The following is a 72,089-nucleotide window of genomic DNA, read 5'->3' as shown; positions in this document are numbered from 1 at the left end:
TCTTCCATATATTCTTTGCTATTTCTTTCTTCTAATCTTTGTTTATTTACCTTCTCTAGAGTAGCCCTATCAGTCTGGTTAGGCTCCTCTTCTTGTAGCGGAGGAATAGGTTCCTCAACCCTTGACTTGGCCCCTGCCTTTGCCTCCTTGCTCTTCTCTGACAGCTTCTCTGGTTGCTTCTCTTTACCATCGTTGATTCAGGAAGGACAGTCTTTGATGAAATGTCCACCTAGCCCACAGAGAAATCAAGAATTTGGGATATCTTTATAGAAGACTTTTTGTATCAGCTCCACCCCATGTCCATCAAGTAGTTGAATGGCATTTGAGGGGTCTATGGATAGGTCAATCAGCACATAGACTAGAGGGTTTCCTCTTGGGATTATGAACCTTTTGGTTTCTACACCTCGAAATTTGCCAAGCGGCAAGCAAAGTGCCTCCAACTGTGGGAAGAGAGAAAGGGGCAGGTTTGGCAACTCTACCCAGATGGGCACCTTAGTGGGCAGAAGTGAGTTGGGATTGAAGGAAGGCTCCCGGAGCTAGACTAATAGAGGTTGATTTCTAATCATCCATGTTCTTTCCAGAACTACTTACATCGCCATTTCTACTTGTTCAAAGATAAAGACGATATATTCGTTTCTTATCGGAGGTGTCTACCAGATTGAGATGGCACTATCAGCCTCAATCCTTTCTTTTTGGCTCTAATGCTCATGACATTTAAACCTTTTCGCAACCAAAATTTCCTAGTCCATCCTTCAAGAAACATCATAGGCAGGCGTGGTCCATGGATAAACCCAACTAACGCACAAGAACAAAGCCATTTTGTCATTTTATTTAGCATTCCATTGTGAACCTTTATTGTTGGAAGCTTACCTTTGAAAGCACTTCCATCTGTGCTAGCAAGCTTATCCAGTCTTGAGTTGGAGGGATCACCAAAGATGCACTTGGCCTGCAGGGAAAGTTATTCCCACGCTATTTTTTTTGGTGCTTGAAGCCATTTGAAGAGGCTTTGACCTCCATCTTGAACTGCTCCATCATAGGAGCCTCTCTACATGTCTTGCAAGGGTGCCCTTGCTTGCGCCTACTAGACTAGATTTTGTCTTACTCCATTGGTTTGTTTGTCTTGTTTTGGAGCTACAACAACAACACTTTTGGACTTTTCTACTGTTTTCTTTCCTGAAGACAACGGTAGTTATCAGTGGCAGTTTTTAGAGAGCTCAATATTTCTCTAAAAGCAGGACCGCCGGCGTTTTACATGTCACATCCTTCCCCATGGAATGTAAAACCTGACTTCCTACCATCTTTAGCATTCTCTTTGGTCCTCTCGAGATCTTGAATGATGAAATCTATATTACTCTTGTCCTCATGATTCAGTGACCCTAGCCCAATGGAGTGGAGAGGAATTACTTTCGCGGGGTGTGCTCCCACCCTAACCTTGTTGTCGCCATCACTAGGAGATGCCCTATCCCTACCACCATCACTAGAGGACACAGTCTTATGTTTATTTATTTTACCTTAGTTTATAATTTATGTGTTACATACACTCTATTTCATGAGTTTGTAATTTTTATTTAATCTTTAATTTTTAAAATACATTAAGTGTATATTTAAAGTATATTTAATTTAGTTTAAAATATTTTGCTAAATTAAATATACTTTAATTATATGTGAAAAGAATCAAACAATTTATATATATATATATATATATATATGAGAAAAAAATGATGGATTTTTTTTATGTCTATGATTTCATCATTTTTATTTTTATTTATTTTATCTTAGTTTATAATTTATGTGTTTACATATTCTCTATTTCATGAATTTGTAATTTTTATTTTATTTTTCATTCATTTTACATTAAATGTATATTTAAAGTATATTTAATTTAGTTTAAAATATTTTGCTAAATTAAATATACTTTAATTATATGTAAAAAGAATCAAATTTTGTTTATAACTCTTGTCTTGCAGGCAACCTATTAAAATGAATATGAAAAAGAAACTATTTCTTGAATTTTCTTCCATTCGATGGTTGGTATATCTTAGATTAGCATAGATTAGTTTATCTATAGAGGACAAAACTCCAAAACAACCAATCAAAGCCATGCTAAAAAATTCTCAACTAGTTCCTAATCGGCATTAGTCCTATGTTCACATGCAGTTTCACACCCGTAACATAACCTTATGAGCAAAGTGCCAGATGATAGATGACACATCAGAGTCAGAGTTTCAGTGGGCAAAGTTTTAGTGGACACAATGTAATTTGTTAGTGATGAATCATAGTTTTATTTTTGCTCATCTCATTGTAAATCCTTATTGGCTATTATTTTTTAATTTATGTACATATATTGAGCCTTATAAAGACTTTGGGGCTATTTTTGATCATCCATTCAAAGATTTTGTTAAATGGACACACACTTAATTGTATTAGTGGACACATTACAGCTTGGGCACATTACAGTATGATGTGCAAAGTGCATTGTTTTTCAACTTGAGCACATTACAGTTTCATGGGCAAAATTGAAATGATATGGAGCAAAATGAGGAGCCATGAAATGCAAGATTCTCTAAGAAAGATATAACTTCTATCATGTTTGTGGGAATTACTATGGAACCAAACAACCCATACTTGGATACTTTTGTGAAGTGTTCACAACCTAGTATTGGGGGTTATCATTTTATCTTATCAAGAGGTCTAAATAGGTTTGCAATGCCAACTCCTCCACCATCAAACTTTGCAGAATTACAAACTCCATTACAGGCTCTCATGGATGAATGGAGTACATTTTCGAATGTAGAGGCAAGTAGGTTGCATCAAAAGATTATGGTTGAGTACTTTAAGACATCATCACTCAAGATAGACCATGAATTCAATCAAGAGCAGGAAGGGCACAAGCAGGATCAGGTGGATGCTAGTTTGGTTTAGAAACAAAGAGGAGAAAAGCAAGATGAGAGAGCTCCTAGTTTCAGAAGTAGCCTAGACAAGGAGCCCCACAAAGGTCTGCATGCAAACTCTTTGAGATAGAAGAAGAAGTAGATGCTGAGTTCCAACCGAAAAATGAAGAAGCGACACAACCATTGTGGCCTAAAGAAATACAAAAGATAGAGGAAGAGGAAGGACGAGCCACGGCCACTTTGGTGCAACCTATCAAAGGAAAAGAAAGATGCAAAATAGAAAAGATTAGTACTGCAAGGGCCATAGTTACAAAGGCTACTTTCAAAAAAAGACAATGTTCTTCCATTCAAAAAGTACAAGTGAAAGATAAAGAGGACAACTCCAAAGGCTACTTTGAAAAAAAGGCAACGTTCCTCTGCTCAGGAGCTTCAGGTACAAGAGAAAGAGGACATAGAAAATATAGAGGAAGAAGAGTCAGATCAAGAGGTTGAGGAAGATCAAGACGAGCTCATGTTAATAAAGAATCCCAATTTGCATCTCAATGAGAAAATAATAGTAGATAATGTCGGATATATATGGGGACAAAAGCCCTATGTTGTCAATGCTCGAGATGTGGAGTCAACATCTATTTTTACCAATAATAGGAATCTTGATTTATCTTATGTGATGCAAATATTCAAGGCTTTGGTGGATGGCAAGAAACCTGTGGTCTCTAATGTGGTCTTACATCCAATCATGTTCTATCCAAATATAGGTAGCTGTGACAATGGAGTTACGTTTGAAGGACCTACCCATTTTGAGGAGACTTTCAACAAATTCTTCACTCAAATCCTTTGAAAAATTCTACATGAAGAGGGTCAAGAGGTGAACAGGGACTCAAGAAGTGTCATTGCAGAGCAAATGTCAAAGGTTCTTCCCTTCAATTTTTATATGGCTACACTATGCATTTTTAAGCATCAAACAAAATATTTGATTGGGTTTGAAAGACTGAATCATGATATTTTTGCAAAACATAAGATAACCCCGACATTAGAAATCCTGATGAAAGCAAGGAATCTATGGACTACACTTGGTTCTCCAACACATTTGAAAAGAACTGCCACAAAGTGGATGCAGACACATTAGTCAACTTTTATACATGTTTAAGTGCAGTTGTACCAAGGGGAAGTCAAGAACGGGAAGAATCTCTCACAAGCTTCAAGGTAGTGAGATATAGATATGCTGACTACATAAGTGTAATTTTTTGACATGAGAAGGTGTTTAAGCAAGTTGTGGCAGTTTGCAATGCATACGAGAAGGGTGAGGTTACTTATGAAGGTCCTTTGTTACTATCACAAAAGAGAAAAGTTGAGAAAAAAGAGGTGACAGCAACAAGAATGTGTAGGCCCGTGAAGTATTTGCTGGATAGCTATGTAACAATGGCAACATAAAAACTCCTCAAGAAAGAATGGTTTTTTGGCAAGAAGGACAAAGATCATTGCATGGAGCAGTGCATCAACATATAGGTGAAACATGATGCAGTGGATAGTGCGAAAAAAAATTTGCTCCAAGAAAAAGCAATTCCTACTTGGTCATAAGGTGACACAAAAAGCATTGTCCGGGACATTTACTGTTTTTAGTGGTATAGGACACCTATTTCAAACCTTAAAATGTGCTTTTTGACTCTCACAATATTGTAAGTTCATTGAAGAACATTGATATTAAAAATTTTTCATATATTAAGGTACATAATTTGTGCTATAAATAATGTGCTATGTGCGTTTATAAAGCACAAAAAGCATGTCACCTAACCATGCTTAGACCCTACTGGTCAATGCAATGTTGACCCTAATATTGTCAAGCATATAGCCACTTTATCCACCACTAAAGAAAAGGCATGGGCACATAAATGGATGAAGAATCAAGAAGATGGGGCCGGAGTAGTCACCTCATTCATGAGAGCCAAAATCCCACCACAGGTGATTGCATATGTTGAGAAGCTTGTGAATGAGCATAAACTGAGAATAACAAGTGCAGTCAACCATGGCTTTGAATTAAAATTCAACATCACTTTAGAATCTCGAAGCTTGTAGCATATAGGGGCATTTCAAATGAGGACTTTTTAATTGATGAAACAAGCTGGGATAAGCCGCAAGTATTCTTTATTGATGAGGTTTCTTCCAATGATATTTGCCAATTCATTGATAGAATACAATATATCACCATTAGTAGAGCTGGAATTTGCAATATTGTGATTTTTGTCAATAAAGAAAACAAGGAAGAGATACATAACACTTTGGAGAAAGTTTATGCCTCTGATTTCAAGCTCTACGATGGTGTGTATACATCCAAGAAAAGCAAGAGAGAATGTGGATTAAAGATCCAATTCCTCAAATCATTCCTCTTATGCATGCGGAGTCCATATCCTGACCAGTCTCTACAACATAACATAAGGGGGACTTCCAAGAGTTTGCATCTCATGCTAGAGGAGAAAGAAATCCAAAGGTCCTCTCATCATCAAGTGCACTCCAAAATCTATGAATGTCCTCCAAAAAGTGGAATTCTTTTGATTACTATGATGGAATACTTGCAACCGCCTAATTGGGAGGTCACCCTATTACAGATGGGATATCTTTTTGAAAATCTTCTCAGAAAATGATATTCCACTTATATTATTGAAAGAAAGGCTTGCATGGCACACTTCCACTTGCAAGCTAATCTAACTATCGGCTATGAGAAAGAGGTGGAACATAAGAGGATTGGAGATGATGACATGGAAGATCTTGATGGCTCCATGTATAAAGATGAAGGTGATGCAGATGATGACATGGATGATCTTCTTGGTTCACAAGATTACTCTAAGAAATCATGGACACATATCCTGGTATGACCCTTTATTTTTCTTTTACCAGTAGTAAATTTAACTATAATCTATCAATCTCACAAGCTCTTGTATTTTTTATAGAAGGCAGAGGGGAAGGAAGAAGAAATGAGTTCATGTGGATTTGAAGTCAGGAAGGCCACAATATTTCCTTCATGTTTAATTCATATGGTGAATGCTGAAAAAACTGAAAGTGAAATATTTATGACAATAAAAGGATCACCAAAAGACTTTCCTAATATAGAGAGTCAACTACTTCGCTTCTATGGGAACTTAGAGGATGTGATGATGGTGTGGCTCACGCCTAAGAATTCTGAAGATTTATCCAAGCTACAAGAAATAGGAAGCAACTTTGATATTCAGGTTGTGATTGAACAACGACCTCAATATCTATCATTTGGTCCAGAAGAGTTTCAAATCCTAAGATATGGAGGAAAAGAGGTTAATGCTAAAGTCATAATGGCCACCCTCAGGTTTGATACAAACTTTATCTTTGCTTAGTATTTATATATTGATTAAATCTAATGAGCTAATATTTGGTTATTTTCTTTATCTTGGCTTAATAATTATATATTGATTAAATCTAATGAGCTAATGTTTGGTTAATTTTTGATGCAGTATAATGATATCTTGGTTTCCTAGAAATTCTCCAAAGTGTGTCTATATCATAGATTCCCTTCTTTCTATATGGCTCAACAATATTAAAAAGTCACTACAACATATCTGCACCTGGCTACAAATTCTCAATATGGACAACGTACGAGTTATCATTTTTCCATATAATGAGACATAAGTGACACGGCAACCTCATATTTACTTTTTTGAGATGTAAGATGGAGTCAAATAATAAAGATTCTTAATTGGTCATGTAGAAAACATTGGAGTTTTGTAGCTTTGGGCTTTGGACCTACAAGCCAATAAATGCTATTTTGCCAATTAAATGTCAAGATATCATAGCAATGCATTAGCATAAGTATATAAATTTTGTGGTACAGTTACTCTTAATGCATTGTAACTCTCATGGTATGTATCTTTTGGGATGCACTTATTCATTCCCTTGTATGTTATGATGGAATATAGGTCCAGATCAAGGTTAATAATTGCAATTGAACAAGTCACAAACTATCTTGGTGACTTGCAAGAATAAATGGACTTACAAAAATGCAAGGTTGTAGAGAAAAATGATCCATACAATTGTGGGTGGAGAGTGTGCTACAACGCAAGTTGCTCCTCGATGAAATATTTGATGTGAAGGGCTCACAATCCTCAATGTCTACATATTCTGATGTAGAACTATATACATTTGTCGCTCATATTGTTCAATTCATAATTTCTCAATGTCTAATTAAAATAATTGAGACACCCAAGTCCTTGGGGGGGTCACTCATCATATGTAACCCTATCACGTGAGTTCAACAGAAGGATTTTTTTAATTTCCAAAATTTACAGAAATAAATATACATAAGGGACTATTTAAAATAGTTTTGAAAAAATTTTACAGATTTGTATAGAAAAGGGGTACATTTTATTAATGAAAAATTTACAGATAAGGGATTTTAGAAATAGGCCTTGAACGCACGTGATATAGAGGGTTTATACATAGTGACCCCCCCGAGCCCAAGTCTGCATCAAAGACTCTCGAGAAACTAGAGACTCAATATACTCTCAGTCCATCACAGCCTTTGAAGTAGGAGTCTACTCTTGAAGCATCACAATTGACTCCAGCCACCGCAAAAGTTGAGATTCAACATACCCCTGAGGAGTATAAACTCAAAGCATCAAAAGGAGTCCACTCGTGGAAGTAGAGACTCAATCTATGGCCAAAGAGTCATACCATTTTGGGGAGTCTATGCCCAAAGCATCCCAGCAAAGTCCACGAGGGGAAGTAGACTCATTCTACACCACGAGCATCACACCCTCTCGAGGAGTCTATGCCCAAGGAATCACCATCTACCCCACACTCAAAAGCAGAGATTCAATATATGCCTAGGAAATCATAACCTCCACTAGATTCTATGCCTTATAAACCATCACAACAGAGTCCACACTTGGAAGTAGACAAATTCTATGCATGAAGGAAGAGTCCATATACGCCTAAAGCATCAAAGCCTCAAGAGAGAGAGTCTATTTCCAAAGCTTCACAATGAAGTCCACATGAAGCATCAAAATCCACTTCATTGTGAAGCTTTATGATGGGGTTTAGCATGTACATGAGTTATTTTTTGAAGTAGAAAGACTTTATTGGCAAGTGATGCATGTAAAAGTTCAAAGTCGAAAAACTTTGTATTTGTGATTTTGTCGCTCAAAATGTTATTTTGGTTGATTGTATTAAATGTGAATACATAATGGGCATTCATCATGGATACATATTAAATGTGTGACTTGTTTTTCCTATCATAATGTTATTTTGGTTGATTTTATTAAATATCTGAATACATAAGGGGCATTCTCTCATGGATACATAAGGGACATTCATCATGTATACACTTGATGAGAATTTGTGACTCAAAACAATAAGATAACTCAAATCATACTATAGGGTCAAAGTTTATAACATTATAGAGTCATAAGAGCCACACTGCATGAGAATTTGATACTAAAAAATAAATTTTATTAGGAATTCTAATATGATCTTCTCAGCCCTACCATACTTGTTGCAGAGAATACAAAATAAGATTAATGACTATTATAGGCCACACAGGCCAAGATCACACTAGAAGATCTCATCAATAGAATCTCTTATCTTGTCAACAACCCAATCTTCCATGGACTCCACGTCCGTATCCTCAACATAATTAGAATGAAGGAAGAAATTCAAGTAGTCACATATTGTTTCTTTATAATCTCTTTGGGAGGCCCTTATTGTTCTTTCACCATTTGCATCAAATTGGACATACCGACTACTTCAGTAACGTAGGTCGCTTAAGAAGTCCAAGAGATCTTGTTGGGCTTTTATAATACATTGTAAAATTCTTTCGCTCTTTGCTATCTTCTGAGTCTCCTCATTGCCAACATAGAGACCATCTCACCCTCTCCTTGATAGACCGGCGGTCCAATTGCAACATCAAAGCATTTGGCGACTCGATTGCATCAAATCTCCACTTCATTGCAGCCACCACTTGGTCCCAATCCTCCCTGGTAGAGTCTGGCAAGGCCTCATGCCAACTCAAGACTACACAACAAGACAAAGCACCCATAGACGTGTGCAGAGATGCGTTTCATGAACTAAATAAAAAACTTACAGGCGCATCTATTTGCACGTCTATTTTCGCGTCTGGAGACCTGCATCTAATTCACGTCTATATATCAGACACACGCACATATAGACACGCAGTTAGACGCATAAATAGACATGCTTATAAACACATTTATAGATGGACATATAGATGCAAGTCGAACAGACAGACGCATATATAAACGCGTTTTTAAACGCACTGATAGATGCACTTTATTTATTTTTTTTTAAATTTTACAGAATATTGTGTATGTTGTGTATGCTATATAGTGACAAGAATCCCATATCCACATTGTGTAATTCAATTCTTACAGCCAACCGCATTTTAATTACAATTCCAAATAAAACATTACAACTCCAAAACGCAATAAAATTGAAAGCTCAAAAAGTGCTTGTATATACATATAGCACGAAGCTAAGCCATGTCATGTGGCTTTAAGTACAAAAAATAAGAGGAGTGTATATACAAGAGGCACAAAGCCAAGCCAGTGGCTTTAAGTACAAAAAAGAGTAGCTAGCACTACTTATACGACTAATCTATGTTCTCTAGGTCCTCGCTCCCTTCCACGCTCCTTTCTGCACTCCCTTCTGTGCCTCCTTCCTCCTCTTCCTCATCGTCTTGTGCATGGGCCTGTAAACAAGGGACAACATATATCAATGTATGAAAAATCAAATCTTTACTTATAATTTTGGCATTATTTAATTACTTTCAAATACCTGGGGGGCCGCTCCAGTAGCTTGGGTATACTGCTCCTCAGTAATCAACCCGTCATCATAGAAGTGCCTCCATGTATCTCCTCTGTGATGGTGGCGGTGGTAGGCTGTCTCCACAGGAGTAGGGTATTTACCCACGATCTCAAGCTGCATGACCGCGACACACTTTGCAGAGGGATTAGTACAAAGAAACAACCTCCTAATAAACTACATAAGCAATATAATTTGAGATCGATACTTACAAACTGGGCCTCCCATGATTCAACACCCCCTGCTCCAAAATGCGCGCTTCCATATTCCTCCATCTGGATCCTCCGTGCCTCCACGTGCTGTAGACTGGGGTCCTCCCTCGCTGACTTCATTGCCTTCTTCCACTCACGCTTGTGAGCGGTGTGGGGTGGGCCCCTTGGTGGTTGACCTGCCTCAAGCCTGGCAAGCTCCGCTAGTGCCTGCCTCTTAATAAGCGAAGATCTTTTATTGCTAAGTATCGTAACAATCTTTAACTTCCCCCATTTATATGTGAAGTGGCGATTGGGGGGGTTAGGATACCTAGAGCAAATAGTAGCGAGGGTCTCATCAGCCAACCTCTTTGGGTGGTCTTTGTAGTGGATAAAGCAATCTCTGTAATTGTTAGCAATTACAGAGTGCATGAAGGCCATGATGTCCTTCCCCCGTGCATCCATCAAGATGCCTCCTGTCTGAGTGATGTCATAATAAATCGTACCATCACCCAGAGGCACGTCTAAATCATCTGAATCATCATCCTCCCCACCACCACATGGCCCAAAGCACTGTGCCATGCATCCCCCACCGCTCTCCCTGCTACTACGCCTACTAACCTATCATGTCGAGCTCGTACGTTGGCCACTCATAGCTGGGGACTGCACGGGACTACGCTGACCACTCGTAGCTGGAGAACCGAGTCTCGATGGCACAGGAGTATGTCGATGGCTCGCCGAGATAGAAGGACCTCCTGACGGCATGGGGGAAGGGGCATAAGAAGGGACATAAGACGGCATGGGGGAAGGGGCATAAGATGGTACGGGGGAAGGGTCATAAGAAGGGGCATAAGACGGCTGTGCTGACTCCGCTGGGGTGATCTCAGGTGGTGTGGGGTGGCTTGGAGTCTGTAGTGCCGACTCCTGAGGAGTGTTTAGAGTACCCGTCATATACCCGTATAACTCCGCAGGAGTAGGAGGGTGCCCTAAAAGGTTATATAAGTCCTTCCAAATAGATTCCCGGGGATCAGGTGAGCTGGAAGCGCTTCCTGGCCACATGTTGAACTGGAAAAAAGGAAAAAAATCTATTACTGATGAGCTGAGAAGAAAGGGGAAGAAAAGAGAGGCTTACTATCAGAGCGCATCTATAGACGCGTCTGATTTGCATGTCTATAGACACGTCTAACAAAGCGTCTAACAGCTCGTCTAACAGAGCGTCTAACAGAGCGTTTAATAGAGCGTCTAACAGAGCGTCTATCGATGCATACGTCTATGTCTGCAATAGGCCAGACGCGCGTTTAGACGCGCCTGTAGACGCACTTTTAGACGTGCTCTGAGATGCGTCTATAGACGCGCTCCGACAGACGGGATTTCTAAAAAGTAGAAAAGGACATTGCACCCGACACAAAAACGTGACACTGATACCCAGATCATGCGCTTCTTGGATACGAGAAAGTACAAATCTAGAGAGAGCAAACTTCCAAACAAGATCAACAGCAAAAAGACTTACTTGGATAGAGGTATGGAAGGTTCTTCTTTCTTTTTCAAAGTTGCTTCTCCTCCTTGTTCGTCCTCCTCTCCTTTAAGCTTAGAAGGAAGTGTGGGTGCCTTTCTCTTGAGTGTAAGCTTGGAAGTAAGTATGGGAGCCTCCCTCTTAAGCATCGAAACTATGGATCTGCTAATAAGGAAGGAAGCAAGCCGCGCGAAGTATAAGTAATGTGAAGAAAAGCAAAGCGAGCGGTGCACTAAAAAGCAAGTTTAAAAGCCGCATCTATAGTCACGTCTAATAGCGTGTCTAAATACACTGAGTAGACGCACGTTTAGACGTGCCATTAGACGCGGTTTTAGATGCGACTATAGACGCGACTATAGACGTGCCACAGAGTTTAAATTAAACATTTGAAGAAGAGCAAATTTGGTGGGTTGTTTGTTTGTAGGATGTATTCATCTTCAACAAGTAGCTCCAGTGAGGATGAATCCCTCCGTATCCACCATCGCGAAATGTGGTTGGAGCAAAAAATCAAATGTCTGTGTGATCGATGTCGAGGAAACATGTATCGTGCACGCAGGATTACACTCAATCATATCTCAAAGTATGGAGAATGGGATGTGACTGTAAATAGGGTAAGAGTTTGGAAGTTAAGGTTGATTGAGATACCTATGGGTGTTCATATGTTTGAGTTATGATCCCGTTTTAATTTGATACAGGATGCAGTGCCACACCCGCATATGTTACCCTATGCTCGTCGTGAGGAGGCGAAGCGTCGGTGATATGAGGTGGGATCTTCAGGAGGGACCATTATGGATGCATGGAGTGATGGTGATAGTAGCCCTCTGCCATTACCTCATGAAGCCGTGGAGGAGGAGGTGCTTAATGATATGGTGCGGGATTTATATGTCCATCAAGGGAGGGATAATAGCATGGAGCAGGATGATCTTTTTACTGCAGCATCGACTCCACTGTTTGAGGGGTGCACATTCTTTGTTCTACGTGCCTCCCTTGAGTTACTAAACTTGCAAACCATCTATGGATGGAACAATGCAAGTTTGAATGCACTACTCAAGTAAGCTTTAATGTCGATTTTGCAAACATGGTGAATTATGCTAGTGGGTCAATTACTCGAATGCTTTTCCTCATTTATGGTCTTCACATGCAAGCTATTATGTAAAATGCTTCCAAGGGAGAATAAACTATCGACCTCAAGAGATATGGCAAGGCAACATGTGACCTCTCTTGGAGGATTAGATTACAAGCGCATCCATGCATGTGTCAACGATTGCGTTTTGTTTCGTGGACTACATAAGGATGCAAGAGAGTGTCCTCCTTATGGAGAGGCAAGATATAGAGCAGATCTCAAAACCTTGGACATGCCTCGTAAGGTATTGCGACATTTTCCCATAATCCCTCGCATCCAACATATGTTCAAGTGCAAATCTATTGCAGAGCTCATGTCATGGCATTCCTCCCATCGATCAACCGATGGCAAGTGGAGAACTCCCGCGGACTCTCCTGCATGGAAGCATATTGAAGACACATGGCTAAGCTTCAAGGAAGAACCTAGGAGCTTGAGACTTGGATTGGGTATGGACGGTGTGAACCCATTTGGCCTCAAAAGCACGTCTTACAGTGTATGGCCAGTGGTATTGGTGAATTACAATCTTCCACCCTCTATGGCTATTAAGAAAGGACATGTCATGCTATCCCTTCTAATTCTAGGGAAACATAAAGTCAAAAACCCTGATGTTTATTTGGAGCCTTTGATTGATGAGCTAGAGATACTTTGGAGAGGTATCGAGGTGCATGATGTGAGCAAGCCTCCCTCATCACGAGACTTCAACTGCAAAGTAGTCTTGATGTGGATGATGCATGACTTCCCAGGCTATGGCGAGTGTTCAGGTAAGCATTGCATTTTTAATTATGAATAGGCAAAGGATGTGGCACCCTAAACCCACCTTCCACTCTTAATTGCATCTATTGTTCAGGTCTCACTACATCGGATTACCATGCATGTCCTGTTTGTGGTCCTTCACTAGTTGCCTCACGGGCAGACGCATTGAATAAGGTCATCTATGAGAATCACCATCAATTTCTCCCACCTGATCATCCTAGATATGTTGCCCCTTGGAATGAAGTCCTCCCACAATCACTCACCGTGGGAGATTGGATGAGAATTTGGGACGGTTCCACGACTCCTCCACCACTTGGCATGAGCCGGTGAGGGTTTGTAACTATTGGCTGGAAGTAAAGATTGGCTATATTGGCTAGAAGTAAAGATTGCACGCTAACACTTTATTTTTTTTAGATACTCCATCTTTTATCGTTTACCATATTGGTCCCACCTCAAGATCAATCACTTGCTTGATCCCATGCATATCTTCAAGAATGTGGCATCTACCATTTGGGAGCATTTGAATGGGACACAAGATTCGGCAGGCATAAGGGAGGATCTACGTACCACAGGGAGGATGTGTAAAGGTTGGCCTCAACAGAGACTAAATGGGCGTGTTTTTTTACCTCATGCACCGTGGATGTTATCAAAGCTAGAGATGGTGACGGTGAAGCGCACTATTACTACAATTCGTACTCCCACTGGATGCATGAGGTGTTTGAAGGGAGCCTTTACAAAGAGCAAGAAAAGAGGTGTAGAGCAATTATATGGCTTGAAATCTCATGATTGGCACAAGATGCTCCAAGTAAGTATTTTATGTGCATAATATCTTTTTCTTTCCAAATTTGTGAGTGAATAGCTATAAACAACTAATCAACCACCTCCTCGCGGGTTCAGTTCATACTACCTACTAGCATTTCACGTATTGCATCGAAGGACGTGAAAGATTGTATTTACAAGATGGGCGAGCTTGTGAGGTATGTGAGCTCAAAGGAAATAGATCCCACCACGCTTGAGAATGCTCGAGTTATGTCAGTGGAGGCAGTTTATTTAGTGGCGAAGACATTTCCACGTTCTATTCTCACAAGCCAATTACATCTCATAGTGCATTTGGTGGATGAGATTGCTATATGCGGTACTATACATGCACGATGGTTGTTCTTCCTCGAGCGCTTCATGAAGACCTTGAAGGGCTTCGTGAGACAAAATGCAAGACCCGAAGGCAGCATGGCCGAGGGTTGGTTGGTACAAGTCACTTGTATATATTTCTGAGTTTCTTGTTGATGTGGATAGCTCTCTTCCACGACTATGGAGAGATGATGAAGACCTAAGGATGACCTCTATTGTGCCTCAAGGGAAAGGACGCAACAAAGTAATAGACACGGAGTTGCATAATAGTATCAACCTCTTTTGCGTGCTTAATAGTGATGTGATGAAAAGATGGGTGACAAGATACAAGGATGCAAAGGCAAGAAGTCAAGAAGAAAGGGCCCTCTTTCGTACACACCACGGATCTCGTGTGCCATACCCTCAGTATCTAAGAGCACTTCCAAAGGATATTCATGTGGATTGGCTACTTGATGAAATGGAGAAAGCAGAGAAAGACGAGGGGATGCATATCACAATGGAAGAATGGGAGTATGCTAGGGGATGCATGAGCAAGGTCAGTATATAGAATGTTATGCATAAGTTAGGAGCTTTTTATAATTTAGATTGCTTATTTAATTGATTTTTTCTTGGTGTAGTGCATTATGTTAAATGCTATATGGTGTGAGGGCAAGCATTTTCAAACACAACGGATTGATGATAAGAGAAACACACAAGATTGCGGCGTCATTGCAAGCTTTGAGGGAGCCAATGGAGCCATGGATGATTATTGTGGCATAATCCAAGATATTATAATGCTTGACTTTCGACACTTCTTTGTGTATGTTTTGGGTGTAAAGTGGTTTAAGGATGTGGTGCAAAGAGGCCCTAATGCAACAATCAAATGCCATGCAAGTGGCTTTGTAACTATTGACTCCACAAAGTTTTGGCAAAGTAGGAAGGACACACTAGTACTACCGCAACAATGTGAACAGGTACTGTGCACACATATAAAAATACTCGCTTCTAAATATTCGATGCAAGAAAAGTAACATGATTGTATTTGTGTTTGAATTAGGTTGTCTATCAACCAATGGTGGATAATAATAGATGGTGGCATGTCATACCTATTATGCCATGTTCCAAAGTGATGTATAGTACATTTACTAATATGGAGCATATGGAGGATGATCATGGCCATGGACGTGATGATGACCATGATACGAGAGAGGAGGATGATCATGAGATAGGAGATACAGATATTGAGGCCATTACCCGTGAGGACGAGCCTACCATTCGAGATGCTGATTTCGATGAGCACATGAGTGGCACAAGTAGTAGTGGGTTGAATGTATTTGTAGATCTAAACACTTGTTTGGATTTTGAAGTAGATAGTTTGGCAAGGGTTGATCTCATTGAGGATGCGATTGAACCGTAGCCCCATAATTGACATTGGCAAAACTATTTTACATATTGTCTCATTCTCCTCATCTCACTTAATTCTTGTATATGTGGGCTTGCAAAAAATTATGTGCTTTGGTAATCATGGGCAATGTTTGGAAAGCAATTATGTACACCAAAATTTCACTTTCTGTATTCTCTGGTTTTCATTTATCTACGTGTCTAAATGCGCATCTGATTCTTAGTGTAAACGCGCAAATAAATGCGCTAATACATGCACAAATAGACGTGCTAATAAACGCGATGTTAGACGGGCCCGTATTTTCTCAGGTTAGACGCACACATAGACGCGGTAATTTACAAGCAAATAGACGAGCTTATAGATGTGCATTTAGACGTGCCTGTCATTCCTCTACTAAAGCAACACCTATAGACACGCCTGCTATTTTGCACGTCTACCAAGCGCGTCTATAGTTGCTTTGTGTTGTTGTGCTACACCTTCAAGAAAATCAGGTAAAATCTCCACCCGCCGATCCTTCATGGACCATCTAGAAAGCCGGCATCCTCAAACAAAATCTCAAAGATAAGACTCCAGGTCTTCCCCTTGGGTCCCTCGAAACACTGGAATCTTCACCATGATGAAACACAAAAAGGAAACATCAAGATCCAAATAATATCCCAAGATCCCACAAAGCCTCACTATACCAAGACCAACTTATTATGCATAACCACTTGTTGAAAACCCTCCACAATGTGATCCTAAAAAAAATCTTTAAAAATAAATGACCAACCAGCACCATATCATTTGCATAGAAAAAGAAGTTGAAAGAATTGAGAATCACCACTCCATTGTTATAGTCAAAAACTACCCAAAAACTCAACTCTTCTTCACACCAAGTTGCCAATGTATGAAACAATCCCCAATCTATCATTGTGCCTGGCTTAAGGCATTGTCGATTCACCAACATATTCAAGAGTGCAAACATAGAGGATATGATCATGATGACTGTGCGAATAGCTTGAGCATCACCTTCACAATCTTCTAGTTCTCTTAAATGGGCTGCAATCTCTTCTAACGGAGTTCTTCCAAGCATCTTCTTTATCACATCAAAAAACACATGCCTATATTAGGCATAACATGCGATCAAGTACACCCGAGACTGTTTAGTAAAGTGGGATGAATCCAATACCAAATGTACCTGGCATCTCCACCAAAAAGATGTGACATGAAGTTGGGGGTAATAAACTTCATGCACCTCTTCACTTCTTGCTACTTTCAAACTGAGTGATAGAGATATTCATCACTGGGAAAGGGACATTAAAAAGAAGCTTTTATACCAACAGACCACACCATACTATCCTCCCTTATATGAGAATGAATATGGTAGCATCCCAAGTGATGTTGTACTCAAGCATAGGGAGAAGGAAAGGATCAGCAGAGGCCATAATCTCGGCAAGCCGGTCTATGCCAAAGACAAGAGCGATACGTTGTTGAAAGAAGATCTTGTGGCTTAACATGACATGAACTGATATATATCAAGGAGTTTGAAGGGGCTGATTTGGTCAGATGGGTAAGTTCCGATGAAACATTGCACCTCCTTCATAGACACCTTTACACAGCTCAAAACACTCTCCAAACTATCATAAGACACAAAGACCCATAACTTTTAGCAAAGACATGACATAAAATATTCAAACACATATCCAGATGTGTCTTGAAATGGGCTTCGCTCTAATATAAGTTTCATAAGAAATAGAGAAGCGGTCAGAAAGATATGGGCAGTTTACTAGACAGGGGTAGAAACTGTCTAAAAAAGAAATAGTCACACATAGAGTCATGGATTTTTGGTTTAATATCTAATACAATAACTGAAGACATAGGATGATGCTTCTTAAAAAGAGCTTTTTGTTGATATAAGTTTTGTCCAAATCAGACCACCAAGCAAAAAGTTATGAGCAAAATACTGACAAGGAGTCAAACTGTCATGAAACACCTACTCCTTGTATTGATGCCGACTTGGGAGAATACTACCTCCATGCTTTCATGCCTCAACCTAGATGGTATTGACTTGGGTGCAAAGTGGTGCACCCATCTGATAAGTACTTCTTCGGATAACACACCTAGGAGCATGTTTTTTTTGGAATGTGCAAAAAAACGGTGTTTAAAGCCTGATCGACAATGTAAAGCTTATCTAATGGACACAATACTTTGCATGCCCCTCAACCTAGGTGGTATTGACTTAGGTGCAAAGTGTCGTGCTCATCTAATATCATTTAGATAAGAGCTCGGGGAGGTCATTCATCATATGTAACCCTATCATGTCAATTCAACAAAAGGATATTTTTAGTATCTAAATTTTACATAAGGGAGTTTTTTAAATGATTTTGGGAAAAATTTACAGATTTTTATAGAAAAATGGTGCATTTTATTAATGGAAAATTTACAAATAAGGGATTTTACAAATAGGCCTTGAATGCATGTGATATAGAAGGTTTATACATAGTGACCCCCTCGAGCCTAAGAGTTCATAAAGTTAGTGGTTTTAAAAAAGGTGTGATTCAATGGATAGCCAATTTTGAGTAGCAATTGACATGAAAAGTATTTGTGAGGTAAGTAATTAAAAAAAACTTGTATTTATTAAGAAAATAATTGAGTCAGATTATTATGAAATCATTTATGCTTAGTAGGATATTTATTAATCAAGAAAAGGATGCCTATAGAAAACTATTTGTGAGGTTAATAGTTTTAAAAAAGACGTGTTTATTATGAAAATAATTGATTATAATTAATACTTAGTATGAAAGAGAGAAAAGGGTGAAAGGAAAGGAAAAGGAAAAAGGCGAGTGAAAGGAAAGGAAAAGGAAAAAGACTAGCGAAAGGAAAGAAAAGGAAAAAGAAAGGAGAGGGGTAGAAAAGGAAAGTGTTAATTTGCCCTAAAGAGTATAAAGAGGTCTTCTTCTCTTCATTCATTCTTATCTCAATTAGTAGGAGCAAAAGGAGCAAGAGGAAGAATCAACGAGCCTATCTACAAAACCGAGTCTATAGTCTATCTACAAAACCTTCATCCACCTTAGCCAGGTATCAAGAATTTATATTCATGTTTTCTTTTCTTAAATATTGAAGAAACTAAAATTGAGAGAAAGGAGAGAGAAATGAATCTTTTGGTCGACGGAAAAAGGAAGAGAAGAGAAAGGATGAACAGAAAGCAGGGAACAGGACTAAAGGAAAGGGATGGGACTAGAATGGAAATTGACATGTGAGGAAGAGGAGCAATGCGTAGAAAAGATCATGATGGAAGGGTTAGACATTAGGGAATAAGGACGGAAGAAAGATTGCGATTAGCAGCAAACGGAAAGGAAGATCAGCAATACTGACCAGCAAGAAAGATCACGATTGTGATGGAAGAAGGATGCAAGGGCCTTCCCTACCCCTTCCCTTTACAATGCGGGAAGGCGTGCATTGCGCAGGCGGGCAGGCAGGTGTGCGATGCATGGGCGGGCGGGTGGTGTGCAGGTGGCTATTGCATCAACAACGGGCAGGCGGGCGGGTGTCGATTGCATTGACGGTCGAGTGGGTAGGTGTTGGCAATGGAATATTTGGCGATGTGGAGCCTTGGTAGAATTTTTGGTGATGGTGGGCTGTGGCGATGCGACGGCGATGGCAATGGTGGTGGTGGGTTGGCGAGGGTGATGGTGATGGGAACGATAGAATTTTTGAACATAAATCGATGTAGTAGCAGGGACTATGAGAAATCGATGTTGTGGTAAGCGATAGAAATTTCGATTGAGTGTGATGGAGGGAAGAGAAAGAGGTTGGAAGAAATTGGGATGGAAAACCAAGTAGAAGTAGCAATGAAGGGAGTGAGAAGAAATTAGGAGGAGCCAACTAAAAGTGTCATACTCTTAAAAAATACAATAGAGAAAAAGTGTCAGAAAGATCTCTTTCTCCTGTACTATAGTCGATAAGAGATCTTGGGAAAGAGTATGTTGTGCGAGAGAATATCATGTGTTTTCCGTGAGGAAAGGGCCAAAGAATGTTTAGGAGAATGTCAGGCTTTTTTGTTCGGAGAATGTCAGCTCTTTTGTTTGTAGTTTAGATTCGAATCCTCCCACACTTTAGTTTATATTTCAAATTTGAATCTCTTGGGCAAGTTTTCTCCTAAACTCTCTCGAAATTTGAATCTTCTCATTTCTATTTTCACTTTCCTGACCTCTTCTTTTCCTAATCTCCTCCTCCCCTAATTCATTGTCATCAACACCGATGATCCTAATAGGTAGAGATTTTACTCTCTCCTCCCCTTTCTTCCCACCCCTTAATCTCTCCAAACTTCCGTCTTCTTCCCACCCTTTAATTCTAGCCCTTTAATCTATCTCCAAACTTCCGTTGCTCCTTTCAAATCTTCGTCGCAATGCGTTGACAAAAGAGAAGGGATGGGATGATGGAAAAAAGGAGGGGATGGGCATGGGAAGAGAGGCGACGGGATGGGAGGGTGGCTACCAAGGAACAAGGGGGAGGGGGTTATAAGGGAGGAGTAGGGGATTATAAGTAAAGGGTTAGTTAAAGGTAAAGGGGTTAGGCCGCTAGGGAATAAGGGGGTTATAAGGGAGGGGTAGGGGATTATAAGTAAAGGGTTAGTTAAGGGAAAGGGGGTTATAAGGGAGGGGTACCAAATTATAAGTAAAGGGTTAATTAAGGGGAAGGGGGTTATAAGGAATGGGTTTAGTTAAGGGGAAGGGTTATAGGGAAGGGGGGTTAGTGAATTAATTAGTTATGGGAAGGGGATTAGTAAATTAATTAGTTAATTAATAAAGGGAGGGTTATAGTGGAGGTGTCTCTTCTTTTTCGACCTGTTTCTGCAGTTGGGCTAGCATAGCAGTCTCCTTGTTCATGATAAGCTCATCCTTTTTGTAGCCCTCTTGAATTTGTTGCTGCAGGCATGAAATCTTTTCATGATTTTCTCCTCTTTTCGATGTTCACATATACATTCATTACAATTTCGTTAGTACAGATAACGACATTACCAAAGACCTTAGCGCATCTTTGAGCCCATAGAGCCCAAAGAATGGAGCTGCGCATAATATTCCAGTTTTTGGGGATCTTGTTAGTCTGTCACCTAGAAGTAGGCAACCAAACTATTTGTGAACCGCATCCCAAACATCTCTAGAAGACCTATAGTTTATGAATAGATGGGAGATATCTTCCTGCGCTCTGATACACCTTTGGCAGTAGCTATTACCTTGACCAATTATTAATGCTCGCTTGGCTGTCCAGACACCCTTGTGCATAATGAGCCTTAAGAGGCAAGCCTCTTTTTCTGGAAAAGTTCGATGTCCCACATTCTTTTGAACCTCTTAGCCCACACTCTTTCTGCATCTATTATCAGCCGTTTCTGGCTCAATTGGGCTAGAAGCTCTTCTTGCCCTTCAACAAATATGGGGACCGGGAAAAGCTTAGTCTGACCTACCCACCTAAATTCTTTGGTCATCAGAGGTGCTCTTCCCATCATCCAAGAAATTGAGTCTCTATCCCACAAGTTTTGTCTCATGGCTATCATTTCCAAGTCGAATCTATTCAGATTAAATCTAAGCTTTAACTGGTCATTTTCTATCCATTTCCTTTGCTCTCTATCCCACATGTCACCCCAGACCCATAACCCTTTCTTATTGAGTCTCAAGGTGCTTTTGATTTCGTCATCCCTGAGTGGGGTGGCGTCCCAGATGACTGAAAACTAGATTGAGTCATTGGCCACAATAGGATCAAAACACTTCTTCCACTTTGCTCTCGTAACCTTCCTCCTCCTGTTTCCATGGATCTTTTTGAAGTCATTGATTCTGTTGAGCAAGCCATTAGCACCAATAAAGAATGGATTGCCGAGAACCAAGGGAAAAGGGAGGAGAGAAAGAGAAATCCAGCTCCGTTAACCCAGTAAGAGAAGGACGAGTTTGCTTGTATGAAGGGCTTAGAGAAGGAGGACGGAGGGAAAAAAAGTATGGCTACTAGTGAAACAGATAAATTACATTCATATAGTATGAAGCTAACAGACTTTAAAAGTGAGATATCTTCACATGTGGCTCATTATGGAAGATTTCCACCCCAGGAAGCACCAGCCATTTGGAATAAACAAACTGCTATACATGAGAAAATTCATAATTCCAAGGTTATTTCTCTTCTGTAGTTTTAACTACATCAATGATGATGAGATGAACTCAGCCCTTGAATGGGTTGAATGTAGGATTTCAAGAGAAAATAGATTTTCCTTCGAGTGAGAGACTTATTGTAACTTTTGGTGTTTTTCAACACCTTTATAAATATTGTGAGAGTTTGCTACGTCCAGTTGTAGATTTTAAAGGTGTTTCCTAAACACCATTATAAATATTAAGACAGTTTAGAAATACTAAATCTTATCATGTCTTCATTTCCTCAATGGGTCACATTGCCACATCCTCATTTACATTGAAACTATGCATTTTTTTAAAAATTGCTCCCATGGAAGGTCACTCCTTTAGCTCAATCTTGCATAGTGTGTTCCCACAATCAATCAAGAGCTTGATTGCAATGTCTCCCTTCACGGAGTTGTCGCTAAGAGCATTTGCAACATCTATGAGGAAGATGGCAATTTCCCTAAATAGCCATCCAATGGCAAAGCAATCTGACTCTGGTGCCCATGTGCCCTTGGGATTTGCCTATGTAGTTGTATTGGCATATAATTCGGGTGCTAACCATGGAAATGCCCTAGGAGGAGCATAAGCCGGGTCTTGCAGATATCAACTTTCGGTCTAGTGGAGGCTTCTTCCCCCCAATCAATAATCCCAACTCGAACAGACATGTCATCCGTTGTGAAGTCCAATATGTAGTTGGTTGCTTGCAAATCGGTGTGTCAATATCTTTGTTCCTGAACTGCTTTCAAACCACTGGCAATAGTAGCAACAACAATGGACAATCCATGATGACAGAACAACTTTTCTTGCAACCTGGTGAGTGGAGAGTTCTAGTCAAAGCGAGCTTCTTCTTTGGGATGTGTGGTCTTAACCCATCTCACATATGTCCCGCAACACTGTGGGAGACACATCAGCATATCATGCATAGCTCCACCATTGAAAAACGGAGTGATGACCTAGAGCTCTTGGGTGTGTGAGTACCCCAATACTCGATAGATAGCTCTATGGACAACTGTCATCGCTAGCTCATTCTTTAGTGCCAAATGAGCATGGGAATCTTCTCTATTACTCCTCTTGCCAGCATACCACGATGTTGGCCTAAGACCTGGGACACCCACAACCTGTATCATGAATACCTTCCCTTCTCCTCCCTTTCCCACCGGTTCGTGCAAGGTCAACGCTTGCAATGGAAAGTGTATTGTGTGGGAGCACATGTCAACAAATGTAGTACATAGTTCTATCTGTGCTCTCCCTTCAGCTTGGCTTGGGTTGGCATTTGCTTTTGGACCGCTATCCATCTTGGTCATATGGACCAGGGCACTAGGTGTTGCCTTTCCGATGGGCTCTGGTTTTTTCTACAATTAGATATCTTCGATGCCTTCCATTCGGTCGTCTAGAGTGCAAGCTTGTCCTTTCCATTGATAGGCAAGACTACATTGCTCACCTTGGATATAATTCCCATTGTCCTATTGGATCTCCAAACACTCGAGGGATAAATTGATCAAGTATCACTTTAACATTTGACCATGCCATTCAACTGCGACCGAGCCAACTCATGTAAATAAGGCAAGGTATTCGGGATACCATTTGATTGCATAGAAATTTTGAGCTTGCATGGGCATGGATAGGCTTCGTCACTCAATCCTATCAAGTGTTTCATCGTTGTCTTACAGGCAATTAGAATCTCGGTCTTGAATTGCTCTTGTGTTGCCATCAAAGATGGGTGTGTAGACAGTGTAGTGATCTAGTGCATGCAACAATTGTTTGGTAAGCACTCAAACTTCAAAATAAAGAACGTCTGAAATGCATATGCGAAATTGCAATGCTGGTGTAAACTAAATTCCACTCAAAAGCAACGTGGAACATGCAAACTCTCCCTCTCTCTATTTTCCTTTCTCTCTTTTACTGTCCCTCTCTATCCTCTCTCTCTTTTACTCTCCCTCCCTCTCTCCCTCTCTCCCTCTCTCTCTGTCTCTCTCTCTCTCTTTCACTCCCTCTCTTTCTAGTAAATCCGACCGGCCGAAGTGGGTCATCACCTGGCCCGATTGACCGACACTAAAGGCTATAGAATCTCACCAAAAGGGTTTAGAGACAGATTGCAAAAGAAAGCGATGGAAAGCGAAAGGTTTTGGTAGGGCGGTAATGGCGGGAAGCGGGGTCCTTTTATAGGATTTCTCACAAACACTGCATGGTACCGTCTTACAGCATGCCTTATGCCAACATTCAAGATTGTGTATCCTTTTGAATCGGATGATCCAGGGTGCCACACATGTCGATATGACATGTACTACACGGTATAGGTAGGTTACTAGCAGTGTCTCATGGCGCCCTAAAAAAACCCATGGGGTATAGATGCAAGACCATGCAGGGTAAAGCTTGGTATGGATAGATACCGCACGATAATCAGGTCATGATATCATGTGGTAAGAGTATAAACTCTGCAGTATGCTCCCGGTCGACAGCCGGTGTAAAGAACCACATTTATTTGTGTTTAGGGCCTTAGGCCGTGATATTTAATCGAAAAGTACGTATTTTTATTTTTTTAAACATACTTTTTAAATCCTTGGTATGCTACATTGGATCTACGTCAACCATCTTCATGGCCGAGAGCCCCCGCTTCTTTGACATGCATCGGGTATGAGTGAGTGACAGCATCTAGACTCATTACATGTACAAGGTTCATCAGACTTGAGGATACTATTCTTCCTCTGAATCCTTCAGGGTGCTATGGATGCTTTGGAGTGCTCCTCTAGATTCGCTTCTATGATTTTGAGTTTGTTATGCATGCTGGGATGTCTGTTCCTTGAGATGGGATGCCACTCATGAGGTCATGCCAGGGCAGTGGTTGCTCTTGTTACTCTTTTGATATGGATGCAATCATAGTAGACATGCCTGTGTTGCCACTAGTGTAGGCATCCTTTGGCAAGCGGCCTCGTAGGGATGACAAGGATGTTGGGGAGGATGATTATTCTGCGAACCCCACTTCCAATCCATTTGATGACTAGTCAGAGACTTCACTTCCACTTTACCCACATTGACAACACACATACCTTGTTTGTATTTAGTTTCACGTGGATTTGGGTTTTTTCCCTAGACTTGGACCTGTTGTTTTTTTCTTACTATGAAATAAGAATTTTAGTTAATTTAATGGATTTTGTTTCTTTGTCGTTGTGTAATTCACTTGGAATTTGAACTTATCCATGCTTGAGCTTTGTTGTTGTGTACTTCACTTTGGAATTTGAACTTATTCAAGTTTAAATTTTGTGAATTGTAGTGTATTGCCTCCATACATTGAAAGAATGGCTAGGGCCATGTTGAGAGATGGGTGATAGAACAAATAAGGGAACGCTTGCACCTTCGTAGTAATTTTGTGGACGATGAGTGCAAAGATAGAGGTTAAGGGGGTTCATGGATGTTTGTATCTTTCAAAATAATTGGTGCATGTAATTTTGAATTAGAATAGTAAATTTTCTCTTCTGATATTACTAAGTTGATCTTATTCGTCTTGATGATCTTGCTTTACATCAGGGATTTTAAGTAAATTGACTAGGTAATGTAATCATGCCATATGACTTGAACGCAATGCACTGGATGTATGTAATGCTCCTACTACAGTGTTAGAGGCTAATATCTATTTTGTAGAGCAATTACCACTTTATTACATCTACTTTGAAATGGCCTAAACTTATAATCTAAGTGTGTACATAGCATATTTTGAGTGAATGGGATGCACAAATGTTCATACAATCACATTTTAGCTATATATGCTCGAATAAAAGTTCATTTACAATCACATTTCTTTCCTCATGTAAATAGGTTCACCTTCTATGATCTCATTTCTCATATGTTAAATACTATAATTCTCGCATGTAGATTGACAATTTTCAAAGAACTTGGAATTGTAAGAGGCTTTTAAAGTTCTTCAATAGTACATTACAATGGCATAGTTCCTAGGAAACTTTGCTCGAACTCTCAACTCGCTCGAACACAGTCGCTCAATGTTTCGACTTACTCTCCTTGCATCACATCTCTAGTGCCAATTCAAGGCCTTCTCCCACACACATGAAGTCTTCATAAGTTACTAGACCCACCACATGGGTTAGTTTCGAGACAATCAAGGTTAAAAGGCATTTGCATCACCAAAAGCGCTACATACACAAGCCATTAAACCATTCATGTAGGAGTGAGCCCTCAAGGAGTTATAATTGAGAAATTTCGTGTTTAATAGTGTCTCTAAAAAGTAAATGTCCATACCCTTGCGGCCCTTGCCCTCTCCTTTATGGAGCCCCAACTATGTTTTGCCTGTTCTCATGTCGCCCATGTACAACAGTTCGTCACCAATCATTGTCAACAGTTGGTCATTACTCATGCGCAAAAGATGCAATCATAAGTAAATAGGTAGAGTACACCCACTCTCTCCTAAGCTTCCATCGTGTTCTTCCGCAAATATATTTGTTGATCGCCCTGACAGAAGTAGGAAATCTGGCTTTAACCCTTGTGCTTCACCCAAAAAAGATTGCAAATTTGGACTAGGACAGAAGTAGGAAATCTGACGTTAATCCTTGTGCTTCACCCAAAAAGAGATTGCAAATTTGGACTACGGATTATCAAAGTATGGAGAGGAATCGGGCAGCGAGCTCCGAAAATTCTGTGCGAGTTTGAAAATATGAAGTTTAATAAACATGCATTGTGGGTGTTGTGATGAGTCTCGTGTGTTGTGCTGGTCCTAGACCGACAACCGTCCATGCTCCATGTTTGGTGGTACATCATGATGGTCTGGTGGAGTACTCCAGCTGAAGGTCGAACCGTCGAGCTGTCGTAAAATGAAGATCATGTCCACGGATTCAAGTCACGACATGAGGGCGAGCCTGCTCGTGTCGGCCGGCACCTGGTGTCGGAAGGACGATGCAAATGGGCGAGTCGGAGCGACGTTGGTGTGCATGGCTGGTGCATGGCTGGTGGCATATAGATCAACATCAGAGCGCATTAACAGACTAGAATTCAATGAGCAAATGGGGACTCGCGGCAGGAGCAAGCCTGCAAGGAATCAGTTTGATCGACAGGGTGGGCTGCTAAAAATGCAGGTGTATAGAACAAACCGGGATTGATCTTTCCCATCAGACAAAGGTAGAGGTTGATATACTTCAAACTGCAAACGACCGGTGGCTATCAGTTTGGAGAGTGCACCCCCAACAGTAGCTTGCGGGGGCTACAATCTTCAATACGTTGCATGTTTCTGGTGTTGCACTAGGATGGTGCGGGGAACAAGCCATGTGAAGCGATTGAGAGAGGGAACGACGGACAAACCTGCATCAGCGGTGCCTGATTGCGCATTGCTGTATAAATTCTTCCTCTAGCTGTCTGTAACTTCCAAGGTGTAACTAGCTACTGCACTTCCTTCAGTATAGCCATCCTGCAGCAAGATTAGTCGTCCCCCACGAGCTCAGCGACCTTTCCACCATGACTATGACAATATACTCACAGTTCTTGCTCCTCGCAATCCTGTTGGCAACTTGTGCATCCTGCCTTGCTGGTTATTACGGCTCGCCTCAGCTGGGTGGATGGACAAACGCCCACGCCACCTTCTATGGCGGCAGCGACGCATCTGGCACCATGGGTATGCATGACGATACTCTGTTTCAGTTCGTGATCTCTTTATAAGCTGCAATTCGCGTCTTCGTTTGTTAAACACTTCTCAAATCCGCATATATTGTGGCTTGGCGAAAACAGGAGGTGCTTGCGGTTATGGCGATTTGTATTCTTCCGGCTATGGCACAAATACTGCCGCCCTGAGCACTGCCCTCTTCATCGGTGGGTCGAGCTGCGGTTCATGCTTCGAAATCAAATGTGATGCCGCCGCCGATCCAAAATGGTGCCTGCCAGGAGCTGGATCGATCGTGGTTACAGCAACCAACTTGTGCCCACCCAACGACGCCCTTGCCAACAACGACGGCGGATGGTGCAACCCGCCCTTGCAGCACTTCGACATGGCACAGCCTGCGTTCGAGAAAATTGGAATTTACAGCGGGGGCATAGTTCCAGTCCAGTACAGAAGGTAATTCGCTGACAGAATAGTTTGGGAGTCCATATCAAATGTCCGAGTTTGTAGATAGTGTACTTATGATCCGAGAACTCTCGGTGCTGCAGGGTTCCGTGCGCGAAAAAGGGCGGAATTCACTTCACGATCAACGGTCATTCTTACTTCAATCTGGTACTTGTGAGCAACGTGGGAGGAGCTGGGGATGTGCAAGCCGTGTCGATCAAAGGCTCCAACACGGGCTGGCAGTCCATGAGCAGGAACTGGGGGCAAAATTGGCAGAGCAATGCACTATTGGATGGCCAGAGCCTGTCATTCCAAGTCACAACCAGCGACGGAAGAACCGTCGCGTCCTACAACGTTGCTCCTGCGGGGTGGCAATTCGGCCAGACATACAGCGGCGAGCAATTCACCTGATGGAGATCAATCCACAATTCCGGAAGCCAGCTGTAACTGTAATGTAGGTTATATGCACGAATGGCAGAGGCAAGCGATGCAGCTGCCCGCCTTTCGCAAGCGTTGCGCGCTGCAGATGCATGGTTCAATATGTAAGATTGTTGCTCGTAAGCAAATTGCTCTCCGAGCACAACTTGATGGCAATTTCCTTGCTTTTTATCAAAGTACAAGCGCCACACACCAATATAGCTATCATGGGATAATTAAACATCAATCTGTTCCTAGTGGTCCACAACTCTCGCCTAGCAAAAAACTAGCTAAGCTTCCTTGCAAATTTCATGGGATTAAGCATCAATCTGCCTCTAGTAGTTTCCCTAACAACGTGAGTGACATAGGCTAAAATGATCCTAAAGTGGTATGATAGACATGTCCTATACACATCTAAATGCTTTCTATAGATGTCCCACACCAAGGAATTCTTTGAGAACTAGGCTAAAATGATCTTAAACTAGTACGAATGTCCTAAACATGTCTAAATGCTTTCTTTAGATGTCCCACACCAAGGAATTCTTTGAGAGCTTCGAAAGCATGACATTCAGAGGACCTTCACTACTACACACAAATCCTATTGCGATGTTTACGTACCGACGTTAGCGCCCGCTTAGCGTTAATCGTCGGTATGAAAAGCGGGTTTCCTAAATCGTCGCTATATAGCGACGTTTATAAAAGTCGCTATATAGCGACGTTTATAAAAGTCGCTATATAGCGACTTTTAAGTGTCGCTATATAGCGACACTGATATACAAAATATTATAGCGACATTTTTACAGAGAGGTTTTTTTTTTTAATAGGCCTTAAAAGTTAGTTTTTTCCAATGATAAATTTTTTTAAGTTTTCATACATGTTTGAGCTCATAGAGAATAAAAAAATGAGAGCATGTACATTAAGCCTTTGAAGTTCATATATTCATGTCCAAGTTTGAGATGAGAAAAATCAAATAAGAGCATTTACATCAACTGTTTCATCTTGAGCGAAGTCTAAGGCGCCAAACAAGTCTATCTCTAACTCTATACCGAGTTGATCTCCTATATCATCATCGTACTCTAGCATCGTACGTTCACCTAAAAGTATTTGATCATCTTCTTCAATAAAGCTTAAGTGTGGTGATTCTTGATGATTGTTATCTTCTTCCTCAATATCATGATCTCCATCCTCCTCCCGTGCGATGTCATTATGCGCATCTTCCTCTTGGCTCATATGGTGATCTACATCTTCTTTGCTAGATTCATCAATTGGATCTGGCATTGGTAGTGGCATCTCCATATCCACATCTCGATCTTCAAAAATTTGCTTACTTCGTGGTGCAACTTGGATCATGTACCACCATCTTGGATCAAAACGATCCGGATGAAAAACCACCTATATTGAAGATGGGTGCCAAATGTCGTCAATTATATATATGAAATTATGCTCAAGTACATGTATCAATGGACTTTAAAAATGAAAGCTTCGACTAATTAAATCATTAGTATGCACCTGCTCATAGTGCTCGGGAAGAACAAAAGTATCACTTTCATCGGTCCAATGTTTGGTGGAGTCTATTGCAAAGAGACCGCTACTATCTTTTCTCACTGTCGCATGGGGATCGTTGTAAGTAGTTCTAAACCATTTTACATTAAGAATGAAAATAGTAAATCGTCTAAAATCAATTTCATAGATGTCGCATATGGTTCCACAATAATCCAACTGTGAGGAGAGAAGATTGATATCTAAAGCACTTGCTCGGCTATCTTGTGTGAAGTTAGCCATGACTCCACAATCATACGTGACTCTCTTTGAATCGATGCATTCCACGTGAAAATATCGTCCATATGACCATAATGCACTGTACTTTTTGTACTGTAAAAGAGCATCATTAAAACAATGAAGATGCATATATTGCCACCAATAATTACTTAATTACGTCAAGAGGTAAGAAACTTACATGCACCATACATCCAGATGATAACTCTCGCTCGCGCTCGTTTATTGTCTCTCCATCACGTTCGGCTTTAGGTAGAGCTAGTTGTAGCCAATCAAGTGACATGTGAGTAGGGAGAAGAGCCAGATCCCGTGGATATGGTTGTGATCGCCTGTACATTACTCTGAATCTCATCCTTGCATTTATTCTTTCTGCTTTGGCCACTTCATATCTCTCAATCCACTTCCGCATCTCAGGGCTATTGAGGATACAAAACTTATTGAATTTCTCCATTTGCTCTTCGCTCATCTTTCTTTCAATCCCTTTTCCTTGGGGAACCTCGCCAACGATGTGATCATCATCCTTGTTGTGCTAAGCTTGCGGCATATTAGGATCCGTGGATGCAAGAAACTTTGTGATATATACTAATGACTCTTGCACAAGCCATCCCTCTGCCATGCTTGCTTTCGGTCTTGCTCTTTGTCTTACAAACCCCTTTAAAGTTTTCATAAACTACTCGAGAAAAAACATCCATCGACTATGAACGGTACCTGCTATAGCCACCTCATCAACTATGTGCACAAGCAAGTGGACTTGAGTTGTCATAATGCTCGAGGGAAAGTGCTTCTCAAGCAAGCATACGGCTTCAATGGATTCCACCCTAGCCTTCTCGATGCTCGATATAGAGATCTCTTTTTGAGATATCCACCTATTTCACATGTCCATGCATATGTAAGATATTTGAGATATCCACCTATTTCACATGTCCATGAAGAAAATACATAATGCGATTTGATAGTAAGCATACCTCACAATACCACAGATCTTGAATATAGCAATTCTAACATCTTCTTGTAAGCACCCTTTTATTGTAATTGGGAGGATGAACTATCAAAGCAATAATGAAGTCATGTCAACAATATAACATAATAATAATTATGCTAACGCATCACGATTATCAGTACACTAATTCTACTTAGAATACGTGCCAATCATGGGACTTGAGGCCACTAAGCTTATTGTCCTTTGAAAATGCTCCTTTCAAGCAACGCATGTACCCTGTTGGTGTTTAAAAAGAGGCAATGTCTGCCTTAACCGCTGCCTCCTCCCTCGTAGAGAGGATCCACGTTGCTTTCGGGAGGACAACTTTTCCCGAAGCATGCACTTGGGGCCACAAACAAGACATCCTATTCATAGCACGCAAGTCTTCTCGCACTCCTCTCGAGTCCTTGGAACCAACCAAGTGTGCCCAAATAGTAGCTCCCACATTCTTAAAGATATGCATGGGATCCAAGAGATGATTGATTTGTAACTGACCCCAATAAGGAAGCTCGTGAAAGATCGATAGCCTCTTCATACCAAGATGAGGTGTCTCTCCATTCGCCCTCCAAGCTTGAATCCAATCACTTGCCTTCAAATATGATGGTGGTGGATCAAGCTGACCTCCACGTGCGAGATGGTCGAGCGGAAGGTATCGACCATGACCTTCATAAACATTTTTCCTCATATGTTTGGAGTAGCGTGCAAGTGATTTGAGAGCCAGTCCACAAACACGACAAGCATGGTACCCACTTGTAACAAGTCCTGCACGCGTGCATGAATGTGTTAGTACAAGACATGCATGCAAAAGAGAGTAAAAAAAGCATAATCCCTCATTGTACATGTAAAGACACAACCACGTACCTGCGCACTCTCCATATCCTGGGTAGTCATGCATGGTCCACATCAAGATACACCTGACTAAAATATCATTGGTATGTCTAGGAGCTCTAGAAATATCAAAGACCTGCACTCCTCTCCATAATATCTGTAACTCCTCTATCAAAGGTGCCATGTACACGTCCATGTTTTTTGTTTTGTACTTTCTTGGCACAAGTAGTGCAAGCATGAGGTGTCCCTTTTTTATTGTTAGGCATGGTGGGATATTGTAATTCACCATGACTATGGGCCATGTCGACCAAGATGTCGAGCGTAACCCGAAAGGATTCACGCCGTCCATGTCTAGCCCAAGATGTAAGTTGTGTGGCTCCCTCACAAAGTCCGGCCACTGATTATCTATGTGCTTCTAAGCTACACAATCTGCAGGAATCCTCAATGTGTGATCAGTGGACCGATGAGATGCATGCCATGTCATCAACTCCACTATGGATTTGCATCGGAACATGTGTTGTATTCTTGCAATGATGGGAAAGTGTCTCAAGACCTTTACCGGTATCCGCTCACCCTATCCGCTCACCCTGCAAGTCATCTCTATATCATTGTTCCCCACACTTTGGACAACTAGCCAAATCTCCATGCTCACGACGAAAGAGAATACAATCATTACAACAAGCATGGATGGTATCATAATCCATACCCACCGTTGTTAGCATCTTTTTCGCTTCATCTCTTGATGCGGGCATGGTATTTGGTGCAGGCAACATCTTCTGGAGTAACCTATGACAAAGACACTATCCAAATGATGATTCTCAAAACAAATAATATCCAAATAATGAGTCAAATTAATGCAAGGGCTAGCCTCATTAAGGCTGAGACACTTGTATCCGACCACCCATACTGTACTTGTAGATTCAAGATTGAGAGACAAGCATGTAGTTTAGACATCCTAGCACCCTCGTATAATTGTGTTGATTGCAACTCTCGCATTTTGACCTCAGACTCTGACATCATGTGTACATAGGATGTAGTGCCCCTAAAAATGGAATCCATCATGTCGACCATACCCTCGTCATCATCCGGGAGACTATAGTCTTGCTGAAAGTGAGAAGGTATATGTGTACCCTCGTCACCCTCCTCATCCTGTTTTAAGATTTCGTGTAAATATAAGATCTTCTATTTCTTGGTATACAATAAGATTGCAAACTTAAATAGCTTTGACTTACCGATGGTCCATCAACATGTGTAACACCAACGGGGGGTACTAGTTCCAGCTCCTCCCCATACATCCGCAAGTGGCACATGATAATACGATGTTGATGTCGTACTTCTCGCTTGCAATGAGTGCAATGACAATATAACCTCTGCGTAAGTCACTTCGTGCTCTCGGGCATTGGCGCATCATCGGATGAGCTTCCACTTGTCCCTTCCATCTACACTTATAAAATCACAACATAAGCATGAAGAAGAGATATTAACAGTTATAAAATAGCATGTTTGAGCTTCTTTTGATGCTACAACAAAAAAGTGACTATAAGCATCGCTATATAGTGACCTTTTCCTCTGTTCCATCGCTATATAGCGACGTTTTTAATTAAAAACGTCGCTATATAGCGATGGAACAGAGGAAAAGGTCACTATATAGCGATGCTTATAGTCACTTTTTTGTTGTAGCGTCGCTGTGGGTTAAAACTTGGAACTCTAATCGCGCGGTGTTTTCTTCATCTTATTCCCTAATCTCTCAAGTAAGCAAGCCAATATCTCCTCCCACCTATTTTCGATGACCTCCCACCTATTTCAAGCAACCTCCCACTCTATTTTCCACTCCTCATCCTTCTCCTACCTCTTGTACTCCCTCTCTACCCTTTTCCCTCTTTGGTTTCTTGAAAGGAAGTTCTTCAAGAGGTGAGTTTGTTTTAACAATGTAGGTTGTTTGTTTGTTAGCTTTAGTTTTGTGAGTGTTTCTTCTTGTATTGCTAAACCTATAAACTAGTTTTCATGCTTGTTTTGAAAGGATTGAAACAAAAAACGAGATTTCAAGAAAGGAAGAAAACTCACCTCTTTTTTCTGTATTTCTCTTCCTTCTCTTTCTCCTTGTCTCCTCAATCTTCTCCTTTCCTTGTCTCCTCAATCTCCTCCCTTCAAGAAGTTGCTTTTGTAATCTCCTCCTTCCACTAACATCTTATTTGAAAAAATAGGTTGTTTTCTCTCTTTTGTAGGGCCAGTCCACTACACCGAGCGGGACATACTATTTCAGGTAAGTGCTTCCTCTTTTTTCCATTTATTATTTTTGTTATTTGCATTGGATTGCAGCTAGCGCCTTAAGCACTAGCTGCAGTGATGGGCGTAGGAACCCTCTCTTCCCCTCAAACTCTTTCCTTCTTCCCCCTTCTCTTATTCTCTTTTTTCCCCCTTCTCTTTTTTCCCTCTTCTCTTATTCTCTTTTTCCCCCTTCTCTATTCCCCCCTTCTCTCTTTTCCCTTCTCTATTTCCTTTCCCTCTTATTCTCTATTTCCGCATAGCATGAGAGCATGAGCATATGCGGAAATAGAGAAAGAGAGAAGCTTCTCTCTTTCTCTATTTCCGCATAAGCTCATGCATCAGCTTATGCATGAGCTTATGCTTCTCTCTTTCCCCCTTCTCTATTTCCCCCTTCTCTCATTCTCTATTTCTGCATAAGCTCATGCTCATGCATGACCATGAGCATGAGCTTATGCTTAAGTTTCCCCCTTCTCTCTTTCTCTATCTCCGCATAAGCTCATTCATAAGCTTATGCATGAGCTTATGCTTCTCTCTTTCCCCCTTCTCTATTTCCCCCTTCTCTCATTCTCTATTTCTGCATAAGCTCATGCTCATGCATGAGCATGAGCTTATGCTTAAGTTTCCCCCTTCTCTCATTCTCTATTTCCGCATAAGCTCATGCTCAGGCATGAGCATAAGCATGAGCTTATGCTTAAGCATAAGCATAAGCATAAGCTCATGCATCAGCATGAGCTTATGCTTAAGTTTTCCCCTTCTCTCTTTCTCTATTTCCGCATAAGCTTATGCTTATGCTTGAGCTTATGTGGAAATAGAGAATGAGAGAAGCATAAGATCATGCTTATGCTTCTCTCATTCTCTGTTTCCGCAGAAGATCATGCTTATGCTTCTCTCATTCTCTATTTCCGCATAAGCTCATTCATAAGCTTATGCTTCTCTCTTTCCCCCTTCTCTATTTCCCCCTTCTCTCATTCTCTATTTCCGCATAAGCTCATGCTCATGCATGAGCATAAGCATGAGCTTATGCTTATGCTTATGCTTAAGCATAAGCTCATGCTTATGCTCATTATGCTTAAGTTTCCCCCTTCTCTCTTTCTCTATTTCCGCATAAGCTTATGCTTATGCATGAGCTTATGCGGAAATAGAGAATGAGAGAAGCATAAGAAGGGGGAAATAGAGAAGGGGGAGGGAAAGGAAAGAGAGAAGGGAAAAGAGAGAAGGGGGAAATAGAGAAGGGGGAAAGAGAGAATAAGAGAAGAGGGAAAAAAGAGAAGCTCATGCTTATGCTTCTCTCATTCTCTATTTCTGCATAAGCTCATTCTCTATTTCCCCATAAGCTCATGCTTATGCGTCTCTCTTTCCCTTCTCTATTTCCCCCTTCTCTTATTTCCCTCTTCTCTTATTCTGTCTTTCCCCCTTCTCTATTCCCCCTTTCTCTCTTTTCCCTTCTCTCTTTCCTTTCCCTCCCCCTTCTCTATTTCCCCCTTCTCTCATTCTCTATTTCTGCATAAGCTTATGCTAATGCATGAGCTTATGCGGAAATAGAGAATGAGAGAAGCATAAGCTCATGCTTATGCTTCTCTCATTCCCCCTTCTCTATTTCCCCCCTTCTCTATTTCCGTATAAGCTCATGCTTATGCTTCTCTCTTTCCCCCTTCTCTCATTCTCTATTTCCGCATAAGCTTATGCTTATGCATGAGCTTATGCGGAAATAGAGAATGAGAGAAGCATAAGCTCATGCTTATGCTTCTCTCATTGTCTATTTCCGCATAAGCTCATTCTCTATTTCCACATAAGCTCATGCTTATGCTTCTCTCATTCCCCCTTCTCTATTTCCGCATAAGCTCATTCTCTAGCTTCCGCATAAGCTCATGCTTATGCTTCTCTCATTCCCCCTTCTCTCTTTCCGCATAAGCTCATGCTTATGCTTCTCTCTTTCCCCCTTCTCTATTTCCCCCTTCTCTCATTCTCTATTTTCGCATAAGCTTATGCTTATGCTTCTCTCATTCCCCCTTCTCTATTTCTGCATAAGCTCATGCTTAGGCTTCTCTCTTTCCCACTTCTCTAGTTCCCCCTTCTCTCATTCTCTATTTCTGCATAAGCTTATGCTAATTATGCTTCTCTCATTCCCCCTTCTCTATTTCCCCCTTCTCTATTTCTGCATAAGCTCATGCTTATGCTTCTCTCTTTCCCCCTTCTCTATTTCCCCCTTCTCTCATTCTGTATTTCCGCATAAGCTTATGCGGAAATAGAGAATGAAAGAAGCATAATCTCATGCTTATGCTTCTCTTATTCTCTATTTCTGCATAAGCTCATTCTCTATTTCCGCATAAGCTTATGCTTATGCTTCTCTCATTCCCCCTTCTCTATTTCCCCCTTCTCTCATTCTCTATTTCTGCATAAGCGCATTCTCTAGCTTCCACATAAGCTCATGCTTATGCTTCTCTCATTCCCCCTTCTCTATTTCCGCATAAGCTCATTCTCTATTTCTCCCTTGTCTATTTCCGCATAAGCTCATGCTTATGCTTCTCTCATTCCCCCTTCTCTATTTCCGCATAAGCTTATGCTTATGCTTCTCTCATTCCCCCTTCTCTATTTCTGCATAAGCTTATGCTTATGCTTCTCTCATTCCCCCTTCTCTCATTCCCCCTTCTCTATTTCCCCCTTCTCTCATTCTCTATTTCCGCAAAAGCTTATGCTTATGCATGAGCTTATGCGGAAATAGAGAATGAGAGAAGCATAAGCTCATGCTTATGCTTCTCTCATTCTCTATTTCTGCATAAGCTCATTCTCTATTTCTGCATAAGCTCATGCTTATGCTTCTCTCTTTCCCCCTTCTCTATTTCCCCCTTCTCTCATTCTCTATTTCCGCATAAGCTTATGCATGAGCTAATGCTTCTCTCTTTCCCCCTTCTCTATTTCCCCCTTCTCTCATTCTCTATTTCTGCATAAGCTCATGCTCATGCATGAGCATGAGCTTATGCTTAAGTTTCCCCCTTCTCTCATTCTCTATTTCCGCATAAGCTCATGCTCAGGCATGAGCATAAGCATGAGCTTATGCTTAAGCATAAGCATAAGCATAAGCTCATGCATCAGCATGAGCTTATGCTTAAGTTTTCCCCTTCTCTCTTTCTCTATTTCCGCATAAGCTTATGCTTATGCTTGAGCTTATGTGGAAATAGAGAATGAGAGAAGCATAAGATCATGCTTATGCTTCTCTCATTCTCTGTTTCCGCAGAAGATCATGCTTATGCTTCTCTCATTCTCTATCTCCGCATAAGCTCATTCATAAGCTTATGCTTCTCTCTTTCCCCCTTCTCTATTTCCCCCTTCTCTCATTCTCTATTTTCGCATAAGCTCATGCTCATGCATGAGCATAAGCATGAGCTTATGCTTATGCTTATGCTTAAGCATAAGCTCATGCTTATGCTCATTATGCGTAAGTTTCCCCCTTCTCTCTTTCTCTATTTCCGCATAAGCTTATGCTTATGCATGAGCTTATGCGGAAATAGAGAATGAGAGAAGCATAAGAAGGGGGAAATAGAGAAGGGGGAGGGAAAGGAAAGAGAGAAGGGAAAAGAGAGAAGGGGGAAATAGAGAAGGGGGAAAGAGAGAATAAGAGAAGAGGGAAAAAAGAGAAGGGGGAAAGAGAGACGCATAAGCATGAGCTTATGCGGAAATAGAGAATGAGCTTATGCAGAAATAGAGAATGAGAGAAGCATAAGCATGAGCATGCTTATGCTTCTCTCATTCTCTATTTCTGCATAAGCTCATTCTCTATTTAAGCTCATGCTTATGCGTCTCTCTTTCCCTTCTCTATTTCCCCCTTCTCTTATTTCCCTCTTCTCTTATTCTGTCTTTCCCCCTTCTCTATTCCCCCTTTCTCTCTTTTCCCTTCTCTCTTTCCTTTCCCTCCCCCTTCTCTATTTCCCCCTTCTCTCATTCTCTATTTCTGCATAAGCTTATGCTTATGCATGAGCTTATGCGAAAATAGAGAATGAGAGAAGCATAAGCTCATGCTTATGCTTCTCTCATTCCCCCTTCTCTATTTCCCCCCTTCTCTATTTCCGTATAAGCTCATGCTTATGCTTCTCTCTTTCCCCCTTCTCTCATTCTCTATTTCCGCATAAGCTTATGCTTATGCATGAGCTTATGCGGAAATAGAGAATGAGAGAAGCATAAGCTCATGCTTATGCTTCTCTCATTCTCTATTTCCGCATAAGCTCATTCTCTATTTCCACATAAGCTCATGCTTATGCTTCTCTCTTTCCCCCTTCTCTATTTCCCCCTTCTCTCATTCTCTATTTCCGCATAAGCTTATGCTTATGCTTCTCTCATTCCCCCTTCTCTATTTCCCCCTTCTCTATTTCTGCATAAGCTCATTCTTAGGCTTCTCTCTTTCCCACTTCTCTAGTTCCCCCTTCTCTCATTCTCTATTTCTGCATAAGCTTATGCTAATTATGCATCGCTCATTCCCCCTTCTCTATTTCTGCATAAGCTCATGCTTATGCTTCTCTCTTTCCCCCTTCTCTATTTCCCCCTTCTCTCATTCTGTATTTCCGCATAAGCTTATGCGGAAATAGAGAATGACAGAAGCATAATCTCATGCTTATGCTTCTCTTATTCTCTATTTCTGCATAAGCTCATTCTCTATTTCCGCATAAGCTTATGCTTATGCTTCTCTCATTCCCCCTTCTCTCATTCCCCCTTCTCTATTTCCCCCTTCTCTCGTACTCTATTTCTGCATAAGCGCATTCTCTAGCTTCCACATAAGCTCATGCTTATGCTTCTCTCATTCCCCCTTCTCTATTTCCGCATAAGCTCATTCTCTATTTCTCCCTTGTCTATTTCCGCATAAGCTCATGCTTATGCTTCTCTCATTCCCCCTTCTCTATTTCCGCATAAGCTTATGCTTATGCTTCTCTCATTCCCCCTTCTCTATTTCCGCATAAGCTTATGCTTATGCTTCTCTCATTCCCCCTTCTCTCATTCCCCCTTCTCTATTTCCCCCTTCTCTCATTCTCTATTTCCGCAAAAGCTTATGCGGAAATAGAGAATGAGAGAAGCATAAGCTCATGCTTATGCTTCTCTCATTCTCTATCTTGGGGGGGTCACTCATCATATGTAACCCTATCACGTGAGTTCAACAGAAGGATATTTTTTATTTCTAAAATTTACAGAAATATATATACATAAGGGACTATTTAAAATAGTTTTGGAAAAAATTTACAAATTTGTATAGAAAAGGGGTACATCTTATTAATGAAAAATTTACAGATAAGGGATTTTAGAAATATGCCTTGAACGCACGTGGTATAGAGGGTTTATACATAGTGACCCCCCCGAGTTCTCTATTTCTGCATAAGCTCATTCTCTATTTCTGCATAAGCTCATGCTTATGCTTCTCTCTTTCCCCCTTCTCTATTTCCCCCTTCTCTCATTCTCTATTTCCGCATAAGCTTATGCGGAAATAGAGAATGACAGAAGCATAATCTCATGCTTATGCTTCTCTTATTCTCTATTTCTGCATAAGCTCATTCTCTATTTCCGCATAAGCTTATGCTTATGCTTCTCTCATTCCCCCTTCTCTCTTTCCCCCTTCTCTATTTCCCCCTTCTCTCATTCTCTATTTCTGCATAAGCGCATTCTCTAGCTTCCACATAAGCTCATGCTTATGCTTCTCTCATTCCCCCTTCTCTATTTCCGCATAAGCTCATTCTCTATTTCTCCCTTGTCTATTTCCGCATAAGCTCATGCTTATGCTTCTCTCATTCCCCCTTCTCTATTTCTGCATAAGCTTATGCTTATGCTTCTCTCATTCCCCCTTCTCTCATTCCCCCTTCTCTATTTCCCCCTTCTCTCATTCTCTATTTCCGCATAAGCTTATGCTTATGCATGAGCTTATGCGGAAATAGAGAATGAGAGAAGCATAAGCTCATGCTTATGCTTCTCTCATTCTCTATTTCTGCATAAGCTCATTCTCTATTTCTGCATAAGCTTATGCTTATGCTTGTCTCATTCCCCCTTCTCTCTTTCCCCCTTCTCTATTTCTCCCTTCTCTCATTCTCTATTTCTGCATAAGCTCATTCTCTAGCTTCCGCATAAGCTCATGCTTATGCTTCTCTCATTCCCTCTTCTCTATTTCTGCATAAGCTCATGCTTATGCTTCTCTCTTTTCCCCTTCTCTATTTCCCCCTTCTCTCATTCTCTATTTCCGCATAAGCTTATGCTTATGCATGAGCTTATGCGGAAATAGAGAATGAGAGAAGCATAAGCATGAGCTTATGCTTCTCTCATTCTCTATTTCCACATAAGCTCATTCTCTATTTCCGCATAAGCTTATGCTTATGCTTCTCTCATTCCCCCTTCTCTCTTTCCCCCTTCTCTATTTCCCCCTTCTCTCATTCTCTATTTCCGTATAAGCTCATTCTCTAGCTTCCGCATAAGCTCATGCTTATGCTTCTCTCATTCCCCCTTCTCTATTTCCGCATAAGCTCATGCTTATGCATCTCTCTTTCCCCCTTCTCTATTTCCCCCTTCTCTCATTCTCTATTTCTGCATAAGCATAAGCATGAGCTTATTCTCTCTAACTCTTATTCTCTATTTTCCTCTTCTTCCTCTTCTCTTTCGTTTCCCTCTTCTTTCGTTTCCCTCTTCTTTCCCTCTTTCCTTTCCCTCTTCTTTCCTTTTCCTTTTCGTTCTTCTTACCTATGCCTATGCCTATGCCTATGCTTATGTTTGTGTTTTTTGTTTTTTGTTTTCGTGTTTGTGTCTATTTTAGACATGGGATCACGTCGCTCATCCGATGAGTACGGACAGCCTCGCAGGAGAAGAGCTCATGATCTTTATGCTCCAGAGGACTTTGATTCCTCTCAGGCGACTACCCCGAGGACTACCCCTGGTCCGACTCCTCTTGGACCTAGCACTATGACTTTGACTCCTCTTCCACATAGCACTGCGACTACCCCTCGGGGAACTCCTTTGCTAGCCATGCATGGCTTTGTCAGGAGTCCCGACAAGTTTGTAGTGCAGATGAGCGATGAGGAGGCAGTGAGATTCTTCTCTTTGCTATCTCAGAGGACCTCAGCAATTCCCTCCCCTACACTGATGGGTGGACGTACTGCCCAATCATCCCCTCGTGCCCCTTCGACCGCGGGGTCATCACCTACACATGCCTCTCACAAGGGAAGGAAGAGTAGGATGGGCGGCTCATGTTGTGCTCACTCGGGAGATGTAGACGAGTTAGCACACTCACGCTTCTTTAGGTCTCCACTTGGTCTGAAGACACAGTATCAGTCAGGTCCCTTTCCCTCTCCTACTCCCACTGCTACTCCTTGCTCCAAAAGCGCTCGCGCAGCTTCCACTCCTTCAGACTCTGCTACCGTCAGTCCTCCTTACTCATCAAGGGATCTCTCCTATCAAATCACATCTGCTGGAGAGATAATAGAAGATAAAAAGGGCAAAGTAGTGATGGCTGCCATGAGGAGGTTGACGAGTCATCACTTCAAGAGCGGCATAAATACCGATTGACGGTATCAAGATGCCCAAAAGAAGCAGGCAGTGATCGATGAGTTAGAACAAAGATACCCTAATCCACCAAATGTGGAGTTTAATGATGATTATATGCGAGAGCGCATGGGTTTGGTCTTGAAGCATCGTAGATCAACCTTGCGTACTTCCATCACAAAGGGGTTGGCTAAACCCAGCTGGGCAGACAAAGCTGATTGGAAGTACTTCAAGAAGCAACATAGGGACCATCGTGAATTGTTCGAGGGTCAGAGGAGGGCTGCAAAGAGATGGTTGGACGTCGTAGGTACTTTGCACTTTGGTGCAGGCGGATGGTATGCATTCGAGGCAACCGTGGTAAGTCTACTTCTTCTCATTTAATGTATTGTTCTATTTGTTTTACTACATATTACATGCACTTTAGCTAACTCTAACTCTCGTAAATTGGATCCACAGCAAGCTACGATGGGTTGTCTTCCTACAGATGTAGAGACGTGATGCGCATTTTGGATAGGAACAAAGCCGTGGTTCATTGAGCAAGAGGCAATGGGAGCGACAGTCGATTGGGCTGAGGTGGCTACTCGCACGGTATAAGTTTACTCCTACTTGTAATCTCACTTTTTAATTTAAGTTCCAGTCTAATTTTCGATTTATATGGTTCACTCTTAGGGTCAAAGCTCAAGCGTCCCATCATCGGAGGCGAGCGATCAATAAGGCCAAGGATTAGACGCAGGTGGGGAGGATGAGGAAGAAGATGCAGGTGTCGAGGACCAAGGAATAGGCCAACAAGACGAGGATGATTCGGATTCGGATGAGTAGTAGTGGTAGTAGCATTTTGTATATCCGCTCGTTTGAGCAATTTTGTATCGCCCTTTCAAAAGGGTAATTTTGTTACAAACAATGTTGTATATGTCCGACATGTATATGTTTTTGTTGCTCATCATTTCACAAGAGCGATTTTGTATTACCCTTTTCGCAAGGGAAATTTTGTTATAAAAAACCTTTGTTTTGTAATTACAAAAAAAAAAAGGATTAGTGGGGCTAAACAGGGCCAAAAGGAAGCCCTGTTTAGCCCCACTAACCCTTTTTTTTTACTTTTGTTAATCGTTGCTATATAGCGACGATTAACAGTGTCGCTATATAGCGACGTTTTGAGTGTCGCTATATAGCGACTTTTACAGTGTCGCTATATAGCGACGCTTTATAGCGATGGTCCTTTTTCGACGCTTTTAGCGACACTTATAGCGACGTTTGTGCCCATGAAAAAAATAATTTTAATGTAAAAAGCGTCGGTATTTTCGTTGAAAAATGGCCTATGCCTTGTAGTGCTTCTAGGGATACCATGCATTCACCCATTCTGATCCATGCTTTTGCCCGGGCCCCCAACAACTTTACCTCCACTTTCCTAAAATATATCTAGACATGTAGGCCATTCGCCTCATATCATGCTTAGTATCCTTTCCATGTAGACCATGTGTTCAGTCCATTTGATTTCAATTGTCATGAGTTGTTAAGAATTAATGCAGTTATAGGTCGAGTGTTAGTGGTTCAAAAGTGATATTGATTATTTCTAATGTCATGACCTACATCATCAAATGTCGAACAAATAGTTGAATGAATGAGCCCCCCCCCTTCCAAATAAGAAAGTTTTTCTTGTAAACATTCAAAAGATCAAGCTAGTACATGAGTTAGCCAACTATTGAGCAAGTGGGGAGTAAATTCACATGTTGTTCAAATTGTAACACTAGTGCCTGCCCCCCAACAAGCTACCTCCACTTGCCTCAAATATGTCTAGACATGTAGGCCATTTGTCTCACATCATGCTTGGCACCCTTTCCATGCATACCAATATGGGTTCACTCCATGGATGATTTTTTCAAGTTAAACTTTTAGATTGGTGTCGAAAGTTTGTATGCCATAATAAAATTGAATGTTTGAAATATACACTAGGATTTGAATCTTTTATTCAAAAAAATTTTAAGTTAAGCCATGATTTATATTTTTTCCTTCAAAATTCAAAATATAAAATACAAAAAAGTACTTCATTCTAACAAGATTGCGAAACTTAAAAAATACAACTTTCGCCAAGATTTTATATTAATATATAAGCATAGCTTCGATAAAAACATCCTTGGTTCAGTCCATTTGATTTTCCCATCAATTGTCATGATTTTTTAAGAATTAATACAGCTATAGGTTGAGTGTTACTGGGTCAAGTGTGCTTTTAGTTATTTCTAATGCCATGACCTACGTTAGAGTAGTTTGGACTTACCACGATCATAATGGTCATAGTAAGTGTGTCTTTACTTGGATGTAGGCGTGAATCTAGATATTGGGTCTTCACTTATGCCACATGATAGTAGTTATGAGCCTATATGTATCTCTTCTAAAAAGAAGCATTGTGCAACAAATTTCAAGATAGCACATCAATAGTGTAGGGATAGCATGGTAGTAGTGTAGGTTAAGTTATCGCCACTACGGTGGTTGGTTGCACTACGATATGAATAGCTACCAGCGTAGTGCTTTGCTTCTATTATTACAAGATGAATATATTTGTAGGATGTGTGGATTCATTATGGGAAACCAGTGTGGTGGTTGTTGGGATATACTAAAAACAAGCATGGGATTTACCATTTGGGATTTACAAAAACAATTTAGCACGGTGGTTGTTTGCGGATACATACTAAAAAGAAGCATACTCTCAAATCGTAATTCTATTTTCTATGACAAGTGGACATATTGTTTCCTTGCAATGAGACCATACATTTTCTTAGTATTATCTCAATCGTCCTCGTCCACTGCTCCAAGACACCCCAAGATGTGCTCATGCGTGTTTAAATTCAATTTAAAGACATTCTTGCAGGCCTTCTTTCGTTGTTAAAAAGGTTGCATCTAGAATTTAATAGTTGTTACTAGATTAGAGTACACACATGTTTGTGGACTCTTATGTAGTAGTTCGTAATTGCGGCCTCTCTTGGATGTTTGTTTGCAACAAAAAAATCCAACTACTACATCCCACTTCTCATAGGTTGTTCCCAATTATCCTGAAATGCTAGCTCAACCTTGTGCTTGGGTTTTGTGCACTCCAACAGAAAGTATGGTTCATCATTCTTTGTTCTCCACAAAGGCAGCAGCAACTGTAAAGTTATCCCCCTCTTCCAGACAGTTAGTGAGATCATTGAAACTCTCCCCAAACTATGATGAGTCATTGTTTGTCTCTCCATTGTTTTCACTCCATCTGAACATAGAAGGAAAACTTAAATAAAGGCGTAGGTATTTCTTTATGTTAATATAGGCTAAAATAGGTTTTTATTTATGTTAACATACTTTACCAAAAGTGTTTAGAGAAGCTTTTATATTATATTTTAATTTTATTACATATATTATATTGATATTATCATATGGTAATCTTTGTAATATTATATAATTTGTTTTCAAAGATAAGGAAAAAACATTCAGACTATGATATTCAAGCACTATTTTTTTTTAAAGGTAGGGAAAAAACCTTTGTGACTATGATATTCAAAAGTTTAGGACTTTGATTTAGTCCACTTTTGAAATGGGACTTTATATAAGTCAAAAAATATCTGAATATGGTGTTCATGGGGTTGCTAATCGTCTAGAGCATAGATGAAGGTGGAAGTCCAAAGCTAGTACAGAGAGGATATGCATCTTTGGATATGCTCAAAAACTAGTGTTTCGATTTGCATTTCAAAATGTTGAGACCAAATCCCTATTTTTTTCCACATTGATTAGACTAGCAACCATATATGCGAGTGTTAATTGTGTTGTAGACCTCATAAAGATCAAATGGAGCCATAGTGAGAGATTTCAAATCCTCATGTTTTCTAGACTTATTCATAGAAACCCATCTTTTCGTTATTGATAGAGCCCCGGTGTGAATCAATCACCTCTCTTTCAATACATCAGGGCCTTGCCCTTGATTCACCTGAACCACAAGGATGTGAATCTCCTCATCAAGATGGAACATGGTCCACATCCAAAGAGGTTCCCACAAAGCTCAAATTCTATCGAGCTCATTTTATCCACATCCAAAGAGGCTCCTACAAAGCTCAAATTTTATTGAGCTCATTTTATATAGCTCTCCCTAGATAGTTTCATAATCAAACCAAGGTCCTTGTTGATATACCTCTCACATGCTAGCATTCCTTTTGCCTAGCTTAGCATATCATTCCAAAAAGTTTGCACGGAGAAAGGGCATGCAACAAGGATAGATCGACATCACAAGCTCTGCAAACTCCATAAAATGGGATAGGTTGAGTTTGAGTAGCATTTGATTTTTATATAGCCAATTTACTATAAACTTAGAGGCCGCTATTATTGTGTGTTGACACCAACAATCCTTCCTATTTTCTCTTTTGGGGTATACAATCTAAAGATGCATAACACTTTTTGTACATGATGTTTGTAGAGACATCCTTAATACCAACTTATGGAGGGCATGTGGACAAATCATAGAGGACTCTAATCTCCTTCTTCTTTATTAGAGGGGACATGGATAGAAAATGCTAAAGGAAATCCATTGAGATTGATTTGAGCAGGAGGATCTCTCCTTACATGGGGATTAACAAAATTCGAATGAATGCGTTTGAGCCTAAAGTTCGAGCAAGCCTAAACTAATAGTTAACAATGGAGTTCATTGATAAAAGTTGCAAAAGTAGCAATCATTAATGTCAAACACTTTGCTCTTGGGTGAAAACAATAACTTGTTGATGAACCATCTTAACATCATATGTTCAAAATGTGCATAGCACTAACCCAATATAGTGCTATAAAGGAAGGGTTAGAAACCCTAACCCTAACCCATAAGGGGTTTGTATGTATTTTATATTTTCAACTAAATGTACAACTAGTCATTTGTGGTGTACCCTCGAGCTATGCCATCTCTCCTCATCTCCACTCTTCTCCTCTCCTCTCTCCAAATCAACCATAGTTTCTGCAACAGAAATGAAATTGATCGTGTCTAAATGTACTCAGGGTCAAGGATTATAATAGCCAGCTCACAACAGCAGGAGAGACCATGAATCTCACAATCTAAATGGTTCAAGTCATCGTGAATGAACTAGGAGAGGGATACGAGAACCTAGTCTATAGTGTTGCCATTTAATGGCAAATTCCATCACTGGAAGAGCTATAGTCAATGTTACTTATTGAAGAACTTAGGACTCAGGACTCAGGCCATTCATGCATGCAAAGGTCATTCCAATGATCAAGAATTCACATCTTCAAATAGAAGCAAAGGCAGAGGGAGAGGAACAGGTAGAACATTTCAGTGAAGTTGACATCATTAGCAACAAAGTCATCATCAAAGTCAAAATCGGCATCATCATCCTCAACAACATTAGCATCAGCAACCAAGAGGAAATCATTTCAACAAGAGGAAGATTCCAAGGATGAGGTAATGCATCCACCAATGTGTCAGAGATTTAGTGCAACTACTATAATAAGCTTGGACACTATGAAAGAGATTGCCACAAGAAGCAGTACGACCAAGGCGGTCAATCTAGCAGCAATTGAGGGAATTTATGTGGAAGAGAAAATCATCACTGTGGACATTCAAGTCACAATCATATGCTAACGAACCTAAGAATATGTTTCTTGCAAGTGAGGATATGCATAAGATTGAAACAATGTATCTTGACATAGATTTGCAATTTAGAAGGGAAATGCTCAAGTCAATCAATCACATGATCAGGATCCTTGTACATCAATGTACTCTATATTGTTCCAAATCTTAACAAAAACCTCTTGTCTCAATTGGGCACGGAACGCAACTACCGAGTCATTATTAATGGAGATGAATGCATGATTGGAGACAAATCTAAAGGATATCAGCTAGTAGGAAAATCAATCAAGGACGCTTGTTCAAAATGCTAGCTTCAGTTCTAGATTTGCATGCTATGTTAGCACAACCGCAATAGATGCCGCTTTCCATAGTATGGCACAAGAGATATGGACATGTCACTTTCAAAAGCTTGTTACAACTCAAAAATCAGAATATGGAAATTGGAATTTTGAAACTACAATTTCTTGGAAAACTTTGCAAAGCATGCTACTTCGGTAAACAAAAGCGAACCAACTTTGGCAAAAGCACCTCTCAAGCTAGAGGTATTCTTGATTTCATTCACATAGATGTATGGGGTTATGCACAAACCTGCAGCATCAATGGTTCATTTTACTACTTGACTTTCATCGACAAAAAGAGCAGATATTATTAAGTAAGAAAAATCTGAAGTCTTTTCTAGATTTCAAGAATTCAAAGCCACTACAAGGCATAGGCCCTTTTCCGACAAAAATACCAACGTTTTCTACACTCAATTTTTTTTAAAAAATGGGTGCAAAGGTCATTATTAACGTCATTATAAGCATCGAAAAAGAACGATTGCTATATACCGGTGCTAATAAATGTCGCTATATAGCGACACTGGTAAACATCGCTATATAGCGATGATCAACAGAACTTAAAAAAAAGCATTAGTGGGGCTAAACAGGGCCATAGCAAGCCCTGTTTTACCCCACTTTTTTTTTTTTTTGGTAGTTACAAAAATAAGATTTTTATTACAAAATTTCCCTTGCAAAAAGGGTGATACAAAATCGCTCAAATGAAATGATCGAGCAACAAAAGCATATACATGTTGAAGATATACAGCATTGTTTGTTACAAAATTACTCTTTCGAAAAGGGTTATACAAAATCACTCAAATGAGCCGATATATAAAATGATGTACATGGCGAAGTATATGCAAACTACTACTACTACTACTACTCATTCGAATCATCATCGTCGTCCTCCTCGTCCTCATCTTGCTGGCTTGGATCCTTGGTCCTCGTGAGCTACGCCTACTCCTTGACCCTTGTGAGGTGCGCCTGATCCCTGGCCCTCGTGATCGCTCGCCTCCAGTGATGGGACACTCGAGCTTTGACCCTAAGAGTGAAACCATATTAATTGAAAATTAGATTGGAACTTAAATAATAAAACAATTTAAAAAGTGAGATTATAAGTAGGAGTAGACTTATATCATGTGAGCAGCCACCTCAGCCCAATCGACCGTCGCTCCCATTGCCTCCTCATCAATAAACCACGGCTTTGTTCCTATGCAAAATGTGCGTTGCATCTCTGCATCTGTAGGAAGATGATCCATCGCAGCTTGCTGTGGATCCATTTTACGAGAGTTAGATAAAGTGCATGTAATATGTAGTAAAACAAATAGAACAATACATTAAATGAGAAGAAGTAGACTTACCACAATTGCCTTGAATGCCAACTGTCTGCCTGCACCAAAGTGTGAAGTACCTACGGCGTCTATGCATCTCCTCGCATCCCTCCTCTAACCCTTGAACATTTCAGGATGGTTCCTATTCTACTTCTTGAAGAACTTCTAATTAGCTTTGTCTGCCTAGCTGGGTTTAGCCATCCCCTTTGCGATGGAAGTACGCAAAGTTGATCTACGATGTTTCGAGACCAAACCCATGCACTCTCGCATGTAATTCTCATTGAACTCCCAATTTGGCAGGTTAGGGTATTTTTGTTTTAATTCATCGATGACCGCCTGCTTCTTTTGGTCTTCTTGATACCACCAATCAATAGCAATGCCGCTCTTGAAGTTGTGGCTCATCAATCGCCTCATGGTGGCCATCACTGCTTTGCCCTTTCTATCTTCTATTATCTCTCCGGCAGCCGTGATTTGATAGGAGAGGTCCTCAACTGGGTAAGGAGGACTCATGGTAGTGGCAGAGTCAAAGCAAGTGAGAGCTGTGCGAGCACTTTCGGAGCGAGGAGTAGCAGTGGGAGTAGGAGAGGGCAAGGGACCTGACTGATACTATGTCTTGGGACCAAGTGGAGACCTATAGGGATGTGAGTGTGCTGACTCATCTACATCTCCCGAGTTAGCACAACATAAGCGGCCCCTCCTACTCTTCTGCCATTTACGATAGGCACGCGCAGGTGATGACCCCTCAGTCGAAGGGGTATGAGGGGATGGCTGGGTAGTAGGTCCAGCCATCGATGTAGCCGTAGAGAAAATTGTTGAGGTCCTCTAAGATAGCAAAGAGAAGAATCTTGCTGCCTCCTCATCCGTCATCTGTGCTACTATAAACTCATCGGGACTCTCGACAAAGCCATGGGCTACTAGCAAAGGAGTTCCTCAATGGGTAGTCACAGTGCTATGTCCAAGAGGAGTCGTAGTCATAGGGGTAGGGCCTTGAGGTGTCGCTTAAGAGGTATCAAAGTCCTCTGGAGCATAGCGATCGTGATGTCTCCTCATGCGAGGTTGTCCGTATTCATCAGACATACGACGTGATCCCATGTCTAATGTAGACACAAACACGAAAAAAAAACCAAAAAAGAAACATAAGCATAGGCATAGGCATATGCATATGCTTATGAAAAGAAGACAAAAAGAGAGGAAGAGAGAAGAGAAAGAAGAGAGAATGAGGAAAAAAGTAGAGAGAAGAGAGAAGGAGAAGGAGAAGGAGAAGAGAAAGAAGAGAGGCAAAAAGGAGAAGGGTAGGCATAGGCATAGGCATATGCTTATGAAAAGAGATCAAAAGAGGGGGAAGGGGGGGAGAAAGCTTATGCTCATGCTCATGCTCATGCTTATATTTTTATGCTTATGCACGAGCATATGAGCATAAAAGAAAAAGAGAGAAAGCTTAAGCATAAGCAAATACATATGCTTATGAAAAGAGATTGAAAGAGGGGGAAGAGGGGGAGAAAGAGAGAGGAAAAGAGGAAAATGAGACATGCTCATGAGAGAAGGAAAGAAGGAAGAGGGCGAAAAGAGATTTAACGAAGGGGAGGAGAAGGAGAAGGAGACATATGCTCATGCTTATGCATGAGCATAAGAGAAGGAGACATATGCTTATGCTTATGCATAGGCAAATACATATGCTTATGAAAAGAGATTGAAAGAGAGGAAAGAGGGGGGGAAAGAGAGAGAAAAGGAGGAAAAGAGGAGAAGGAGAAGGAGACATATGCTCACGCATAAGAATAAGCATAAGAGAAGGAGACATATGCTCATGCTTATGCTTATGCTTATACATGAGCATAAGAGAAGGAGACATATGCTTATGCTTATGCATAGGCAAATACATATGCTTATGAAAAGAGATTGAAAGAGGGGAAAGAGGGGGGGAAAGAGAGAGGAAAGGAAGAAAAGAGGAGAAGGAGAAGGAGAAGGAGACATATGCTCATGCATTAGCATAAGCATAAGAGAAGGAGACATATGCTCATGCTTATGCTTATGCTTATCCATGAGCATAAGAGAAGGAGACATATGCTTATGCTTATGCATAAGCAAATACATATGCTTATGAAAAGAGATTGAAAGAGAGGAAAGAGGGGGGGAAAGAGAGAACTAGTTAGAGGAAGGAGGAGTTTCAAGAAGCAACTTCTCAAAGGGATTGGATCGAGGGGACAAGGAGAAAGAGAACCTGGAAGAGAAATACAAAAAAGACTAGAAGAGGTGAGTCTTATTTCTTTCACAAAATCTCGTTTTTTGTCTTTAACCCTTGAAAATCAAGCATGAATACTAGCACATAGCCTTAGCAATACAAGGAGAAACATGCTTCAACACTCACAAAAGGAAATCTCATAAAAAATGAACCTACATTGCTAAAAGAGACTCACCTTCTTGAAAAACTTCTTTTAACACAAGCAAAGTGGAGAGGGAGCACAAGTATTAGGAGAGGAATTGAGTAGTGGTGAGGAGGAAAGTGAGGTCGTTGGATATGAGGTGGGAGGAGAGATTACTTTTCCCACAATAGAGATGCTAAAGAAAGCACCACATCACGAGGTTTTGGGTTTTAGCCCACAGCATTGCTATATAGCGATGCTAGTCAGTCGCTATATAGCGACGCTTATATTTAAAAGCGTTGCTATATAGCGACGAAACACAGCAAATCGTCGCTATATAGCGATGGAACATAGCAAAACATCACTATATAGCAACGCTTTAGGGCACTTATTGTTTAACACTAAAAAAGAAGCTCATAGGTGGCTATTTTATTACTGTTAATATATTTCCTTGCAACTTATTTTCTGATTTTAGAAGTGTGCAGATGGAAGGGACGAGTGGAAGCTCGTTAGATGATGCGCCAATGCCTGGGAGCACAAAGTGGCTTATGGAGAGGTTGTACTCATTGCAAGCGAGAAGTACAATATCAATGTCATATTATCATGCGCCACTTGTGGATGTATGGGGAGGAGCCCGAACTAGTACCCACCCTTGGTGTTGCACGTGTTGATGGATTATCCGTAAGTCAAAGCTATTTGAGTTCGTGGTTAATATTAGATACCATTATGATACGAAACCTTCAGACAAGATCTTATATTTACATGAAATCTTAAAATAGGAAGAGGAGGCTGACGAGGGTACACATATACCTTCACACTTTGAGCAAGATTGTAGTCTTCTGGATGATGATGAGGGTATGGTCGACATGATGGATTCTATTTTTAGGGGCACTAAATTCCATGTACACCTGATGTCAGAGTCTGAGGTCAAAATGCGAGAGTTAAAATCAACACAGTTGTACGAGGGTGCTGGGTTATCTAAACTACATGCTTGTCTCTCAATCTTGAATCTGCAAGTAAAGTATAGGTGGTCAAATACAAGTGTCTCGGCCTTAATGAGGTTAGCTCCTACATTAATTTGACTCATTTTTTGGATATTATTTGTTTTGAGAATCATCATGTATTAATTAGTGTACTGAATCATCATTATTCAAAGCCTATGTATGAATTTTAATAGGTTGCTCCAAAAGATGTTGCCTGCACCAAATACCATGCCCACATCAAGAGATGAAGCGAAGAAGATGCTAACAATGGTGGGTATGGATTATGATACCATCCATGCTTGCCGTAATGACTGTATTCTCTTTCGTCATGAGCATGAAGATTTGGCTAGTTAACTGAAATGTGGAGAACAACGATATAGAGATGACTTGTAGGGTGAGTATATACTGATAAAGGTCTTGAGACACTTTTCCATCATTGCAAGAATACAGCACATGTTTCGATGCAAATCCATAGCAGAGTTGATGACATGGCATGCATCTCATCGGTCCACTAATGACACATCCAGGATTCCCACAGATTGTGTAGCTTGGAAGCACATAGACAATCAGTGGCCAGACTTTGCGAGGGAGCCATGCAACTTACATCTTGGGCTCATCATGGACAACGTGAATCCTTTTGGGTTAGGCTCGACATCTTGGTCGACATGGCCCATAGTCGTGGTGAATTACAATATCCCACCATGGCTAACAATAAAAAAGGGACACCTCATGCTTGCACTACTTGTACGAGGAGAGTACAAGGATAAAAATATGGACGTGTACATGGCACCTTTGATAGAGGAGTTACAGATATTATGGAGAGGAGTGTGTGTCTTTGATATTTCCAGAGCTCCCAGACATACCAATGATATTTTGGTCAAGGGTATCTTGATGTCTACCATGCATGACTCCCCAGGATATGGACAGTGTTCAGGTACGTGGTTGTGTCTCTACATGTATAATATAGGATTATGCTTTTATGACTCTCTTTCACATGCATGTCTTATACTAACACATTCATGCACGCGTGCAGGACTTGTTACAAGTGGGTACCATGCTTGTCTTGTTTGTGGACCGGGTTTGAAATCTCTTGCATGATACTCCAAACATATGAGGAAAAATGTTTATGAAGGTCATGCTCGATACCTTCCACTAGACCATCTTGTGCGTGGAGGTCAACTTGATCCACCACCATCATATTTGAAGGCAAGTGTTTGGATTTAGGCTTGGATGGTGAATGGAGAGGAACCTCCTTTTGGTATGAAGAGGCTATCGATCTTTCACGAGCTTCCTTATTGGGGTCAGTTACAAATCAATCGTCTCTTGGATCCCATGCATATCTTCAAGAATGTGGGGGCTACTATTTGGGCACACTTGGTTGGTTCCAAAGACTCGAGAGGAGTGCAAGAAGACTTGCGTGCTATGAATAGGATGTCTCGTTTGTGGCCCCAAGTGCATGCTTCGAGAAAAGTTGTCCTCTCGAAAGAAACGTGGATCCTCTCTACGAGGGAGGAGGCAGTGGTCAAGGTGAACATTGCCTCTTTTCAAACACCGACAGGGTACATGCGTTGCTTGAAAGGAGCATTTTCAAAGGAGAATAAGCTTAGTGGGCTCAAGTCCCATGATTGGCACAAGTTCTTACAGGTATTATAAGCTGTAGAATTAGTGTACCGATAATCTGATGCATTAGCATAATTATGAAATCTTATGTTATATTGTTGACATGACTTCTTTGTTGCTCTGATAGTTCATCCTCCAAATTACAATAAAAGGATGCTTCCAAAAAGATGTTAGAAATGCTATATTCAAGACCAGTGGTATTGTGAGGTATGCTTACTATCAAATTGCATTGATTGCATTTTCTTCAATTTAAGCTGAATAATTTGTATGAAAATATCTTACATAAGCATGTGAAATAGGTGGATATCTCAAAAAGAGATCTCCATATGGAGCATCGAGAAGGCTAGGGTGGAATCCATCAAAGTTGTATGCTTGCTTGAGAAGCACTTTCCCTCGAGCATTATGACAACTCAAGTACACTTGCTTGTGCACATAGCTGATGAGGTGGCTATTGTAGGTACCATTCATAGTCGGTGGATGTTTTTTCTCGAGCGGTTTATGAAAACTTTGAAGAGATTTGTAAGACAAAGAGCAAGACCAGAAGCAATCATGGCAGAGGGATGGTTTGTGCAAGAGTCATTAGCATATTTCATGGAGTTTCTTGCATCCACAGATCCCGATATGCCGCAAGCTTGGCATAACAAGGACAATGATTGTATCATTGGCCAGGTTCCCCAAGGAAAAGGGATTGAAAGAAAGATGAGCGAAGAGCAAATGGAGAAATTCAATAAGTTTTCGATCCTCAATACCAAGGAGATGCAAAAGTGGATTGAGAGATATGAAGCGACCAAAGCAGAAAGAATAAATGCAAGGACAAGATTTAGAGTAATGTATAGGTGATCGCAACCATATCCACGGGATCTGGCTCTTCTTCCCACTCACATGTCACTTGATTGGCTACAACTGGCTCTATGTAAAGCTGAACACGATGGAGAGACAATAAACAAGCACGAATGAGAGTTATTATGAAGATAGTGGGAGAGAGGGAAGGAGTCTCACTTGTGGTTTTCTCACATACATAATGGGAAAATACACACACAGGTGGAGGATGAAAACAGTTTTCCTCTTCTTAGTTGTGAAAGCCAAAAGAACTCTAGTACAAAGAAATAGAAGAAACCTATATGTGGGTCTCAAAACCAAACTCAACTAACTAAGGTGGCATACTAATTGAGCCATGAACTAGAGTAGATAAGGATAGCTGTCATCCAGCTGTTATTCGTGGGCACTGTACCAACCGCATCTGCAGCTAACAAGTCGGTGACATAAATGCAGAACGGTCACCCTGGCATATTGTGAGTGGAGCTTGATATCTCAACACTCCCCCTCGAGCTCAATCCCAATTCTTGCACACCAAGCAGGTCTCTAAACTTGTGCAGCTTCTCTGCACCCAATGCCTTCGTGAATATGTTAGCTACCTAATCCTCTGTGTTGACATAAACTAGATCAATAAGACCTAGTAAAACCTACTCCCACACATAGTGATAATGCACCTCAATGTTCTTTGTTCTAGCATGATAGACTGGGTTATTTGCCAAGTGTATACTGCTCATGTTGTCACAATAAATGACAACTGGCCCATCTGTAGACTAATGCATATCATAAAGTAGCTTATGCAACCAAGCTACCTCACATGTAGCCGTCACTGCACCCCTATACTCAGCCTCTGTCTTGACAAGGCAACTATAGGCTGTTTCTTGCTACTCCGAGTGACTATAGCACTCCCAAAAGAGAACACATATCCACTGGTAGATCATCTATCAGAAATACTACCAGCCCAATCGTATCCATGCAACTGTATCTGAACCCTAGCCTCATAAAATAGTCCATACTACAATGTGGACTTCACATACCTGAGTATGCATCTAGCCGCATCTGAATGCGGTTTCCATGGAGCCTACATAAACTGACTTACCAATCCAACAGCATAGCTCAAATCTGGCCTGGTAATAGTCATATAAATCAAACTTCCTACTATGCGTCTATACATAGTAGGGTCTTCCATAAGCTCACCTGCATCTGCGCTCAGCTTCACATTCTGCTCCAAAGGAGCTGAAATAGGCTTACAGCCTGTCATCCCATATTTGGACAGCATGTCCAATCCATACTGCCTCTGCAAGAGCTGTATCCCACATGGTGTTCTAATCACCTCAATGCCCAAGAAATAATGCAGCTCTCCCAAATCCTTCATCTCAAACTTCTGCTTCAATAACATTTTCACATGAAGGATATCTTCATCACTATCACCTGTGATGACCAAATCATCAACATAAATGACAAGCAGCATAATACCTTTCTCTGTTTTTCTCACATAAAGTGAGAAATCTACTTGGAAATCTGAAAGCCAATAGTGACAAGATACTATCCTATCTTGTCAGACCATGCTCTAGGTGCTTGCTTCAAGCCATACAAGGCTTTCTTCAACCTGCAAACAACTCAGGATGAACAGCATGAACATAACCTGGTGGCTGCCCCATAAAGACCTCTTCTTGCAAATCACCATGCAAGAAGGCATTTTTTACATCCATCTGATGTAAAGACCATCCCTTTAATGCAGCCATAGCAATGACTGCTCTTATGGTTGCCATCCTTGCAACCAGACTGAATGTTTCTTCATAATCAATGCCATATGCCTGTGCATACCCCTTGACAATTAATCTTGCCTTGTATCTATTCACAGAACCATTTGCATTGTGCTTCACCTTATAAGCCCACTTACATCCAATTGCATTCTTGTCTTTAGGCAAAGGCACCAATTCCCATGTAGCATTTGCTTCCAAGGCATCCATTTCTTCATCCATGGCTTTTTCCCATTTTTCTTTTCCCATGGCTTGCTCAAAAGAAGTGGGTTCTGGTTCCTGTATCACTTTGACCATATAGGCATAGTGAATGGCTGTAAATCCATCATATTTCAGCCTATCCATAGGATACTTGACTCTGGTAGACCTGTGCAAAATAGGCTCACTACCAGGTGCTCATAAAACATCCCTGGTCTTCCTTACTCTAGGTGTAACAATAGAAGGAATACCCAACTCATCATCAATGCTCTGTTCTGAGCCACTGGATTCACCATCCACATAAGAGTGACCTGCATTCACATCAAACGTGAGCTGATCTACCTTCTCTTTTCCTTTTCGTGATACCTGCGTACCACTATCTGCATTGCTTTAAGGAGATTCTCTTGATCTCAATCTGCCTGTCCATGGCAAAGTATGAGAACCACTGCTAGAGGACACTATAGGTCCACTAATGTTTTGTGATTGCTATTGCGAATTCTGTGCAGCATTACCATTTTGTGCATCTACATCAATCATCACATTTACTAGTTTATACCAGCTTCTCATCTCATCAAAAACAACATCTTTGCTCACTGTAAAGTTATGAATAGAAGGGTTATAGCATCTATACCCTTTATAGTGCAGGGAATAACCAATAAAGATGCACTTCTCAGCTTTTGGATCCAACTTGGACCTCAACTCATCTGGCACATGAACATAGGCAATGTAATCAAAGCTTTTCAAATGAGAAATATCTGGTTTCCTACTAGTATACATCTCCTCTGGTGTCATGCCATGTATTGCTACAGTGGGAGTCCTATTCATTATGTAAACTGTTGTAGCAACTACTTCAGCCCAATAATAATCTGGTAGGTCCTTTTCATTTATCATGGCCCGAGACACCTCTCCAATATGCCTATTTTTCCTTTCTGCAAGTTTATTTTGCTGTGGGGTATGACTGCATGAATATTGCTGCTTTATGCCATGCTCTTGCAGAAACCTATCAAACTCATTTGAGAGGTACTCTCCCCCTCCATCTGACCTTAGCCATTTTATTTGCAGGCCTGTTTCTTTTTCAGCCATAGCTTTAAAAGCTTTGAAATGCCCAAGCACTTCACTTTTCTTTTTCATAAAATGCACCCAAACTTTTTTGCTGTAGTCATCAATAAAAGTGACAAAATAATGACAGCCTCCAATAGATGTAGCTTTAGTAGTCCACACATCAGAGTGGATTAATTCCAATGGCTTCTTGCTGTCTTGAACATGCCTAGGAAATGGTTTCCTTGCCTGTTTTCCAAATTGACAGGCTTCACATAACTTATGCATTTCTGCAACCTTGAATTTAGGCAATCCTGCAATAATATTTTAGGCCTGCATTGATTTAAGTCGCTATACATTAACATGACCAATGCGTTTATGCCAGATATCAATATCTGCAACAACACCGGTCCCATGTGCAAACATTGCTGCACTCAATTCAGGCATGTCCGCATCCAACATAAACATCCTGCCCTTCTTCTTTCCTTTTGCTATCAGGCGACCATTATTTTTCATATCCTCAACAAAGCATCCATGAGGATTAAATTTGACCTACAAGCCCTGCTCAACCATTTGACCAACAGAAACCAGGTTCTTGGTGATGTTCGGGACATGAAATACATCAGACAAGTATTTCTTTTTCCCATCCTGCATAGCCAAAGGAATTTTACCAATTTGCACAATAGGATGTGCAGTATCATCACCAGTCTCCACAAATCCTGGTTTTTCCATTTTCCTTGCATCCTGCATCCATTCTGCATGACCTATCATGTGGTTTGATGCACCCGAGTCAACATACCACACATCATTTTGTTCTTTTGCACTTGTCACAGTATTGGTCATGTGGTGCACCATAAATAGATGCTCATTTCTGTCATCACCCTGTCTACTAGAAGATGCATGATTGCCTTGCTACAATTTTCCATTCATAATGTCATTCTGCTTTTTGTAGCAGTCTTTAGCCATATGACCCATTTTACCATGACAATAGTAGCATTCAACATCACTATTTGCATTTTGGCCTCTTTGCCATCCACCATGACCTCTTTGGCTCCCCCTGCCTCTAGAGTTACCACATCCTCCTCCAAAGGACTAGTTTTCTTGAGTTTGCTGCATATTCTGATTTCTACCATGGCCTCCAGATATCGGCCTCCTCTACCTCTACCTCTACCTCTTCCAGCATTTGAGTAGAAGATAGTTTCTTTTGAAGTTCCTCCTGAAGAAGATGCATGATCATTTCTCTGCTCTTCAGAAATTAGAAGAGCAAATAACTCCTTAAAATCGGGAAATTTTTCACAGACGGCAATGGATGTCCGGAACTATGCATAATCCTTTCCTAGACCATTCAAGGTCATGGAAACTAGATCATCATCTTCCACTGGCAACCCAATGGAAGCAAGTGCATTTGCAATTTTCTTCACCTTCATGTGGTAGTCATTGATGCTCATATTTTCTCTTTGCACATTGTGCAACTCCTGCTTGAGCTATAATTAGTTATTAGTTAATTACTTATTTGTTGATTAGTTAATTAGTTAATCTAGCATAAAGTGGAGAGGCAAATCTACCATTTCATAATTTTAATTTCATTAGTTTGTATATCATTTTTTATTTAAATCAAAATTAATGAATTTAATATATAATTTTTTTGTATTTTTAAATTTAAGTTTATCTTAGATAATGTATTTATATTTTTAATTCACTTAACATTAAATGTTTAGTTAATTTAGTTTAAAATGTTTTGCTATATATATATATATATGCATATATATATATATATATATGTATATATATATATATATATATACATTTATGAGGAAAAAATGCAGGATTTTTTTTTTTCTATCATTTTGTCATTTTATCTTATTTTAATTTTTTTAAATGCGGGTTTATATTAATATAGAGTCAACTATATTTACAATAGTAAAAAAAGACCAACATATTTTTGACAGATCTGCTCAATATTAGAACCTATACCCGACACCATCTTTTTAGCGGGCAATCTAGAAGTACGAGCAGAAGCTATAGAGATGAACAGAGATCTATGCTGCCTCTTATGGCTCTTCCTTTGCCACCAGGTGGGCAAGGACTCATAGAACGATCGTACCTAGAATGCGAGGATGGGCGCATAGCTTACGGACTTTGGTTCGGACTTTGGTTCGAGGTCTGGGTTCCAGAGGCTTGAAGTCGGGACGAGGAGTATCTTCGTTTGCGAAATTTGACCGAGACACTAGGTAGGTCATTCCGTGCCAGTGGCCTCTTATAAACAACCATAGGAGGGGGTGCCAGTGGAGAGGGAGTAACAAAGGACGTCGAAGCATGCTGGGGAATCATATTGGTGAGGAGAGTCATCGAAGGGGAGGTAGTCAGAGTATGAGTCGGGGGGGAGGTAGTGGGCATGTGGGTCATAGGGGAGGTAGGGAACAGTTTACCCGAGGGAACGTGGTAGTATAGCATTGAGGCTTTGGCCATCAATGATGCCTGGCCATGGGGAGGGACCCTCTTTGTGGTGGCGATCGTAGGGAGCTCTTCTTTTCCAGCCTGTTTCTACAACTGGGCTAGCAGAGTTGTGTCCTTCACAATAAGCTCATCCTTTTTGTAGCACTCTTGAATTTGTTGCTGCAGGTGTGAAATCTTTTCATGATTTTCTCCTCTTTTCAATGTTCACACGTACATTAATTACAATTTGATTAGTACAGATAATGACATTACCAAAGACCTTAGCACATCTCTAAGCCCATAGAGCCCAAAGAATGGAGCTGCGCATATTATTCCAATTTTTCGGGGATCTTGTTAGTCTGTCACCTAGAAGTAGGCAACCAAACTATTTGTGAACCGCATCTCAAACGTCTCTAGAAGATTTGCAGTTTAGGAATACATGGACGATATCTTCCTATGCTCTAATACACCTTTGGTAGTAGCCGTCACCTTGACCAATTATTAGTGCTCACTTGGCTGTCCAAACACCCTTGTGCATAATGGGCCTTAAGAGGCACACCTCCTTTTCTGGAATTTTGTTGTCCCACATTATTTTGAACTTCGTAGCCCACACTCTTTCCACGTCTGTTCTCAGCCATTTACGGCTCAATTGGGCTAGAAGCTCTTCCTTCCCTTCAACAAAGATGGGGACTAAAAAAGCTCAGTCTAACTTTCCCACCTAAATTCTTTGGTTGTTGAAGCTATTCTTACCCTCATCCAAGCAATTGAGTCTCTGTCCCCCAAGTTTTCTCATGCCTTGAATAGGCTCTTCATCATTGTGAGGCGTTAGATTTGTGTCGTCTACGAATTGGTGACACAAAATTTGTTTGTCCCCTTCCACCTGGATACCTTTCACTATACCCTTATCTACTTCATTTTTAATGAGCCAGCTCAGGGCGTCTACAGCTATGGTGAAGAGCAGAGGAGCGAGTGTGTAGCCTTGTCTAATGGATCCTTTAAGCTCGAAGGATTGAGTTGTGTTGCCATTTAATTCAACTTTGCTTCTGGATTAACAAAGAAAAATTTGCATGTAAGACACAAAGATGGGTCCCGCTCCCATGTCTTTGAGTGAAGATAGAATGAATCCCCACTCCATTCTATCGTATGCCTTGTCAAAGTCAATTTTGAGGAAGCAGATGTCCTGTTGCATCTCCTTTGCCAATTCAATACCTTCCCACAGAGTGAGAATGGCTTCCAAGATGTGCCTTCCTTGAATAAATCCCTTTTGGCCCTCCCTGATCTAGCATTGCATCTTGGTCTTGAGCCTAATAGCCAGTGCCTTTGTGGAGATTTTGTAGCTGCTGTTCAACATAGTCAACAGTCTTGAGTTTTTCAATTCTTCTTTTGAGCCACCTTTAGGTATAATTTTAATCATGCCTGTGTTGATATGTGGGTCTAGGAAATGCTTTTCTTTGGAATCTTACTAGAGCAACATGAGGCAAGGACCTATCATTTCCCAAAAGACTTGATAGAACTCTATAGGAAGTCCATCTTCTCCAGGGGTCTTTCCCTTCCCCATTTAATCTACTGCCCCCTTTAGCACTTCTAGAGATATATGATCTCTATCCAGATAAATGTTGTCAAACATTGAGACTCTTCTTTCTCTTGATCTAGAGTACTGACCTTTTCTATCGTGATGATCTCCTCTTCCCCAAGCAATTGTTTGAAGTGCACTATGATTACCTTGAGGATCTCCTCAGGATCTTGGATGTTCCTGTTGCCAACTAGAAGAGAATTAAGTGATTCTTGGGTGTGTTTTTTCTTTTGACTTCTAAACATATCTTCGTTAGACTTGTTTGCTCTTCCAACCCACCATTATCTAGTGTAGATTCTGGCCTAGTTCGCTGCTATTTCCTCTTCTACCCTGAGTTTTGCTCTGACTGACCTCAGTTGATCTTGTCCCAGTGTAGTATAGTCTCTTTCTAGGAGAGTCAATTGTTCTTCAATCTTATGAATTCTCAGCAATCTAGCTTTATTTTTGCTCCATTTGATCGCTTGTAAAAAGGTTTTAGTTTTCTCCGTTGCTCTGATCCACTTGTCAGCAGCATTGGTTGTTCCCCCAAAGGCATTTATCCAAATTTTATCAATCTTGTCCTTGACATAAGGAAGTTGGAAAAAAAAGGGATTGGCTTTGAACCACGATCGTCCAATTCTCTTCTCTTCCTTTTCCAAAACTAAGCAAATAGGATTATGATCCGAAAAGGGAAGGGTGCCAATTGCTCTAGAGTTTAGACCAGCTTGTTTATTCTCATCCATCTCTTAAAGACCAGGGGCTTCAAGTCATTTGTTAACCCCTACACATTAACTAACAGAAATGTCAAATTTTTTTGGTTCGTCATTGAGTGGAGCTTTTGTTCCTCAACTTCTTGAAAGTGACCGGGATCATTTGAGGGAAACGTGCAAATCCTCTAGATAGCCTTCTCTTTTCCCTTACTGCTAAAGATTTCTTAGAAGGGTTGTCTACTTGGGCACTGTTCATCTTCTTTTCAAGTTGTGTGGCTCTTTTCCCCTTCACTATGGTGAAGGGCTAATCATCCTGGGAGATGGATTCGAATTCAGCTTGCTCTAGTCGAGCTTCGAAGTTCTGCATGTCAGGAACAAATTCCTCTTCCTCTGAGCTCTCTCCCATATTTTCTTTACTATTTCTTTCTTCTACTCTTTGTTTATCTACTTTGTCTAGAGTAGCCCTATCCTATTTGGTCTGGTTAGGCTCCTCTTCTTATGGCAGAGGGATAGGTTCCTCAACCCTTGTCTTGGCCCCTGCCTTTACCTCCTTGCTCTTCTCTGATAGCTTCTCTGGTTGCTTCTCTTTACTAGGGTTGATTCAAGAAGTACAGCCTTTGATGAAATGTCCACCCAACCCATAGAGAAAGCAAGAATTCGAGATATCTTTATAGAAGACTTTTTGTATCAGCTCTGCCCCATGTCCATCAAGTAGTCGAATGGCATTTGGGGGGTCTATGGATAGGTCCATCAGCACATAGACTAGAGGGTTTCCTCTTGGGATTATGAACCTTTTTGTTTCTACACCTAGAAAGTGGTTAAGGGGAAAGAAAAGTGCCTCCAAGTGTGGGAAGAGAGAAAGGGGCAAGTCTGGCAACTCTACCCAGATGGGCACCTTAGTGGGCAGAGGTGAGTTGGGATTGAAGGAAGGCTCCCAAAGCTAGACTGACAGAGGTTGATTTCTAATCATCCACATTCATTTCTGAACTACTCCATTTCTACTTTTTCAAAGATAAAGACGATATATTTGTTTCTTAGAACACGAATGATCTGCATGATGTTTAAACCTTTTTGCAATCAAAAGTTCCTGATCCATCCTTCAAGAAACATCATAGGCATGCGGGGTCCATGGATAAACTCAGCTATTGCACAAGAAAAAAGCCATTTTGTTGTTTTATTTAGCATTCCGTTGTGAACCTTTACTCTTGGAAGCTTACCTTTGAAAGCACTTCCATTTGCGCTAGCGAGCTTATCCAGTCCTGAGTTGGAAGGATCACCAAAGATGCACTTGGCCCGTGGGGAGAGTTGTTCCCACACTATTTTTTTTTGTGCTTGAGGCCCTTTGAAGAGGCTTCGACCATGGCAAGGATGATGGCAAGGACATCCATGGTGGGTGGAGAGATGATAACTTAACACTACTACACACAAATCCTATTGCGACGCTTAAGTACCGACCTTTAGCATGCGCAGGTCGCTAATCATCAGTATTGGAAGCGGGCTTCATTAAGGGTCACTATATAGCGACTTTAGGCAAGCGTCGCTATATATATAGATAGTGACGCTTGCCTAAAGTCGCTATATAGTGGCCCTTATCAAATTGCTAATGGTCATTATATAGCGACATTGAGACAGTTTCTTATAGCGATGTTTTACAGAGAGTTTTTTTTCCCATACCAATCTTAAAAGATAGTTTTTCCCAATGACGAATTTGTTTTCATTTTCATACATGTTTTTTTCATCAAGCCTTTGAAGCTCATATATTCATGTCCAAGTTTGAGATGAAAAAAATTAATGAAGAGCATTTACATCAATAGCTTCATCCTGAGCCAAGTCTAACGTGCCAAACAAGTCTATCTCTAACTTGGATCAGAACGATCCGAATGAAAAAACACCTATATTGAAGATGGGTGCCAAATGCCATCAATTATATATATGAAATTATGCTTAAATACATGTATCAAGAAAATGAAAGCTTCGATTAATTAAATCATTAGTATGCACCTGCTCACAGTGCTTGGGAAGAACAAAAGTATCACTTTCAATGGTCCAAAGGTTGGTGGAGTCTATTGCAAAGAAACCACTACTATCTTTTCTCACTGTTGCATGGGGACTATTGTAAATAGTTCTAAACCATTTTACATCAAGAATGAAAATACTAAATCATCTGAAATCAATTTCATAGATTTCGTGTATGGTTCCATAATAATCCAACTGTGAGGAGAGAAGATTGGTATCGGAAGCACTTGCTCAGCTATCTTGTGTGAAGTTAGCCATGACTCCACAATCATACGTGACTGTCTTTGAATTGATGCATTCCACGTGAAAATGTTGTCCATATGACCATAATGCACTGTACTTTTTGTACTGTAAAAGAGCATCACTAAAACAATGAAGATGCATCTATTTTATAGCGTATATTGTCACAAATAATTACTTAATTATGTCAAGAGGTAAGAAACTTACATGCATCATACATCTATATGATAACTCTCGCTCGCACTCGTTTATTGTCTCTCCATTGCGTTCGGCTTTATGTAGAGGAATTTGTAGCCAATTAAGTGACATGTGAATGGGGAGAAGCACAAGATCCCATGGATTTGGTTGCGATTGGCTGTACATTACTCTAAATCTCATCCTTGCATTTATTTTTTTTGCTTTGGCTACTTCATATCTCTCAATCCACTTCTGCATCTCCTTGCTATCGAGGATACAAAACTTATTGAATTTCTCCATTCGCTCTTCGCTCATCTTTCTTTCAATCCCTTTTCCTTTGGGAACCTCACCAACAGTGCGATCATCATCCTTGTTATGCTCGAGGGAAAGTGCTTCTCAAGCAAGCATATGGCTTCGATGGATTTCACCCTAGCCTTCTCGATGCTCGATATGGATATCTCTTTTTGAGATATCCACCTATTTCACATGCCCATGTAAGATATATTCATAATTAGTCTCCAGATTATTCAGCCTAAATTGAAGAAGATGCAAACAATGCGAATTGATAGTAAGCATACCTCACAATACCACTGATCTTGAATATAGCATTTCTAACGTCCTCTTGTAAGCACCTTTTTATTGTAATTGGCAGGATGAACTATAAAAGCAACAAAGAAGTCATGTCAACAATACAACATAATCATAATTACACTAACGCATCACGATTATCAGTACACTAATCCTACAGCTTAGAATACCTATAAGACCTTGTGCCAATCATGGGACTTGATCCCACTAACCTTGATGTCCTTTAAAAATGCTCCTTTCAAGCAATGCATGTACCCTATGGGTGTTTGAAAAGAGGTAATGTCTGCCTTGACTGCTGCCTCCTCTCTCGTAGAGAGGATCTATGTTGCTTTTGGGAGGATAACTTTTCTTGAAGCATGCACTTGGGGCACAAATGAGACATCCTATTCATAGCATGCAAGTCTTCTCACACTCCTCTCGAGTCTTTGGAACCAACCAAGTGTGCCCAAATAGTAGCCCCCACATTCTTGAAGATATGCATGGGATCCAAGAGATGATTGATTTGTAACTGACCCCAATAAGGAAGCTCGTGAAAGATCAATAACCTCTTCATACCACGAGGAGGTTCCTCTCCATTCGCCCTTCAAATATAGTGGTGGTGGATCAAGCTAACCTCCACGTGCGAGAAGGTCTAGCGGGAGGTATCGAGCATGACCTTCATAAACATTTTTCTTCATATCTTTGGAATATTATGGAAGCGATTTCAAACCCGGTCCACAAATAGGACAAGCATGGTACCCACTTGTAACAAGTCTTGAACGTGTGTATGAATGTGTTAGTATAAGACATTTGTGCAAAAGGGAGTCATAAAACCATAATCCTTATGCCCTAGCGACCGCAGCCACCAAGGAATAAGGAGGAGGGAAAATAAGGGAGGGGTAGTGACCCCTCCCATCCCATCGCCTCTCTTCCAAGGTCCATCCCCTCTCCTTTTTTAATGAAGATTCGAAAGGAGCGACGGAAGTTTAGAGAAAGATTAAGAGGCTGGAATTAAAGGGCGGGAATAAGATGTAAGTTTGGAGAGATTAAGGGGTGGGAAGAAAGGGATTAAGGTGGCGGTAGTGGAGATTAAGTGGTGGGAAGAAAGGGGAGGAGAGAGTAAAATCTCTACCTATTAGGATCGTCGATGTCGATGACGATGAATTAGGGGATCAAGGAGGATCAAAGCACCATAAAAGAGACATAGGGTAGAAAACACTCAATCTATTGCAATGTATGTAATCAACATTACATGATAGGCTTCTTATATATAGAGAGCCTTTAGAATAGTCAAACCATGTGGGATCCTCTCATCCACATCTCTCCTTATGGATATTCTCAATCCACATCTCCACTTCATGTAGTCCACATCCTAGGATGGCTACTTTGATTCTTTCGTATACCATACCTTAGCCTCTAATTATGTGCTCATAGCACCACAACTCTCAACACCTCCCCTTGGTGCCATTATCCTTTGGCTACTGCAAGGTGGTCAGATGTGAGTTACAAGATCAAATCCTCCCTTGGGTGCTTACATGGCTACTCTCAAGTGGTCAAGTTTGATTTACAAAATATAGGCAAGGTTGGCAAATATTTTATTCTCAATACCTTCCATTGATGTCGCCTTTTGGCTCATGCTTGATGATGATGCTATGTAGTTGACCTGCTGTTTCTTCAATCTACAATCTTCTTCCTTGTGTCCGAGCTTCTTGGAATGGTGACACTTTGGTTTGTTCTTCAGTCTGCAGTCACTTTGATAGGGACCCATCCTTCTTCAATGGTAGCACTTCATTGATGTTTTACTAAATAGTGCTTGTTCTTCATTATAGCTATTGCGTGTTGATGTAGATATCGATGTTGACGATTTCAACTCTCTTTCTTTTTCAAGATGAGAGGATACACATTCCTCAAACTTTGGATCTGGAAAATTCTTCAAAGTGGTTGTCAGTGGGTTGTGCTCTGTAGGCATGCTTTTAAGGAGAATTGTGAGTGCATCATTTTCCCCTACTTTTGCATTTATGCCTTCTAGTTGGGTCATAATGCTTTTTATTTTGTTGACAAATTGTGCTATGGATTCATTGAAGCCCATGTGCATACCATAGAATTCAATCTTAAGATGGACTTCTTGGTTTTTAGCTTTTGCACCAAACAATGTGTTCAACTCATCCCATGCATCCTTGGCATGATCCTTGGAGTCTATATGATGAATTATGTTTGGACCCAGTGCTTCATCTTTTTCCTTCTAGGCATCAATTTGTGTAGTGGGTATGTCTTCTTTTACAATCTTCCAAAAGCTTTTGATGCATCAAGAGATACCTCATTTGTGTAGACCAAGTGTGAAATCCTTTTCCAGTGAACTTCTCAATAGTTGGGGTGCGTATTGCCATTGAGAAAAGATCTTACCTGGTGAAGATACTCTCAAACTTGGTAGTTTTTAATTGCATATAAAAAATCTAAGTTGACAAGTGCGTAGATTGGAAGTTACAGCTATCATTGTAGCCACAATTTGTTGATGGTTATGAAGCTCATGAGACTTTGGAGATAGTGAGTCATAGCTGGAGCGTGAAGCACTAGCCATGCAGGAGGTTATGTGCTGGATGGAGCGGCACTGGAACTAGAGCATTGAAGAATGTTATGTAGAGAACAGGTCATTGCAGGAGAGCTGGTTGATAGCAATTGGTGAACCTTGGCATAGGTGGGTCTGATGGCTAAAGCAAGGGTCGACTACTTACAGTACTCCTTTTTCTTCTAGGTGCCTGAGCCCCAATGGACAACTGATATGGTCATTTGGCAAGGATGTGCCGGCTGGCCTTAGAGGTCACAGTGAAGGAACCTTAGAGGTCATAGTGAAGGCACATCTAGCTAAGTCTCTAGTATGGAGTCGAGCTTTGCTACTTGAAGCTATGGTCGAGCCGGTTGTTGAAGTTCATCTACTACTACAAGTTGCCTGGGCACTGAGTCGATGAAGCCTTGTGTGGCTGGTAGCTGACTGTAGATGGAGGTCTAGCCTTAGTCTTGGAGTTATAGGTTGCAAGTCCTATCGAACCAAAAGTACCTTCAACCCTCAATATCTCTTAAGGAACCTCAGAGATCCTCCATAGATCAAAGAGATGAGAACTCTTTCACATTGAGTCAATGAAACCAAATGAGGATTCTCTCTCACTCTCTCTCGGAAAGTAGAGGTGTCTCAGAAATCTCATTCACACAATCTCTCAACAAAATAACGTGAAGAATGAATCTAAATTTCTCGCTCTCTCATGAATGGAAATGGATGGAAATTTCTGAAACAAACGGAAGTTTTTTTTGTTTTTTCAACACAATCTATGGAAGTGAACTCTCACAAGAATGCCCAAGAAGCTCTCAATCTCTCAATCACTATCACACTCTCACAAAGATGGTGCCTCAGTGGAAGGCAGAACCATGTTTTGATACCATGACAAATTGAGGGATCAAGGAGGATCAAAGCACCACAAGAGAGACATAGGGTAGCAAGCACTCAATCTATTGCAATGTGTGTAATCAAAAATACATGATAGGCTTATTATATAGAGAGAGCCTTTAGAATAGTAAAACCATGTGGGATCCTCTCATCCACATCTCTCCATACTTCACGTGGTCGCAGCAATAGCCAACCCATACTTCACATGCTCCTCTAAAAGCATATTCCAAGAAGGCAGTGGAGAACTGATGCCCAAGTCCTCTCTTGCTGAAAAGTCTAGAAAAACATAATCTGCCATGCATTTAGCAATCAATACCTTCTTATACTCTCGTGTAGGGTCACACGCTAGCAAAAGGAAGTCATGTATCTTTGCATACCTGTCATTTGTTTTCCTAGGTAAAGTCCTAACCCATTAGAATACAATCTCCTACGGAGCATGCATACAGGGCTGACCCCCAACAAATGGTCTCGCAAGGGTGGCAAGCAAAAGACAAATGGTGTAATGGCATTCTTATCTCCTTTAAAGCCAAAACAAAATTTCAACAGAGTATTCAAAACATCCATTTAAAATTCATTGAAGCAAGTGCATATCAATTGATTAAAAAAAAAGTTTTTTGTCATCATTGCCCTCTCCAAAACCAAGATCTAATTCCCTGTGTGGTAGTGATGGTGTGCACTCCACATCCACCACTACCAAAAAGGAGACAACAAAGTTATCATTAAGGCCTCAACCATTATTTTTCTAACGTTGCTCTTCTTGTCATTCTGTTGTAACACGAAACAAAAACAAACCCTCTTTAAGATCTTTCTTTTCCTAAATTGTTTGCATCCTTGACCTCTCAGTAGTATCTCTACCCATAGGGGAGTCCATGTTCTTGTGGTGGTTGAATTCCTAATATAAATATCGAGCTCCCACAAGAGGGCATTACCACGAGAGAAATCTAACCACCATGGTCAATTTTCCAATTCCCACTATGAAGGGTCATGCATGGTGGTAGGATACATAGAAGTGGTAGGGTTGGAAATCTCCATCAAACCCCTACAATGGCAAGGGAGATCATCTATCTTTCCCTTAGACTTCAAACGGGTGAGATATCTAGAGAAATCACAAGAAAAAGGAGTATATAAGCCCACGAACAAGATATTAATACGGAAACACCAAAGGAGAATATCAATTTGAGTAAAAGAGGTATGTACCTATAGACTACTCTATGAGCTACTTGATCGATCTCTATTTTTTTGGCAGCAAGATTGTCAATCTTCCCAACACCTCTCAAGTCACTAAACTCCATTATCTTAAGAAATGTGAACATATGACTTTAATATGGTTGAGTAGAATGGATAGGTGTGAAGAGATAGGCACTGTGATAAGAGGCCATGAATTGAATACATGGATGCACCTCAAAGAAAGGGCAAAGCTGCTGGACATATCAGAAAAAACTTCCTTTACTTGGACAAATAACCAGGTAGGACACCTCCACAAAAAAGGATGTTTGGATAAAGCATATTGCTCCAAGAAAATACTTGAGGAGATGCTTTGTGTTAAGAGCAGAGTGCTGGGTACCCTCCCCTTCTCGAATCACAAACTCATTTCCATAGTCCTGGAAAAGGAAGAAAGTATCATTGGCCACTCTTTGCAGAGATGATCATTACCTGCAATCAGTGGAAGTCCATCCACCTTCTTTGTCCTTGCATCTCAGAGAGAGTGATATACTTGGCATGACCAAACCGTTCATGCCATAATCTAGATCTGCCACGGTCCCTGTGCACCAATAGAGCATTGAGCCGATATAGCCCATGCTCCTCGACACCTTGAGCCACTACCCGTACCTTTGCCTTGGATGTGACTGTAACATGCAACAGTAATCTGATCGTGTAATTCATAGCAAGACCTTCTTTAAACCTTTAGCGAGGAATGAGCATTGTTTACCATAAAGATGAAAGGAGATGAGGGTAGAGAGAGAGTAGAGTCAACAACCAATTGGGTCCCTGTACCCAATGAACAATGTTTGAATCTTATGCATATCCTCACTAGCAAGAAACATATTCTCAGATTCATTGGCATAATGACTGTGACTTAAATGTCCACAGCGATGACTTTCTCTTCCAAAAGAGTTCCCTCGATTGTTGCTAGATTGACCGCCTTGGTCATAGTGCTTCTTGCAGGGAAATATCTTTCATAGTGTCCAAACTTAAGGCAGTAGTTGCACTAAAGGTTCATTAGGAAAAAAGAAAACTCATTTTGGGGCCTTTTAGCCTGGAAGGAAAATAGTCGTCCACCAATCAAAGGAAGGCCAACGTAACGTTGAAAAAATACAAAAAAAGAAGAAAAAAGAAATCTTGTCAAGTTTGCATTCAATGAGGATACTTGAGCTACTTTATTATGTCTAACGCATTGGTGTGTACAAAGCGGGCCAAAACCCCTGGAACGACATTTGAAACACTGAAAACGGGCACCCAGAGGCTCGAAAAAGGCCAAAAAGGCCCTGCAAAAAAAGTGTACTAAAGAAAGCAATTTGACAGGTTGGTGGGGCCAACCTGTCAAATCGCTTTCTTCAATATACTTTTTTTGGGAGGCCTTTTTGCCTTTTTTGGGCCTCCGGGTGCCCATTTTCAACGTTTCAAATGTCATTCTGAGGGTTTTGGTCTGCTCCAGACGCACCGCTGATGTCAAAAGTATCGAATTTTGCACCCTATGTTAGTGAAGTTTTGTCGTATTTTATTGTTTTAGAGGAAAGAAAAATGAAGAAATTGTGAATTTCTCTTGCCACCTCATCCTACTTTCCCCATTATTTAACTTGCATTCTTAGACTATCTACACCCTCCCACATGGGCCTATCCTACATGGAGGAAACAATTCAATATAATATCCATCTCCACCTATTTTATATTACTTCTCCCATGGTCCTTGGGCCATGTATCACTAAATGGAAGCACGCCTAGGTGGAGGGGTGGCACATGGAGGAACCATGCCACCTTAGCATTTTATAATATTACTACAATGGATTATGTACAACACACCTTATGGATCCTCTTATGTACGTGGAAGGGTGGCACATGGTCATGCCCTGCAACCTCAACCCTGGGCCCTATGCACACCATATTTTATTATACTATTGCTACACATACAAGCACTGTTATGGATAAAATTGTCTAAGGAAAAAGGCATTAATA

The 72,089-nt window shown here is 40.7% G+C and overlaps 1 protein-coding gene across 1 annotated transcript; it reads left to right on the top strand.

Moving 5' to 3' along the window:
* The first annotated feature begins 27,447 nt into the window (after positions 1 to 27,447).
* LOC147884418 (expansin-A2-like) lies at positions 27,448 to 28,408 on the top strand. Its single transcript, XM_087398280.1, has 3 exons — positions 27,448 to 27,571; positions 27,685 to 28,009; positions 28,102 to 28,408. The coding sequence occupies exons 1-3, from the start codon at positions 27,568 to 27,570 to the stop codon at positions 28,406 to 28,408; spliced, it is 636 nt and encodes a 211-aa protein (XP_087254406.1). The 5' UTR covers positions 27,448 to 27,567.
* Positions 28,409 to 72,089: the final 43,681 nt, after the last annotated feature.

This window comes from Dipteris shenzhenensis, chromosome 27 (assembly GCF_047967505.1).
Source record: "Dipteris shenzhenensis isolate YYH24624 ecotype China chromosome 27, Dip_SZ_1.0, whole genome shotgun sequence".
NCBI classification, from domain to species: domain Eukaryota; kingdom Viridiplantae; phylum Streptophyta; class Polypodiopsida; order Gleicheniales; family Dipteridaceae; genus Dipteris; species Dipteris shenzhenensis.
Note: the sequence above shows the minus strand (reverse complement) of the source record. Positions and strands in the feature narration are given on the sequence as shown.

Excerpts from the sequence above, each read along its gene's own strand:
- LOC147884418 (XM_087398280.1), top strand. Across the intron at positions 28,010-28,101 it reads GTTCCAGTCCAGTACAGAAG|GGTTCCGTGCGCGAAAAAGG; the intron begins GTAATTCGCTGA and ends TCGGTGCTGCAG.